The following is a 60,948-nucleotide window of genomic DNA, read 5'->3' as shown; positions in this document are numbered from 1 at the left end:
CTCGCCGAGGAGCTCGGGCTTGCATTTAACAACCTCACACCACAAAAACGCTCAATGCTTCTAAGTGCACGAGCGGCAAGGGTTGTGGGATACGCGGTGGACGGGAAAGCGACCATTCCGCGATAGCCACAACAGACGAACGCCCAGCCGTCGGCACCGCTGCCTCGTCAGCCCCGTCGCGACGGACGAATATAGACTGGTACGTATGTGCCGTATTTTGATTACGGTTAATAATAGTTCAATTTCAGTAGCAGTATCACTTATGCCAGTTGGCCGGTGTCGTGTATGGAAAGCCGTTCGCGCGAGCTCTCTGCTTCGACCAGAAAGATACGAGCGTCAATGCGCGGTGTTTACGGCATTTTTTTCCCCAAGGTCAGAGCGATTTGACGAAGTCGGCAACGAGCGCCAGCATGTTCCAGGAGTGAGCTAACGTAAGGGTCCCTGCCGTAACTGAACAAACTGAAGTTTTCAGTGGTTGTAAACTGGAAACGAGCTCGTAACGACAGCAGCAAACCAACACCATTCGAAACTTACGCGACGACTGGCACTATCTCGTCGCTTCTTGCTGTTCCTTACTCCCCTCGTTTCTATTTTTACCTTTGCTGGTTGGCGATATGACGGCCAACCTCCTGTGAAGGGATTACGATACGAAGCAAGGTCGCGGCTGTGCGTGCTGGAACGGTTCGTTGGCCCCGAAGAGCCTCGAACCCGAAAATTCGTCTGCGCGACGGCGAGATGTCGAGCTCGGCCGGCGCGCTAGTTTCGTACGCATTGGCGCACACGCTTGCGAGTTCGTTCGGACCTTCAACCGTTTACTCCACCGTTCTTTGTCATAAAAAGAATGTGCAGTATGTTTCACGGGCATTTAGCTCGCTATGCAAGCTGTAAGCCCTGCCTAACATGCGTTTGCTTTTGCCGGCCTCCGCCAATCGCAGAGCTTAGCCCATGTGACGGCATAGGTTCTGTTGCGGGAAATGAGCTGGTGGGTCGCATGACCATTCCCGTTTTTCCTAATTATGTAGCTTATTTGAGCGAAGTTTGCGTTATAAGTGGTGTCGTTATGGTTCTAACGAGGCAATCTTTCGAATGAACCAAACTTGTGTTTTCTCTTCATGGCTCCTTTAATAAGTAGATTTCCCCGCTTGTGGTCGCACCCCTTGAGGATTGGGCTCTTTGCCTTTGCTGGGCGCGCCCTTCTCCTAGTCGAAGTTGCGGCCGCTTTTTCGGCCTCGGGTGCCACATGATTCGTTTGTTTTTGGGTGCTACATTCTAATTCCCGGTCTTCGTCTTCTTTTAGGGTAATTTTCATGCACCTCCCTCCCCCGAAGGGATTGCCTTTGACTCATGACAAGGTGATACCAACTCTTAATGAAATGTCATACCGAGTAACGACTCCATTCAAAGCAAACTTCAATTTGTCGAGAGATCTTAGGCAACACATAATGTCTAGGATGTATCGATGGCTACGCAAGAAATTGTAAGATTCAGCCCCTGTCTAGGTGATTTTTTCTCACTGCGCTTGCACCACTCACCATCCCAAAATAACACGCCTCTTTTTCAGGGGCGACACAAGAAGTGAAATCACTGTTACCACTCTTAACCGTAGCGTTCGCTCAACAGAGACAGATCGTCCCACGTCTTATGGCGCGCTCTTATCACAGAGCACTGAAAGCCTGGCCATATGTGGTTAACTTAGTATTGCCTTGCTCAATGCGTTAAAAACACAATGCGTTTCCAATGCATACAAAATGTTACTTCATTGCTCCTTGCCGATAATAAGTAACGCATGTGCCAGATAATGTAGCTAAATAATGTATGTGTTCAAGATGTGATGAATAATGGAGTGGTGGATTGAAACGAATAATTGAATAAATTTATTGCACACAGGTGGCGCTCCGTCTTTTTGTGGAAAAAGGCCCAGTAGTTGCTTGGCAAACCGTCAAAGCTTATGTTGTAATCAGGAAGGGGGGCCTCCTTCACGAAAGATTATAGCCCAGACAGCATGTCGTTGGCACCACCAATCGCGATGAAAGTGCGTGCTTGCTGTACAGTTCCAAAGCATGCGGCTGTGGGCTGGTTTCTGTTGAGGCAAGTGTCACTTGATTTTTTGTCTTGCTTGGCTCCTTGTATTTCGTTTAGCGCAGCAAGGTTTCTGGTGTCTAAATTAGTAGTAGTGCTCAGTAGGAATAGTGGCCCAACAATACGTAGTGCTATCTCTATAGCGCAACTATGATTGGTCGAAATTACAAAGTATCTGACATTCTCTGCAGATTCAGAGGGGCCAATACTGGGGGACAAAGCAAAAAGGCTCTTCTGGTAAACGTTCAATCAACAGAACGATTATACCAGAGCTAACGCATACAAATAACTAACAATCGTCTCTAAACAATCTCAAATAATATTCCAAGGCGAAATGCTGCTGCAAAGGAGTTTCCTTCAGATGAAGTCCCGCGAGCTCATCGATAGCTGAACGCAAACCTTGCATAGTGCCGTACTTTTCTGCTGGGGCCAGCGCGATTAGGGAAAGCATTTAATCAACCCAGGTATGCATAAAGTGCCGCAGTCTATCGCTTACTTTCTTACTGCCGGAAGTTAAACTTGCGCTCTCAGTTTTCTGAAATGTTGAGGGCGCCCACTCGACGTATACTTCAGAAAATATAACGGTTAATTGCTCCTGGCTATTTCACGTAGGAAAATATGTCTAAGCTGTTCAATTTGGGCGAGGAGGTTTTCACAGGAGCCGTAAAAATGGGAAATATGGTGATAACTCTCAGCCCACTTTTATGTAAAGTAAGCCCGGAATCCTTCAGCTCGCAGCTCAGTTTAGTGTTTTTTAACACTTTCCCATGCCTAGGGATCGTTCGAGGGCTTCGTTGAAACTGTAGCAATAGCACAGTAAGATTACTAGAAAAAATAAAAGTATAACAAGGACCCCCACAACTTCTGCCATTATCCACATGGAAGTTTTCACCGACACCACTTTTTGAGTGGCCATTTTTTCGCCTTCGTGTATGTTCACGAATGTCACTTCAACTTGATACATTGTGCTGGGCTGTAGACCACCGCGTGTAACCGTTGATGACCGCCCGCCGTGGTCATTACAGCTGAAATGATGCTCCACGCCATGTGGTCCCCACAGCACGCCGTAGCAGTCATCCAGGGCACCATTCGGTTCTTGGGGGACGAAAACCAGCACCTCCAGCGAGCTCGCACCCGTAGGTTTTGTCTCCACCAGGAAGTCACCGGGTGCTGCATGTGTTAATGAGGCCTTACATTTCTACTTTATGTAGAAGTAATGGGTAACAATATAGCCTGTGAAGGCAGAGGGTGCATTCGAAAACAAAACTCGCAAATATACAACAAGGTCGAGTCGTGTTGTGTCCTACCCTTTGTCCTGTCTAGTTTGCGCTGCTCCCTCAGAATGAACTCGCAAATATAACTTAAAACTTCTACCAGAAGCCGTCGGAATCGAGAAGGGTGGTCGCGACTTATTGTATTACTGGCGAGCTTCTGCTCTGTACCATGCAATGCTGCTTCATCATAGCCTATTGGGTTTAATGCCTTTATTGAGCCTTCTTTTTAGGCGGGGTTTGGCCTTCACGCGCTCTTTCAGATGCCTCTGAGCTCTGAGAGTGTTGCTGGCCGCATGCCGTTTTAAACAGCGGAGCGGTTGTACAAGCTGCAAGTTCGCCGTTGCAGAAAAAAATACGAAGAAAATGGCGAGCGCTCGTGAGCGCATGCCCGGCAGCTACCGCCTAGTACCCGACTCGCGCGGTTCTTTATCAAAAAAAAAAAATGAAGAAAACGCCACCCCCCCCCCCCTTCTAACTCTTTCTCTCCCCTCCCCTTTCCCTTTTCTGAATTAATGGGACACTGAAGTGAATTTGTCAAGCTGCCCTTTCTGCTTGCACTGCATAGACTGGCTCAAATTAGCACACTTTTCATCGTTTATCCGGTTGACAAATCGGTAATTATTTTACAAAGCACGAAAGAAGAAAAACTACCATGCGCGGTTTGCGGTGGCCGCACCAACTAAGGCTGTGACGTTGGGAGGAGGGGGCACCGTGATTGGACGATGCCCAAGGTGAGCAATCAAACAATTAAGTTTCGGTTTCAGTTCTGTAAAACATAACCAATGCCGTTGTTGGATGGGCATTCTCAATATCTCAGTAATCATCGTACCGCGCTTCTGCCATGTGGTCGGCTGGAAAATGCATAAGCCTCCCAGGACGGCTTGGAATCGTAGCATTCACTAGCCGAGGCCTACGCAGTGCATGAACGCCCTCCGCGTCCCAGCAGACGCTCAAATGCCATGCGCTTTTCCCCTAGATTTGGAGCTTGCCTCACTCATGGCTGTATCAAAAAAAGTGTGTTCGCACCAGGCCAAGGGTCTGTTGATTCTGTCCTGTGCCCACTGCCCGCAAGCAGTCGGTGCTTATGGCAACAGCACGCCAACGAGAACTCGCTAGCGCGCCAGTGCCAGCCTGCGCGCGTTCTGTGAACTCGTTCGTGGAGCAATGAACGTTGCGGCCCAAAAAAAGGTGAACTCAGTATAGAAAACATCGGCGAAAAAAAAAAACTAACAAAAAAAAAAGAAAAAGCATGTAACCGCGAGGATTCGAACTTGCGACTTGCAAAGCACTCGCGCTGACATACCTAGCGCTCCAAACCACTCGGCCAGAGGCGATTTTTTTTTTTATTATCGGTTTCAGACATCACAAAAACGTGCTACAGATAACAAACGCTAGCTTTGCCTAAGCCAGCGTGTTATGTCTAAAAACGGGGCATAGACAACACTTTCTCTACTTCCTGCAGCCACTCGGGTGTACAAGGTTAACCCTTCCACATTTCTACAATGCGATGAACGCTTTCACAGAAATACTGCCTCGCGGGCCATCCATCAACGTCCGAGTAACGAGCTGCCAATCGAGACCTCCATATTCCGTGGAGGACCAGCAACATCAATAGGTCGTAAGGCACTCCATTATCGTTCTCAACTGCCAGAAACCGTATACCATGAGGATCCAAGGGGAGTTCCTTTTTCAAAGTTCTCTGAAGTACATCCCACAAAAACACCGCATCCCAACAGTCCAAAAATACATGTTCAACAGTTTCCGGCTTCTTGCATAGCCAGCAGTCTGCTCCCCAGGGCACGAACAAACCCTTCTCAAGCATCCACGTTTTAACCGGGAGCACACCAACATGAAGCTTAAAGAAAAACGTTTTAACACCCCGCGGAACAACCATTGCTTTTACACGTTTCAAAACATTTTGTCCTGGTCCACTTCGAAACATGGATCTGTATAGTGGCACAGGAAAGCAGATTTCAGCGCGGCCGACCTTAGAAATATAAGGTATATAATGTATAACCAGTTTACACTTTTATTTAGTTTTAGCATTCCAATCAGCTTAGGTGGCTATTTGTTGCTTTGAGCTCGTGCAGTAAGCATCCCCCAAGTTTCCACAAGTTTCCACAATCTCTCACGTCTCGCAATTGCATTTCTTAGACGGAAAAGCGTTCGCAGATGCGTAGTCGTGCTGCTGGCCGCTGTGCTTGTTTTCCCAGCGCAAAAAAGTGCTTCCCGCACCCTAGTTTTACGCTGTACGGTGAAAATATCAGTTGATTTTGTTTCCTTAGTACCTATATTGACTTCGCTGACTCTTCTCCCGCCTTCAAGAGGCCTTATATTTTCCTACTGGCGTACCAGTCAGCGAAGCGTCGCATGTGCGCTTGTGCAGCGCTTTTGTTAAGCGACCTGGACTTGGAGCTAGATTCAGTGTACAAACTAACCAAGTAAAGAAGGGCACATTCTTCCATTCACAAATGTGTCCTGGCTTCGTTTCAACTGAGCGAACGAATTGCGACGACCCGTCGGCGGCCGGCGGACGAAACGCTGGGCCGACTGACTCTGTCTGAAGGCCGGGGCGCCGTGCAGTAGCGCAGCCAATTGCGTGCTCGGCTCCTCCCGACGTCACACGAAAACGCCACTGAAAATGGGCGAGCGTAAAGGGAGGAGGACAGCATTTTCGAATTAATTTTTCTACTAAATAAAATCGCGTAAACGCGCCCAGGGTGGTCGAAACATGGCCTGGGGACTCCGGACTACAATTTGCGCTAGTAATCCCGCAATGTTTACATATCACTTCAGTGTCCCTTTAACGGTTCTCACTCACTCCGCCGCTGCCATCAAGTGCCACCTGCACATGTAAACAAACTCCAGCGCTAATGTTAAAAGTACGAAGGCACCTTGCTTGGGAGAAGTCACCGCGGCCGCCGCATTCTCAAGAACTCATAACGGATAATTGGAGATATGGTTACGAGTCTGCCAATCCTTCCCGAGACGACTTGCAGGCGCCGCCATCGCTGCTTGAGTCGATGACAAAGAGCTGGTGAAGTCTACAGTGCTTGACTTTGCATCCACCACTCTCCGCAAAGACGACGACGACCGCTTTGATGCATATGACGACGATTACTAGCACCGCAACTATGCGCATAAGCAATGGTACTGAAACCTAACTATGGGCCCGGCAATTCTCCCCTACAACAGCATCGCCATTGACGTCTGGACCGTGAGTGCAATCTTCCCTGAATTTTTTAAAGGCTTTGTGTACTGCTCCGCGAGAAAGAACTGTGGATATTTTCGCTCCGCATCTCCTTGTTTGCGGTGTCGGGTGGTTTTGTGAACTTAAAGGTGTTGGTCACTAAGTCTGCGCTTTGATGTAAGAGCAAAATTAAGACTATTGGTCATTTACTTCCGTTCTGCAGAATGTTGGATTACCTCCGACTATCTTATAGAGCTAACGAGTTTAGGATACACGTAATTTGGTGCCGTAGTAAGTAGGCCCAATAAGGCTTCCACAGGTAACTTTCTCTATAATATCAACTACTGTTCTCCCTCCAGTACATCAAAAGTTTATTTTGCGTGTGTATGCAGCTGAAGCCTCATTAGTAGCATCTTTACTTCATTGCTGGGGAGACAATAGGCACTGAAACCTATTTTAAGAGCGAAGCTCTTTAGTAAATCGTGATTTGTTTTGTCCGCAGTTAAAAATACCAAGAAATTGCCCGAGCGCACGCACGTTAGCGCGGACCTCGCGGTGACCGCCCGGCAGATAATAAAATAAAAAAAAAGAGTCCGGCAGCACCCTCTCGTGCCATCTACATGCGACTCAGGCACATCACGCAGAATGTGCTCGAAGAGTTTGGAGGCCCAGACATGATACTGTGCGGCCTGGACAACCGCCCGTCCGAGCCAGGAAAATCTACAAGCGCACCAAGGACGCTAACAGAGTCTTTGCGTCCAACGTGAAGTTGCAGGTCATGTCCTCCTTCCCTCTCGTTCAAGCGGTTTGTCAGAAGGACGCCACCACCACCCCAGGCAATGAAAGTGGTCACCGTGGGAGAAGAACAATTTGTTGAAGTGTTTAATGGCGATGAACAGTACTGAACTACACTCGATGATGATTATTAAACGCACCTCCAACGCATCAGTGTGGTGAAACGGGCTAATGTACACACAAAATTTAATTACCAATAATCATAACTCACAGAAATGAAGGAAGTTAATGCTTATACCAACCAATATGAACCAAAGGTCGTTGCAGCAACGGACACTCAAATCGGCTGCAATCTGAGACTTAAATCGTCTTGATGGTCACGGAGGTTGAGTACAGCTTCGCTTCCTTCAAATATTAAGCGTTTGTGTGAGCTTCCTTCGTTTTTATTCGTACGTAAGGGCTCATGTACGGTATCAGAATACGATTCTGCCCAAGAACACCAGTTTGAAGCCCGGCCGCCATTGTGGCTTTTCTGATAGAGGCGAAAAACTAAAACGCCAGTGCGTTCCAGATTATCGAGTATGTTGAATTTCCCCAGGTGCTTGAAATCAATCCGTAGCCCTCTACTACGGCGCTCCTCATCGCTTCTGTAGCGTCTGTGCGTTCCTTTCGTGCTCTACCTCTCGCTTCTTCCGCTGACAGCCCCTAAGCTCCTTCACAAAATTAAACTCTTGAATTGGCCGTGGTTTTACCGTGGCATAAAGAAGTCAAGGGCGAGAAGCGATTTGTTTTCATTGCGACGTCGTTTTACACTAGCGCTCAAAGCAGGTCGGTGTACCGTGTTGTAGGTTAACATGTATGGAACCACGCTAGGCGTCTTCGCGAAAAAAAAAACTTCTCACAGGATTTACTGCCGAATCACAGTTATTTCAGGAATACTTACTCTGCTATTTTTGCCTGTTATAACAAGTAGTTTCGCAAAGATAATACCGAAGGGACCAGCTCGGCTTGCATGCATTGTGAGGAGACTAATTGTTCTACCATGTACTAGAGAAATTACATGCAGAAAAAAATAAAAAGTAATAGAAAAGAGAGACTTCACCGGACGCCGAAACAACATACCGTAAAACCTTGTTGTAGCAAAGTTGCAAGGGAGGTCGTAATTCCTTCGTTATAAACATTACTTCGTAATTTATAATGTCCATTTGTACCGTAAATTTTCATGCGAGTGGGGGTACTAACCACCAAAACTCACAGCAGCCCGCAAAAACAAGAAAAACCAGGGAGAAAAGACGCAAGAAATCCTTACTTTATTCACGCCAAACGGCTCATTCCCTATCGTTCAACAGAACACGAGCTGGCGGCTCACTTTGCGGCGTGAAAGTCCTTAATAGAGTTTGCCCCGCGTTTTCTTCAGGCGAATGTTTTCAGCTGCAGCCGTGATTTCGAGTCCGTCCTAGCCATCATCGTGAGCGCCAAAGAAGCGGCAGAGTAGGTCTGCCGCAAATCGGTAGAGTTGCTGGAGGAACGTCTAGTCCGGGAGCCTAGGAGACGCGCACCTTCGCGCGTGTTGCGATGCGCTTGCAGCCATTTTAGCGCACTCGAGTTGGCGGCCCCTAGCTAGCGCGAGTTTTGAATTCCCGCGTCTGAGATGTGACGTACCCCGTCGCGCTCTATAAGACCTTGACCTGATGGGTACCAAAACGGTACGTAAATGTTCCTTGTGGAAACAAAAGGTTCATTATACCTATTGCTAGAAATATTAGCTTCGCTAAAACGACGTCTTCAGTAAATGGGCGTCAATGGGAATTGCTTAGGAATTAAGATTGCTTCGTTATACCCATTAGTTATTTCTATATCCCGTTTTGTTAACTCGAGGTTTTACTGTACTAGTTATTCCTGAGCATGAATAACTTTCCAGTCGCGTTCTCAAACTGAAACACCTCCTCGTAGATGCGCCCCCGCCTTGAAGCCATCAGTCGTACCGTAAAGGTTGCAACTGTCGACAGCGAATTGCTCAAATATTACGTGTTCCGCAGAGCAACGTCATAAACAGCCTCCAAAATTCCAAGCGAATGACGGGAACTTGTAGAACACGCGGGCGTCCACGTTGAGAAGTGCCACTGGTTCTGCGCGGAGTAAGATTGGAGCAAGACTTGACGACCGCGCCACTAGTTCGGGCCCGTCACGCGACCCGCGTCTCATGCAGAGATTCCAGCTTCTCGCTGAGCAACCCGGCAAAGTTTTTAGCCACTTAGCCCAAAAACAGCCCAATGTCGTCCCACAGAAATAGCCCAAATAACCAAACCAAAAAAAACTTTACACAAATAATTTCAAACGGTTATTCGGACGTCTGCTGCGAATGGTCGCAAATAGCTGCAGAATAAGTGCAAGTTATATTACAAAACATCACTCGTTTCGACCAGAAATAGGTAGCTTTCTTTGAGTACATTGTATTTAGACTTGAACCGCTCCAAAAAGATCTCGAATGGCATGCAGTCCTTACAACACTCGCCGTTTCTCATTACTCGAAACTTAGCATGAAAGATTTTCGCCAACGTGTCAAGGACCATTCCGTTCCTCAAGTGAGTTTTCATTAGAGTTACTCGACTAAAAAACGTGGCGCAGCTCGCACAAGTACTGCAATGCTGGAGGAGCAGCGGAGCTGTGGATCGACCTAACTTCTTTTAGCTTGGGATCCACTGTCAGAGTGGGGTACCGACCGGAACCGCCTTGTAACATCCGGCTAAACTTGGCCTCACCCCTCACTACTTAGGCTACCCAAGAAGGAACTCCGCAAAGCCTAACAAAACTTAGCAAGGTCGAACCCAGCTACGCTGTTTCTCCAGCCTTGCACCACTGCAAGCTGCGCAACATTTTTTGGGTTTTAGTAATCACACTGAACGTTTCCAGTATAATTTGTGCTTGCTCTGTTCCAATCAATACCAAGAAAGACAGATCATCTAGGCTTACGTCAAGGGGAGAGATACGCACTCCTCATTTATTGAAGAGCGTATCTAAAAGGTATCAACAAGGTCGCAGGTTTTGGAATACATTTACAGTTACACACGTCTTCTAAGATCTTTTTTTCCAAGTAATATTTAGGCGTGGATATTACTTGCCGTCAGGTCATCCCACTTCATGGCTCGCTATTGCCGCTACGAAAGTGTGTCATTCATTAAGAAAAATTTAAATCTCCCACCTCTTGCCATGCGCAGAAAATATTTCCGCTTATCTTTCTTCCACAGATTATGTCACAGCGATTCGCCGTTCCGCCGTACGTTCATTCACCCTGCTTTGTACCTTTCCGCACGCGTTGACCATGATCATAAAATAGAACCTATATTTTCTCGCACAAAAAAACACCAATACTCACCCTTTGTATTATCGATAACCGAGTGGAATGCTCTGCCTGCCAGCATTGTAACGCATGCACAGCAATCATCTTTCCAGTCTGCATTATTTGCGTTCCTTGAATGTGATCCACAATCTTAGCCATTGCCACTTTTTTGCTGCTGTATAACGTGTCGTGCAGCTTTTTCAATGTGCTCGCCTGTGAAAACCTTGATGGGTTCTTTTTTTGCTTATTTTGGTTGACCGACTGTGTATCCTGCGCATGTTTTCTTGTCTTCTTCTTTTCTTGCTAAAAAATTACTGTTGTCACTGATTACTGTATAAACCCCCCTTATGTAATGCCCTAGAGGCCCTTAAGGTATATAAATAAATAAATAAATAAATAAATAAATAAATAAATAAATAAATAAATAAATAAATAAATAAATAAATAAATAAATAAATAAATAAATAAATAAATAAATAAATAAATAAATAAATAAATAAATAAATAAATAAATAAATAAATAAATAAATAAATAAATAAATAAATAAATAAATAAATAAATTGCAACTACCCCAAAAACTAATCCTCAGGTTTCTCCACGTAATACGCAGCGAGAAAAACTTGTGTTAACCGACACCCTCGAGCCCTTTTAGCACAAATATTTAGCACTTCGCGATGCCGTATAAAACTTTTAACTAGTAAAAAGTGCAAGATATTTCAGTTGCTGCTTGTTCACTTTTTGATGCGACGTGGGCAACTACGGCAACAAACTATGCGCAGGATGGCTGAATTGGCGTTATTTACCCGGCATTTTTAATAACGGAACTGATTTCGGGAATACGCAACCCATGGGTGGAGCACATGAGTTTTAATGCGATTTTAAATATAAAATTCCTGTGACACTTGCGTGCGGTGCTCGCCAGTATGGACATACCGGGTTGCACTGAGTAACTGGTGAAAAATCTCAAAAGGCGTGAGGGGTTTCTAAATGGTGACGTAAAGCATTCTTCAATAAGAGATTGTGCTCTCGTAGTCGTTTACTCACAGGATAATGTTTAAACATGGTGACCGCACGACGCCAGGACAGTCACAAACAAAATATATTTCCAAACTCCGTGAATGGCGCATCGGTAACCGGACGATAGCGTTGCACAAAGACGACTTGGCTGAAGGAAAATACCATCAGCTAAAAAAACTTTGCCGTGCCTTCCTAAAGAATGTCGAGAAGCGCGAACGTTTCACACATCAAATCGGCGTCAAACTTGCGTCAAAACCTTCAGTAAAATTACGTCCAACCTTCTCTGAAAGTGCGCCCAATTGATTGTCAAAACTTCCAAGACCAAGTCGCAAACGAAGAACAAACCCGTGCGACGATTTTTCGCGCTCTAACTAAACCCATCGGCGAAAAATTTAAATGCATACCAATACGTGCTTCGCAATATAACGGTATACTATTGTACTCCTTTTCTTCATAATCAAAGGGTGCATTTTCTTATCTGTGTATTTTCTTATCTAGAACCTTTCCGTTTTCGCAATTTCCAAATAACTATATTGACATAATGGAAACCCGGTTTCAAGGAAACGCGCCATGTGTCCAGAGACCTTATCATAGGTTTTCGGTCGGTTTTTTGGTGGGAAAGGCATAACTTTTTTGAGAGGACGCCATCGGTGCAACTAAGACAGCTTTCGCATTAAGAAACAAAAATTACTGTCCTGCGCATTCGCTGGTATTTTAAGTGACCTTATCTCACATGCCCATTCTTGCGTATATATTTTGATGTTTCCCTTAAATACTTAGCCCTTTCTCCCTCTTTTTTGTCCCCGTTTGGTGCACTGTGTTTTCTATATGCTTGCTTCAAAAATGGCTGAAAGCCTGTTCTTGTAACTCACCAGCAATGTGCGACTGCAGAGTAAACTTCTTTTGGGTTTTCGCTTCCTTCCCTTCGTGCACGTTCGCGAACGTCACGACCGCAGAGTACAGTGTACCTGCTTGAAGCGCCCCAAGAGTGATCACTGATGAGCGTCCCCCGTGGTCGTTGCAGCCGAAGGATCGGATGTCCCCCTGCGGGCTGCTGATTTTGCCGTAGCACTTGTCCAACGGGCCGTTCTTCTCCTTCGGCACGTGCACGACTATTACGGCAGAGCTGCTGCTTGTCACCCTGACTTCTACGTCGAAATCACCAGGGGCTGCGTGCAAAGAACAATGCGTCAGCTGTGCACGGTAATACAAAAAATACATGTTGTAAGTACGTCTGAGCATTTCCCGTGAACAGGCAGTGAAAAGAGCAGCGTGACCTGAAGGCGTGCACAGTGCTTGAAATATTGCAGAATCTGTAGTGGGTGAACTTCGAATGCTGCGGTTTCTGGAGCCGTTCATGGGGCAACTCAGGGTATTGTGCCGCTAGAACGGAAAGTGTCCTAGTAAACTAAACTTCTTTCTTTGGGTGAACCGGGTAAGGAGCAACAGATTATTGTGTCTGTTCCACATACGGCGCTTGGAAAATCTAGAAAGGAGGCGTTGTTGATGCCTGGTACGCTCGCTAGAAGCTCCGCTCACCCTAAGAAATGCCGAAACCGCAATTTAGGTGTTCAAGAGATAAAAAAGCATTCTCAAAATGAGACGGTATTTTTATAATTATCTTTAATGTCTCTTTTACGGATATGGAGCAGGAGCCATACATCAGAAAAATATTGTGGTTGATCCCTCTTTCATAGGAATCGGTAAAACACGAAACTGAAACGTAGGTGCCTTCACAGGTGCAGTTGAATGTTAAAGAGAGAGAGAGAGACAGCCTTTAATAGAAAAGGATGACCACTGGTCACGATGGGGGAAAGGAATGGGGAGGGAGGGTAAGAGAAAAAAAAACAAATAAATGCTGGTTGTTCTCAGTAGACTCAATAACTGGGCCAGTTCTTAGAACCTGCAATTCATGGGCTAGTTCATGGTGATCGCAATAGGGTTAGAGCACATACACCAGTTCGTTCGGGGGAGGACCCGCTCAAACAACCCGTGCCAGACCGCTTTTAAATGAATAAACCGCTATTTCATATAATAGTTGTGCATCAGTTTGTTGTGGATCGGGATGGGGTTGGGGAGATTTAAATGTACGGTGCGTGGCGAAAGCTGGGCACCACCAAACTAGGTGTGCGAGGTCTGATGGAGTGGTGGCACGGCAGTAAGGACATCGAGGGGGCAGCTGAGGGGTGTACCACTTGCGAAGTGTTTCAGGTGTGTATGCTGAATTTGCAATATATTTGTTAATAAAAATTTCGCCTGAGCGGGGAATAGGAGGTAGGCGGCTGAGGTAGCCAGCTGGAGTTAGGGCTTTTAGACGTGTGCGTCGGTCCTTCTTGTGCTGATGAATACGCATCGCTGGGGAGGTAGAGGGGGACCGCGACGGCCTTACCCCAGGCACCAGTGGAGGATAAGAGGGGGAACTCTCCTGAGCGGCCACATGAGCCGCCTGGTTGCCTGAAGAAAATGGTTCGTGGCCAGGCACCCAGTCGACGCGGATGTTGGTGTTGTTCCGTTTGAGAAGTTGAATTTGAAACAGAATTTCGTGGACGACAGGGTGGGTCGAATCATACGATCGCAAAGCTGTGAGGGCCTCGTACGAATCTGTGAGTATGCGTATGGAGGGCGGTAGAGGTGGGTCACAGTCAAAAGCGATAGCTGACACTGCGTTGTTAATAGCGTACAGCTCCGCATCGAGGCTGGAAAGTTATTTGCCAAGTATGGTAGTGTACCCTGAGAGAACCGGTGCCTCAGGGCATGTCCAAGCAAGGCCCGCGCCGTACTGGTTTACGCTTGCGTCCGTGAAAATGTCCACTTCGTTCTGAAGGCGATCCCTTTCGAGGCGTCAGATTCGTCGCTGTCGCAATAGAGTATTAGCACGCTCTATAGGTCTGCTGTGCGTAGAAGTATCAATTGCTGGTCGCTGCCAGGGTGCTATGGGGACTGGGTAATCTGACAATACTGGTGGTCTTCTGGCGTCCCACGCTACTAAGGCGTGTCCCTGGTGTGTAAGGGGTCTTTTGAAGTCCGCCTGGGCTTTGGCCTCCTGAATGATGGCTTCAATAGGAGGAAGAGGTACAGCTTGCTCCAGTTTACCAATGGGTGTGTGCTTTGGTAAGCCAGTGACTGTCCTGAGGGTCGCCCGATGTAGCACCTGAATGGTTTTGGTGTTCGTCTTGTTGAGGTCGTAAGCCGTTGCACCGTACGTGAGGGTGCTCACAGTGACAGCCCTGGCCATATTCAAGATGGCTTTCTGCGATGCTCCACCATATTTATTCGACAGTCGACGAATGGAGTGCAGTATGGCATTCCATTTCTGTTTTAATCTTTTGAGCCAAATGCCAGGACTGTTTTTTGTTCCAATTGGAAGGCCTAGGAGTGTAATGGGCTCAGTTGAAGCAGATACATCGCAGTTGACTAGGTTGACTACAATTTCTTGGGGCGGGTCAGGTGGCTTACAGCCATATACTGCCAAAAATTCGGTTTTTTCAGGTGCGAGTTCTAGACCTAGCTGAGCCAGAGTGAGCTCAAGGCTATTAGCCGCGGCCTGTAGCTCAACAACCTGGCCCTCTAAAGAATCAAAGTCGGCCGATTCAGTCCAGACCGTGATATCATCGGCGTATATGGTGAAGCGGGCGCCTGTGTCAATTTCAAGTTGTCGAGCTACTCTGGTCATGGCCAGGTTGAAAAGTAGAGGGCCTAAAATCGACCCTTGGGGAACACCGCGGTCGAGGTAGTAAGTTGTAGGTTCCCATCCAGGCTGCGAACCGTGAAGGCGTACAGGCCGGCTTTGGAGAAATGCTCGAATCCAATTTTGCGTGCGGGCACTGGGGTAGGCACGAGCAAGTTCCTCTAGAATGACCGGGTGGCTAACGTTGTCGAACGCCTTTCGCAGATCAACCGCCATGATCAGGTCAGGAGTGCCGCGATGGTAGTGGGGGCGGTTAATTACCCTACGCAGAAGCCAGAGGCTATCATGCGTACCAACATTGGGCCGGAAACCTGTTTGGGCTGGGTGAAAATACGGTTGGACATATTCCAAATAATGTGTGAGCCGATTGTTGATGAGGCGCTCAATCAATTTGCAAATAACGGGCGTGAGGGATATCGGCCTAAGGTTCTTGATTTCACTGGAATGCTTGTTGGGTTTGGGGATAGGGAAAATAAGCGTTAGTTTAAGGTGTTCTGGCACGTGGCCGTGCTCCCAGAGGTCATTGATCTGACATAAAAGCTGTTCCAAGGCCTCAGATGGGAGGTTTCGGAGGTGCTGCCACGTGACACCGTCATGACCGGGCGCAGAATGAAGCCGTCCCTGGCGGATTGCGATGCGTAACTCGGCCATTGTAAAAGGTAGCTCCAAGTCAGGGTCAGGCTGAGGAATATGAATAATTGGAAGTGGAGAGGGGGGAGAGGTGGAAGCATGGGGAAAGAAGGTACTTATAAGTCGCCGCTCCACTGTTGACGGGTCTGCGCTGAGGGTTAGGGTAGCGAAAAGAGGCGTTCGTTTGGCAGTCTTCTGAGTGAGGCTGCGGTGCAGACGCCAAAGCGCCGGTAAGCCTCTCGCGTGACTGAGGGTGTCACATAGATTTGTCCAGTAATATTGGTTGAGCTCTTTTTGATAAGCGGTAATAAGTTGGTACTGTTTCCGAATCTTTTGGAGATCTTTCTGGCATTTTCCATTAGATCTATAGGTGCGAGTGAGCTTATGTACTTTTTTCCAAAGGTTAGCCATGTGGTTGTCCAAGTGCGGTGTTTCCATAGCACATTCGATGTCCTCCTGTGCCCGGGTAGATGTTGTGGTGATTAAGGAGCAGAAGTCCCGTAATGAGGCTGGTGGGGATGCACTAATTATAGCCTCCCGAAAGGCATCCCAATCAATTCGCTTCATGGTCTTCCGTCGCCGGATCTTCTTCCCACGGAGGTGGATAAGTATTGGGAGATGATCACTGCCCCAAGTTGTAGAGAACGGTAACCATTTGCGAGTAAGGCCAGGAGTAGCCCAGGTTAGGTCAGGGGTCGTATCTTGCTGCGAGGAATGAAGGCCAACTCGAGTGGTCATGCCTGGTTCATTAATTAAAATGAGATTTGAGGCCTCGGCGGCGTCTTCTAGCGCTTGTCCACGAGAATGAGTGTGGGCATAGCCCCATGTGGTGCTCTGTGCATTGAAGTCACCACCGAGAAGGATTGGGGTACCGGGAAATTGGGCCATGAGAGCAGGAAGCCAGGCGAAAGAGGCGTTAGTTTTTGTTGAATTGACAGGTTTGTAATAGGCAGTGGCCACGATCATAGCCTTACCGCTAGGTAAGCGGGTGTGCACCGCGACGACTTCATGGTTGTTGGAGTTAAATTCGCTAGAAAAAATTTGCTGGGTACCTACGGAGGAACGCACCAGAACTGCAGCGTAACCGGGGAGAACAGAAGTGGTAAGAGAACCACGGCGGATGTGATGAGGTATAGAGGGGTTAGAAAACGTAACATACCCAGCTACGTGAGGGGTACAGCGTGTTTCTTGGAGGAGAATATAGAGTGGTTGAATTTGTTTTATTTTCTGTTTGAGGATAGTTTCTTGTTGACAGAAGCTTCTGCAGTTCCACTGTAGGGCAGTCGCGGGTGTACCTATTGTGGCTGTTTGGTGGGTCGCGATGGGACTTTGCGAGGGGGTTCTTTGGGGGGCTCTTGCTTGGGCAGTTTCTGAATAACAGATTCAATTAGGGTTCTGATCTGGCTGAGTTGGTTGTCAAAGTTTTCCTGGTCTTTTTTTCGATCTGCCTGGCGCGCGAGACGCTCATAATGAATGTCCGTGCGGACAGCCTGGAGGGCAAGTTGAAGAGGGGAGTCGTGGGACGACTTGGAGGTTGGTGTGCGCTTGGTGCTGGGGCTACGGCTGGGTCTGTTTTGGGAGGTCAGGCGGAGCTTGGAGTTAGACTTCGCGGGAGGCTTTGTTCTGTCAAGGAGGCGGCTTCTGAGCTCTTGGTTCTCTGTGCGGAGTTGGCGATTTTCAGTTCGCAGCTGTTGAATGTCGGAACGCAATGCAGCCAGTTGCGAAAGTATGGAGGCCAAAGTTGCATCCTGGGCCTTACTTGAAGAAGATGCGACGGCATCGGATTGATCCGCTGATGCTGAATTAGTTCGAATGCGATCAGCCCAAGATACACCCCGCGATGCATCGCGTTGAGGGTTGTTGGCTGGTGGGGTAGGGATTCTGCTGGGGCACGTGGGGTTTAGGGCAATGTGTCCAAATTCCTTACAAGAAACACAGTAAATCTGAGGGCCACAACCATCATCTTCCGAGTGCGCTTTGCCGCAGGAGTTACAAACTGCCTCTGCCGGGCAGGAGCGAGCCATGTGTCCGACGTTGTGGCAGTTGTAGCAAACTAGCCTCTTGGGTTGGTACGGGGAGACTTTCACAATGGCCATATAATATTTGACTACCTTTGGTAGCGTGGGTGTGTCGAATCGGAGCAAGGCACGGTTTGTGCGGCCGAGACGGGTACAAGATAGGATATTGGCCTGCTCACAGCGGAGCCAACGGAGTGTTTCTTCGTTGCTTTCATCGGGCTCTATTGTGATGATTCCTCTGGAAGTGTTGGGCTTGTAGGGAGACAGTTTGATTTCTACAGGGACATTTTGACGGGCACCTTTGAGGTCGAAATGGAGTGACGTGACGAGGAGTAGTCTCGATGCGTGAGTGTCATCATAGACTGTTATGTAAACACAGTTGCCTATGGTGTCATATTTGTGCGAGGCGAGTTCAGCTAGAAATGGTTGGGGGGCAGTTGTTCCAATGACATGTGCGAAAGTATGCTTGGGAATGTCGTTAACACTGAATCTGATGAGCGGTCGTAGCACAAGTTGAGAGCGGGGCCTACTCACCCGGTCGGTGCGAGTTACTCGATCTTCAGCTCGTATCGTGGGTCGGCACCACTGTCGCACTGGTTGCACGGAAGATTGCAGCGTCGATAGAGGAGCTGACTGCGATGGGTCAGGTTGGATGGGGTCGTCTTGGGAGCGGTTCTCGTCTTGAGCCTGACCGTCTTCATCCATTGGAGTCACAGATTCGAGCTGTGATGGAGGCACAGTTCGTGAAGTAGGCACTCGATTAAGAGAGGCAGGCCGTAGCGGTGTCGAGGCTCGATTTGACGAGGTAGAGATGGGCCTCATAGAAACCGTTGTGGGCAGTGACGGCTGAGAGGCACAAAGCAAAGGTGGGGCAACACATTGAGGGGACGACACTAACGCTTGCGGCAATGTCGACAGGGGTGGCTGCTGCAGCAACGACGGCCGCAGCACCAGGCGAGAGGCTGGTGGCGCGGACGTTGCGCTGGTGTTAGGCGTAGCGCAGATGGAAACGAGCTTTGCCCCACAGTTCCGATTGAGCTGCGTCCCCTCAAAAGTCCAGCGGCCAGATGACAGCGATGAACTTCAAGGAGCCATTGTCACCGAAAAAAGTGCAGCACATGAGTAAAACAGGTCAAAAAATCAATTAGAACGGAGCCAATGTGCAGCCAAAGCACGGCGACCTTCTTCTTCTTCTTCTTCCAATGTTAAAGAAACTTCCTTCATGTGCGAAGGAAGTTCCTTCGCACATGAAGGAAGTGCGAAGGACTGGTCATGCGCGAGCCTGACCCGTCCAGAGAAAGTGACGCCGACACCCAACTAACAAAAAAAAAATAACCGGTTTATTCCGAGACCACAAAACCAAAAATTACATACGCGGAAACAGCAACTTGAAACAGAACTGTCATGTGAACAACGCCACAGCGGAGTGTGCCTCAATTCACGCGCGTCCCCCGTACAAAAAGGCGCTGGCTTGGAGACGCCAACTGTCGGCGCTCATTAACGTCATGATGGGCTACTTCGCTTCGTCTCTCCTAGACGGTAGCACCATCTGAATGAGTCATGGCGAAGGGAATAAGGCGCGATCGTAGAGCTGCTCACGTCTCCGCATATAGCGCAGTCAGTAGAGTGCCACGTACCTCCCGTTGTGGCGGAAAGGCTGGTGTTAGAACTTTATTTCCACGAGGACAAAGAGTGGGCATGGGCTCGATTCCGGGCACCGCAGCATCAGTGGCGCTTTTCTGGCGACGTCACTTCCGTAACGGATATGACGTGAGTGAGATCTTCGTGCACCCGGGAATAAAACATTTCCGTGTTAAAAACGGTTAGCTCTTGCCCTCTGTATAGATGTTTGACCGGTGAAGCTTAAAAGGGGCAGCCTAGATGTTCACCTTAAGATTTATCCCATTGTTCTTATAAAGCATTTCTGAACTGTGTTGCCCAAGTAGGCGTTACTTTACCTCCTCTGTATGGCAAGCATGCGAAGAAAAAGGCACGTTTGGCTCTTGTTTATTAGTAATTGAAATGCTGCCCATGCGGTTTCACAAAACCACCATCAATGTACGCACGGCCAGGTCGACCCGACAATGACGCTCGTGCTCGCGTCGCGCACGCAATCTACGGTAGCGGCGGGGGGACTCCAGGCGCTGTTCCCGGCGTAGTTCTTCCCACGTGGCGTTCCCTCTCTCCTTGCTTCCTCACACTTGGTGCGTCCGTAGTCCTAAGGGTGTCGGAGGCCGGGATTCGGGAGGTGCTACGTCCTTACTTAATGGGAGAGTCCTTTGCCCTGCAGTGGGCGTAGATAGGCTGGTGGCGATGATGATGATGATTATGGTGATGAGGACGACGACGTCCTTACCCGTCAGGGCCAGTAGACCGAGTCCTCCCGCCTAATGACCTCCACCCACGGTAAAGGGAAGGGTGACTGAACCAAATTCTTGAATGTGGGAGAACAAGTCCCGTCTGAAACGTTCCGTATATACAAAATTATGGGAATACGAAGTTCGTGCACAGTATAGCGCGCCGTAGCATCAGTGAAGCTGAAATTCTTTCGAAAAACAGGGCAATAAGATGATTTCCGACAATAAGAACGTTTGGTACAATTTTGCTGTTTCTATCTTCAAGAAAGGGCGACACCAGCCTCCGTATGTTTCCCGTACACTCCGTATACACGGAATTCACACGGACAATAATGGTGAGTTTTTGTAAGTCCTCTAGAGGGAAAAATGGTGTCAAATTTTTCTAAGATTACGCACTTTCTTATTACCATGTGTTCCGCGAAACTATTCTTGTCTTATGTTGCTCGTCTAAGTATTACTCGCCTAAATAAACATTCCGTATTCCCGTAATTCCGTATATACGAAACGTTCCATGAGGGAAGCTTCACCGCAGCACGTGCGGGCAGCCGCAGTTCGCGTCGGAGGCTGGAAGAACACGCCGAGCGTCTGTGCTCATTTTAGTACGCGTTAGAGTCGAATTTTGAAGCGAGAATTCTAAGTGCGCAGTGTGTACTCAGCGGCGGGGTGCATAATGTGAAGTGCACCCCGGAAATGCCGGGCAAATGCTGTAAGCTCCGCGGCAACAGCAGGCGCGATTGGGCACCAGAAGTGCACGTTTTTCCGTTTCCTAAAAATGAGCAAGCGTGACAACGACGGACCTGGCCCATAAATTCAGCCACTTCAAAACACTCAATGGGAAGCACATTTTGCGGTCTTTGAGACCTATTTAGATGTTGACATTCGGGCTTGCTTGCATGGGTTGTATGAAGCATTAATGTTTCAGGCTGTGAATATTGTAATAGAGGTAACTCGCATTTACGTTAGCGTACGAACTTTTGTAGTTTCGAGAGCCCGTCGACATTCTCCGGGAAGCCAGTCATATTGACGAGACGACAAAACTCACAGTTATAGCGCCACTCTCCTGAGTACGACTGCACCAGTGCCAACAATTTTTGAATCTCCGAGCGCTTGATCCCAGAGCAGAAACCAGACGAGAGGACCCAGCGGCAACACGAACCCGCTTAGAAGCTGCATCTCTGCAAAAAGCGCTCGCTCAGTCCGTTCTCACTACCCACAAACAGGAGGACGCCGACAAAATTTCTTAAGTAAATGATTTGATCGTGTGTCAGAAGCATGCAGTCCTTGCTTCTTTAGGTAGCACAAAAGATAGCACTTTTGTCGTGCTATCGAAAACAACAGCAACCTAATTTAGCTGCGAATTCCTGACGATGCCGCTTCCAGAATCAAGCACTTGGTTGTCGGGAAGCCAGAGCTTATGGTTACGCTACACGTTGCAAAGACACCGGTCAGACGACTGTGGTGCACCCTGCTTGTCCCAGTGGTGGCGAGCAGGAAATGACTCGTACTGGAGTTTTTTTATCGCCTCCAGAAGTATGACAGTGGCCTCAAATCAGGCTCTGAAGACTCCGACCGTGACCCCCAGCGCAACGATAATGTCTGCCCTAGAAAAACTGTCGCAACTAAAAGACAAAGCATCAAGAATGAAGTTACTTATTGGACAAGTAAACCTACAGTTTCTGAAGAAGGAAGGAAAGTTCCATTCAGTATATTTCATGGTCATTTGCAGCCTTCTGTTTACTATTTACGCCAATGCATACAGGTGCCTGCGTTGCCATGCTACCTTGCTTCATCCTACCCCACCCAAGGACTATTCGCTCCATCTGCTCATCATTCGGAATGCGTGCCCAGAATCAGCATCACGAAACAGCGTTCCTTAGCTACATTGGTAAAAGAATAGGAGACATAGGGTAAGATCAACGTGACGTCACCTGAGTGGTCATGGAGATTCAAATACACCCATTTTTTTATTACAAAGGCGAAAACATCGCTGGCGTACGCATGACAGCCAATTTCGGAGAGGCAGCGAAAAGTGGGTTCGTTTTCATTGCACACAGTACAATGAACCAGTTTAAGGAGGTTATGTACATCATTCCCGCCCACCAACGAGACGCCGTACTCCTGCACAATTTGCTGAGAGATTTAATCTGTGGGCTAGAAAACATTGGATTTAAGGTCATTCGCTTCGGGATTGACAACACCATTAACATAAAAGCGATGCTCTCATTTAAGACCTTTGTCGTCACGGCCATTCCAATGTCCTCGCGAAAGGTCCCCACCAATGACTTCGTGCTTTTAGATCCATGCGACCCGCAAGGGCCACTGTTTTTTTTTTTTTGGGGGGGGGGGGGGGGGATAGACCCTGTTCGCCCAGTGGAATATGTGTGCAATAACTGGCCGAAAATGAACAACCAGTGCTTCTGGTTTGAAGCCTTTAAACCGGACAAGGCAGGTCAGCGGTAAATGCTGTAAGCATATTTCGAAACAATTAAAGACGCTTACGATTTCCAATGTGACGAGCTGCTGCGATACGGTTACAATCTGTTGAAAAAGGTGTATTCACATCGGACACCGAAAAGCACAACGTCCAACTTGCTCTGCAAGTATTTAGCTACTTTGAGTCGAAGGCTTTGTGTAATTGCGCTAAAATACCAAATTAAGCACTACGCGAAGACAGCGAGATTCATGCAAATCATCGCCAAATGGTGAAAAGCTGGGAACGGGATAACTCCCTACAAAGGCGCTGGCTTTCCGGATGAGGAAAGAGACCCCAAGGTGTCGTTTTCGTACGACTTTCTTGACTAACTGGAGCACGGCAAGGAAAAAGAAGCTGATATGTGCAAGCTGAAGAAACAGGACAACACAAGCACTCATTGAGGTCAGCAGATACTGTTTTGTAAGCTGCACATGGCATTTGTCCTTCTTGGGAAGTTTCAAACTGACCTCTTAGAAGACCGCTTCGGAAGCTACACACGGCTGGCTGGCTCTCAATATCATGTGTCCACAAATCAGCTCTGTAAAGGAGAGCCTAAGCTGCACCTTCAAAATAAACTGCCCCGATGAGTACTTCACTGGGGAAACTGTAATAGATGGTCACGCAGACTACCGATGGGACGACCTTCATAAGGGAGCAGGCCTACCACGGCTAAGCTGTAATGTCGTGACCACGCGCGAGCTGTCGAGATTGAAAAACATCATCCCTGTTTTACCTCAGGTAGCAAAATACGCCATGCATTTTGCCCTGAAGTGGCTGAAATAAGAAAGCTGCAAAGACGCTCTGACTGTAGACAAAAGGCATCACGGTTTTGGCAACAGATTTGTTGTACAACCTTGTCAAGGATGTTGAAAAGAGAGGGCTTGTTTACCCTGCTATGGCAGTGGTGGACCCAGTGGCCCGCAACTATGTTGTCGTTCACGGGCGAGGTGTTCTTTAAGGTTCCTAGCCAGCGACAGCTCGCCACCGAGCTAGCGTTAAAGCTGCTGAACGGCGCCGACTCGTCTGACTTCAAGACTCCGAACAAGGACCAAGAGGGAAGGTGTTTTGAAGCGTGTGCTGCGGTGCAGTACCAACACTTTGCTCAAGAATATTTCCGACTTCTCAATGACAAACTGAGCGACAAAGGCAACAAGTCTCGAAAAATAAAACTGCCGACACTGACAAATAATCGATCCACGTTAGTTTGTGGCTAGACAATGAACTCTTTTGTGCGATTGCTCTATTTTTATTCAAGTGGTGTATAAAGTGGGAGGAGGTTCACTGCCGCACCAACCCGTGTAATTGCATTGCTTCTCCATCGGGCTGGCGGGCGGCCGCTGCTGTCGCAGCAGCGCTACGTCACTGAAATGAGTAAGCCTCCCGACATTGAAAACCTTCTCGAGGTAGCGTTGGCAGCCCCCGCAGGCTACGGTACGTGCATCAGCGCTGCGAAAGAACAAGACCTGCCCTTCCCTTTTGCTCTCTCCCACTTGGCGCCCGTGCACTGCACGCCGACCGTCCTTAAGAGTGTATCAACGTCAAAAAACGTCATACTCCGAAGAGTAAGATCCTGACATTGCCTCTTATCTTGCTGCTCACTCTCCTCCGACTCGGTTTTTTTTTTTTTCGCCCATGCACACTGATTCTTCCGGAGGCCTTCCTGGGCACCGACAGACGTTTCGCCTAAGTATATTCTGCTTGGCCGTAAATTCAAAGTAGCCTTGTTGACATTTCTGGCATATTAAGACGAGGAGTTCCTTTGAAAAGGACTACACTTCAACGAACAGACAATAGAACACTGGTTAGAGAAGTTCGTTGAATTTCTTTACCATGGTGGTATCTGAAGACCCCTGAGGACGCAAGTACCTGAACACACAAGTACAGTAATCCCTCGTTAACTCTAAGCTGTGAAATCCGCTAAACATTTTGTGATAAGCGGGGTTCAGAGTTAAGCAAAGTGCGCAACTTCGTGGCCAGGTCACTGAAATAAGCGCTAATTCTGGTAACAAGAGCTCTGCCGCACAAACGTTTTCGTAATAAAGGCAAACATGTCCGCTAAAAAAAACAAATTTCTAATATTGCGGAGGAAGAACTGCGTGATGCTCGCCAATTTTGCGTTCGCATCTGGCCCCAGAAAAGTGTTCTCGAGCTGTTCAGTGCATAACTTGAGTTGTTTGCCGCCACCGCTACATTCTACCTTGTTGCGAAGTAGGCGCAGCATCATTGTTGTTTCTGTCATTTTAGGCTCTTCTCAAGGCTCCTCTTCGTCTCTCATGATCAGCTGCATCGTTCACAGCCCTCTCAATAATGTAGGCGTTGCACAGCATTCCGGTAACGGGAACATCTGCCTCGTACAGCGGAAACTTGTCTTTCGAGACCGTGTTTGGCGCGTAGTGGCAGCTAGGCATTCGAACGAAGACCTTGTCAGCTGCCTGTAACATATTTTGCCTTGTGCCGTCTCTGCCAAAATTTCGAGAGAGCTGAGGTCCCCCGAAAAAAAAAACCGCTTCGAAATAAAGGGGGCAAATACGTGGCGCCTAAGGGAGGTAAATGCCCGACCAAAAAAAGTTTCGACTTGACCAATGTTTCGAGATACCCGAATTCGATTTAACGAGGGGTTACGGTAAATATAAGTGTACAGATGTTATGGATATTATCAATATGCAGGCGAAGCTGTATTTCCATAGTAAAGCGAAGATGTTCTTTTGCCCCTATTAGGCGTTGACGTAACCCATGGAGACATGCTGGTAGTGTTTAAAACATTGTTTTCAGCCTTTGACGAGCTTGTCAAGTTCACGTGGGTGGCCAAGGGAGGGGGGGGGGGGGCTGTAAATATTCACCAAGGAGAAACTGGCCTGTTTCTTCGTTTTGGAAAATCTCGGCAAATATGTAGGGGAAGCCATTTATAAATGCTAAAATTTTCAGTGTAATTCATGGTAGGGAGAAATCCCGTCACCGCGGGTGAATGGCTAAGGCCTTCTACTGCAGACCACAGGTGCCTACGCCTTGATCTTGCAACGTTTCATTATTCTTTAAAAAAATGTCCGTTCGGGTTTCTTCAACTGTGATTGGTGCTTATTGTCCCGGAATTGTTTCGCTTGCGCCGCTTTCTTGTAGTGTGACATCTGGGTAACCTTTAGTTAGTTAAAAAAAATAATTGTGGTTGATCCCTCTTTCATAGGAATCGGAAAAACACGAAAGTGAAAGGGGCCTTCAAAGGAGCAGTTGAATTTTAAAGGAATTTCCTTTTTGTGCGAACGGTTCGCGAGCCTGACCCCGCCAGATGAAGTGACATTGACACGCAAGAAACAGAAAACAGGGGAGGGTGCCCATATTCACGCGCGTCCCCCGTACGCGAAGGCGCCGGCATCGAGGCGCCAACTGTCGGCGCTCATTAGCGTGATGATGCGCTATTTCACTTCGCCTTAGACGTCGCGCACCATCTGAATGAGTCATAGCGAAGAACATAAGGCGCGTTCGTAGCATTGCTCACGTCTCGGTTCGTAGAGCAGTGGGGATCGCCCCGTACCTTCCGTTGCGGCCAGAGAGTCTTGGGATCAAAACTACGCGACGCCGCGTCCATTAAAACTTTTTCTGGCGACGCCACTTCCCTGACGGATATCACGTCACCAAACTCTCTCTGTAGCCAGGCATAAAACACTTTCGTGTTAATAAAAAACAATGTTTTCCTACTTTTAAAGCGGCGACAGTTCAATTGCCAAAGCCGCGTTGTGGAGCGGGAGAATGGCCTAGGTTGATAAGAACGAAGAGTGGGAGCATTCGGGCCGTCACATGGGGCGCGGTGCCTGTGTTCGACGGTGATACGGTGTTTGCGTTGAAAATAACAGGGGCCAGACGCGGGCTTTGGTTTCCTGCGTTTCTGTTTCCTTCCAGTTCGCACACCAGCGGCCCTCCTGTTGATGGCGTGAATTTGTCTGCGTAGCTGAGAGCAAAACTCCTGAATGTAACGTTTGCATTCCCAATTAGCGCTACCAAAACTTTACTTCACCAACTAAAAGCCCTATAATAAGGGGAAATCCTAAAATATTATCGTCACTGAGCCAAAAATTAGTCTATAAAGGGTTGTAACTAATTAACATGAGAGTTTGGGCCAGTTGGTACCCTTGATAATAATTTTTTACACCGCGAACAATTAGACGAAGGACGAAAGAGAGTTGCTACACGGACAAGCACAGCGCTTGTCCGCGTAGCCACTCTCTTTCGCCCTTCGTCGAATCGTTCGCGCTGGAAGCAATTATTATAACGATTACTGCATAGAAATTGTCCACCGATCGCGCTATTTACGGGTTATTTGTCTGTATATTTGCGTTACTTGAGCGCAGCGTTATGCCCCTTTCCGTGTCACCTTCTTAACACGATATCACCAAAATATTCGCGAATATAACTATGTTCCGAATAAAATCTATTATTCCCGAATACCATTCGTCACCGATCATCGGTCACAATTTTTCTACCTTTATTTTTCGCCCCCCCCCCCCTTAATGAGTTCGTTGCAGTACATAAGTATGAGCTCTCGATTATGTACTCTTGGCTAGCATTATTCGATTGTGGATATTTCCCACCCCTGTTTGCTTCCTTCAGATATGTAACCGTTCTAGGGCTAGGAAAAAATTACACGGGGATGTTCGCCTTGCCTTACGCATTACTTCCGGGCTTCGGATATACCTAGGCAATGAAACGTGCGCAGCGAGAAAGGTCATTTGAATTAAATCTAATATTCTTACCACCACTGTGTGTCGTTAGCGTGAAGAGCTTCTCAGTAGCAGCCTCCTCGTTTCCCTGTACGTTTGCAAACGTAACGGTCCCGGTATATTGTGTTCCCTGTTCCAGTTGGTCCAGTTCAATGGTCGATGTGCGCCCGCCGTGGTTGTCGCATGTGAAAGCGCGTTTGCCTCCCCGTGGACTCCGAATTTCACCGTAGCACTTGTCGAGGTCACCATTCGCCTTGTCCGGCGCGAACACCACGATTAGGGCCGAGGTTAGGCCCGTAGCTGCAGCTTGCACTTTAAAGTCGCCAGGGGCTGCAAGAAAGGCCACATTAGAGTGGACGCCATTCTTCGTCTACGTGCCAATACTCAACGTAGCGATGTTAGTAAAACGTTTTTTTGTTCTTGTATACATCATTGCATACACGCAAAGACAGTCAGCTGTAAAGAAGCCAGGGAATACATTGGGGATGTACGTTGTGGTGTTTTAATACAGAATCATACACTTGTCAACTTTAGAGCAAAATCCTAAGAATACACTAAACGCCCTTACATGGCATTTATAGGTAATCAGAAAACATTTGACTTAGTACTAACCGCAGCCGTACGAAAAGCCCTAAAGGACCAGGCAAGAGACCTACGTAAGACTCCTAGACGCATACATAACTGGTATACGGGAAGGGTAACACTTCACAAGCAAAACGATCAATTTCCGATCCGAATGGCACTAAGACATGGAGATACCATATCGCCAAAACTGTTCACAGCATTTCTGAAGGGGTACTCGGATATCCTGACTGGGAAAACAGGATTAACGATAAACGGAGAATAGTTGAGTCATTTGAGTCAAACGGAGAATAGTTGAGAATAGTTGAGAATAGTTGAGACGACACAGTATTGCTGAGTGAGACTTCAGAACTCCTGCAAAAAATTGTTGAAGAACTCCAATTAGAAAGCATGGCCGTGGGGCTAAAATTAAATATGAATCAATATAAAGTAATGAGGAATAAGCATATCCACAGCGCCTTCTTTAGCTTACTAAACCTAGCGCTAGAACAAGTGAAAGAATATAACTACCTCGGACAGATGGTTAGTGCTAACCGAAACCATGAGAGAAATCCGGCGCAGAATAGATATCAGTTGGGCAGCACTCGGCAAGCACTCCTACGTAATGAAAAGTAAACTACCTCTATCACTCAGAAGAAAAATATACAACCAGTGCCTACTGCAAGTGATTACATACGGAACTGAAACTTGGCGCCTTAATAAACAACTGGAAAGCAAACTTAGATCGTCTCAACGAAACATGGAACGCATAATGATAGGAGTAGCACCCAGGAGCAGAAAACGAGATACCTGGATCAGGGAACAAACTGAAGTAGATATCATAGGAGAATGTAGTGAGACGAACCAACAACCGGTGGACAGTTAGGGTAACGTGGTGGATACGAAGCGATGGGTCCAGAAGAAGGGGAAGGCCAATCACACGATGGAGGGATGAAATACTGAAGTTGGTGACCAGCCGTGAACTCGAGCGCCCCAGGGCAAGAGCTGTTGGAAGCCAGTGGGAGAGGCCTTCCTTCTGCAGTTGGCCTGAGTAGGCTGCTGATGGTGATAAGTGGCCTGGGGGAAATCTTGACCTTTATACTCAGTCAACAGGTGATCATCGTCATCATCATCATCACCAGCCTATCTACGCCCACTGCAGGGCAAAGGCCTCTCCCATTATTCTCCAATTACCTCGGTCCTGTGCCAACTGTGACCAATTTATCCCCGCAAACTTCTTGATCTCATCTGCCCATCTAACTTTCTGCCGCCCCCTGCAACGCTTGCCTTCTCTAGGGATCCACTCTGTTACCCTTAATGACCAGCGGTTATCTTGCCTTCGCATTACGTGCCCTGCCCACGTCCATTTCTTCTTCTTAATTTCTACTAATATGTCTTTAACACCAGTTTGCTCTCTGACCCATTCCGCTCTCTTCTTGTCCCTTAATGTTACACCTATCATTTTCCGCTCCATTGCCCGCTGAGTCGTTCTCAATTTAAGTTGAACCCTCTTAGTGAGCCTCCAGGTTTCTGCCCCGTAGGTGAGTACCGGTAAGATGCAGCTGTCATACACTTTCTTCTTCAGCGACAATGGTAGGCTGCTATTCTTTATCTGAGAATGCCATATGCACCCCACCCCATTCTGATCCTTCTAATTATCTCTGCCTCATGGTTGGGATCTGGGGTCACAACTTGGCCTAAGTAGATATATTCGCTTACCACTTCCACTGCCTCGCCACCTATCTCAAACTGCTGTGCTGTCCCGAGGTTATTGATCATTACTTTAGTTTTCTGCATATTAATTTTCAGGCCCACGGTTCTACTCTGTTCGCCCAGTGCGGAACGCATGCTTTGCAATTCGTCCCCCGAGTTACTTAGCAAGGCAACGTCATCAGCAAATCTGAGGTTACTGAGGTATTCTCCATTAACCCTTACTCCCACCTGTTCCCAATCCAACGTTCTGAATACTTCTTGTAAGCATGCTGTGAATAACATTGGAGAGATTGTGTCTCGTTGTCTGACACCCTTCCTTATAGGTATTTTACTGCTCTCCCTATGGAGGATGATGGTAGCTGTAGACCCACTGTAGATATCCTCTAGTATTCTTACATAATGCTCATCTACCCCCTGGTTCCGTAATGCCTGAATTACTGCTAGGGTTTCGACCGAGTCAAATGCTTTCTCATAATCTATGAAGGCTATATATAGGAGTTCAGTATAATCAGCGCACTTCTCTATCACCTGACTGATCGTGTGAATATGGTCCATTGTTGAATAACCTTTACGGAACCCTGCTTGTTCTTTAGGTTGACTGAAATCTAAGGTTGCAGAGATTCGGTTAGCGATTACCTTGGTAAATACCTTGTAGACGACTGACAGTAAGCTGATCGGCCTGTAATTTTTCAAGTCCTTCATGTCGCCTTTCTTATGGATTAGGATGATGTTCGCGTTCTTCCAAGATTCCGGTACCATTGCGGTCATTAGGCATTGCGTATACAGGTGATATTACTTGTAAATTCAGCAATAGCCTGGCTGCGCTACCTTGCTTCAGCCGTCTGCATGTGCAGCGCCTACACATGCATTTGCCGTACCCAACGTTCATGGGTGGCATCGAAGTCCGCTTTGACACCTCCCCGCACGGGGCACCTTGAGTAATCTTGGTCACGGTATTGGCGACACCGCCGATTTCGAGCCCCCAAACATAAGCTGTAGTCAACCGTGGCGATGTGTTTATAGGTGGAGGGGGAGAAACCACGAAAGGTGGCGGACGGAGTCGTTGCGAAGCTTCGGCGGATGGGCTCCCTGTCTGTTTACCAGGCAGAGAGCTCCGGGACCTCTCAAGCTATCAGGGTAAGGTTTGAGAAGGAAGTACCCCCGTCCCCTGCTTTTATACTATGGCATAAGGTATTTTCAAACCACCCCCCTCAAATAGGATCGGTCCCGCAAAAGGGGCCGCACCGAAGTTTCTTTTATTTCTTTTCCTTCGATCTCTCTTAAAAAGCCCGATAATTTCTCGCGCTTTTAGGTAATGGAATCCCTGGATAAGCCAATACCCATCACCTCCCAGTCTGTCTTTCTGATTTCCAAGTTCCTCGAAAGCCTTATCGCAAAATCGTACAAGGCTAAGGAACTCACAACGGGAGAAGACCTGATTGAAGTAGAAAACAAACAACAATCCTCTAACCTCCTCAAGCAAATGTGCACGGTCGATGTTGACATCAAGATCACGCCCCATCGCAGCCTTAATAGCTGCCAGGGCGTGATCTCTGATCGGGATATAATAAATGAGTCTGAAGGAGATCAGGGCGTGACAGCAGTGAGGCGAATCACCATACGCGGAAATGACCAAATAATAGCAACCAAACATATAATCTTGACATTTGAGCGCTCAACCCTTCCAGAGTCGGTCAACGCAGGTTTCATGAGACGTCCGGTCCGACCCTACGTGCCAAACCCAGCCGCTACTTCAAGTGTCAGCGGTTTGGGCACGGCACAACATCTTGCCGTGTTAAACTGACGTGCGCAAAATGTGAAGCACATGATCACTTAACTGGCAATTGTGAATCCGAGAGCTTCACCTGTGCCAACTGCCAGCGTCCGCACGCTGCCTATTCTAGGAGTTGCGAAAGTTCAAGCAACCAAAACATATTATCACCTTAAAACTCAACGAGAACATCCACTTCCCAGAGGCGCGAAAAAGGTTCGTCTCTTTCCCTCTGGGGAGTACGCCGACGCAGCTCGCCGGGGGTAAGAGCGGCGTCTCGTTTCGGCAGGGACCCAGTACCGAGAGTCGGACCCCCCCCCTTAATTTCCTCAAGCAGCCAAACCCGCCTCCGCACCGCTCGCTGAGCCAGCACCGGCTGTCGGGCAACCACATCGGTAGGGGATGCTGCTGCATCCACTGTTTCCTCCCAACCGGCCCAAAGCGCATGCAAGGGCACGGAGGAGATGGAGACGGAGCACGGCACAACAGTCAGCTCCCACCCCCGCCACACCGCCTATGCGACCCGGTGCGCTCCTGACGCCTTCGGCTGTCTCGGGTCGAACGAAGGGCTCCAGAAAGGGAACCAAGTCCAGGGGGTCCGGTCATCCGGGTACCATAACCCCCCCCCCCAAATATGATGACGAGATGGATGTGGCACCTTTCATGTCTGCTTCGCAGCGGAAGGAGCGGCTTCCTTCATCCTAACCTCCAGAGACGGTAAAGAAACCCTTCCAAGAGTGCAAGCCCCGAAAGACCTTGCGTAAATACCGTAAAAACCCGCGTATAATACGAACCCGCGTATAATACGAGGTGTAATTTGGGGACAGCAAAATCAGAAAAAAAAGTTTTCATCCGCATATAATGCGAGGTAAAGAGCACAGAAAACATTTATTTGCACTGCAGTTACCGTTCAGTCATTGTCAGTTTTCGCTGGCACTGTCTCCCGACGTCCGTTCAGTCATCATCAGGTTCGCTGCCGCTGTCTCCTGAAGTCGCCTTGTCGGAAATGTCTTCCCACAGAAAGTGGTCCTCAGTGCCATCAAGGGCGTTGGAGATGCCGCATTTCTTAAAAGAGCGACTGACGAGCTCCTCTGGGATGCTGGCCCACGCATCCGCGATCCAGCCACAAAGCACCGCTAGAGAAATCCGTGTCAGCCATTCGGTAGCTGTCACTTACGGGTCTCCTGACCCCATCCACTCTTGGTAGCAGGACCTGATGCAGTCTTTGAAAGGCTTGTTGATGCAAACGTCTAGCGGTTGCAGCTGGGATGTCATTCCTCCTGGCATGACAATGAGTGCGGTGCGGGGTTCGCGCAACAACTTCTTCACAAAATCGGCCAGGTGGCAGCGAAAGGCGTCCAACACGAGCACTGAGGGGAATCCCCAACAGTGCTCCAGGCCGCCGACACCACACAGACTTTATCCAGGCAAGCACCAGTTGCTTTCTCCACCCACGAATGCTGCCTTCGGTGACGCCGGACTGCCGTCCTGCGGCGCAATTCCTGATGGTCTCGGCACATAAAATAACTTTTCTTTTAATTGCAGCCGAATACTGTTTTCGTGCACCCGACATCGTGACAGACTTCTGGTGAACGTGCCTAGATCCTTCGCGTGGTCAAAATAATCAAAATGGCGCCAGCTGAGAGAAGCAGCAGCCAGCTAACGCCACCGCAAGATTGCGCACCCTCCGCTGAAACCGAAAGTGCAAATTTTCGGCTGAAAACTTTGGGATCCACATATAATACGAGGCACAAATTTTACATAGAAAAATTTTGAAAAAAACCTCGTATTATACGCGGGTTTTTACGGTAGTCCCACTGCAGTAGCCCTGAACACTTCATAAAGGGAAGAGAAAGAGTCTTTAAATCAGGCAATCGCTCTTCGCCAGCTAATTATCGCCCTATTTCTCTTACATGCATATCGTCCAAGCTTCTTGAACACATAATAGCATCTCATGCCATGAATCATCTGGAAAGCATGAATTTCTTTTTCCCATATCAACATGGATTTCGGAAATTTTCCTCGTGCGAAACACAGCTCGCTGAGTTTGCGCACGACATTCTAGTTAACATGGATAACAACCTTCAAACGGACGCCATTTTCTTAGACTTTGCAAAGGCATTTGATCGCGTCCCACATAACCAACTACTTTCAAAATTAACTTGCCTCGGTTTACCTACAAACATAATAAATTGGATTCAGGACTTCCTTACAGGACGCATGCAATTCACGTTCGCCAATAACAACCAATCACCGCTTACAGCTGTTACATCGGGGGTACCACAGGGCGCCAGTCTCTCCCCACTTTTATTTCTAATTTATATAAATGATCTGCCAACTAACATAAAAAGTAAATTAAGACTTTTTGCCGACGATTGTGTCCTCTACTCTGCAATTAAAAGCCCCGGCGATAACAGCACCCTACAAGATGACCTTAACACTATCGCATTATGGTGCAATAATTGGCTCATGCCCCTTAACCTATCGAAATGCAAACTAATCTCATTCTCTCGTAAACGCTCCATCACCCACCACGCTTACAATATCAATGCTGTTCCCATATGCTCTGTAACATCGTATAAATACTTAGGCGTTCACATGACACCATCATTATCATGGGAATTACACATCGACACAATCTGTTCCGAAGCATCAAGGAGGAGGAGGAGGAATCAACTTTTACTGAGCCCAAGAAATCGGTGGTGCGCGCTGGCACCAGACGGGGTGGTTCCCTAGTTACGGGACCCATATGTTCCCAGCAGCTCCTGGCCCCTGTCTGTCAGTGCGAGCTGAGTCGGCAGGGCGGGGCTGGTCAACAAGGTCTCCCATCGCTCAAGGGGTTGGGGATTGGGGGTGTTGTGGGGAAGGGAAGGAGGGGGGGTCTTGAGTTTTGTACACTCTGCCAAGATGTGTGGCAGGGTGCCCCTCTCTCTTTTGCAAAACGGACAGAGCGTATCGTGTTCCGCAGGGTACATGAGGTTCATCAGTACGGGATGCGCAAGCGATCCCGCCTGCGCTCGACGCAGGATCGTCTGTTCCTGCCTAGTCAGTTTGGGGTGCGGTTCCGGCAGTCTGCGCCTCTCCTCTCGGTACATCCGGGTAATGTCCCGAAAGCTGGTAACCGGGTGCGGTAGCTCTTCCGGCTCGTTCTCGGCCCGGATTGACATTTCTCGGGCATGGTAGTCGGCGATGGTGTTGCCTGCTACCCGCGAGTGAGCCGGGACCCACACGAGCTCTATGGCTCTTCCCGGTGGCTTGCACTTGGACAGAATGGCTCGGGCCGCGGCAGAGATTACCCCCCTGCGGAAGCTTCCGTACGCTGTCATTGAGTCGGTGACCACGGTGTGCACGCATGGCTGTGCGAGTGCCAGGGCCACGGCCACTTCCTCGGCAACTGCGGGGTCTGTTGTCTTCAGGGACGCGCTGACGATCAGCCGGTCTCTGGACGTAACTACCGCCGCTGCACGGTCGCTGTGTTTTCGGAGCGAGGCGTCCGCGTAGAGGACCTTGGGGTTCTCTTCCAGCTTCCGGGCCATTGCTTTTGCCCGCGCGGTTCGCCTCTCGTCGTCCTTGCCTGGCGTCATGTTCCGGGGAAGGGGTTTGGTCAGAATGCTCATCTTCCAGTCTTCCGGAAGGGCTGCCTTGATGGGTACTGGCTCGATCTGCCAACCTATCTTGCGTAGGACGGCTCGTCCGTGCTCCGTGTGACTGAGCCGGATTCTCTGATTCGAAAGGTGGGCTTCGATGAGCTCCTCCACCGTGTTGTGGACGCCCATGTCTAGCAGTCTTTGCGTGGACGAGTATATGGGAATGCCGAGTGCTTGCTTCGTTGCCTTGCGAAGCATCGTGTTTAGGGTGTCCCTATTCGCCTTCGTCAGCTGGAGATACGGGGCGGAGTAGGTAACCCGCGACACGACGAAAGCGCGTACCAGGCGCATGGCATCGTCCTCTTTCAGGCCTCGGTTTCGGTTAGATACCCTCCGAATCATACTGAGTATCTGTTCGGATGTAGTCCTGATCTTTTTGACGGCGGCGTGTGCCTTCCCGTCGCTCTGAAGTAGTAGGCCGAGAATCCGAATCTGCTGAGTTGGCTTGATGGCCGTTCCGTCGATGGTGATGGTCACGTTCGGCAGCGGCTCCTTCTGACGTTTCCCCGGTTGGATCATGAGCAGCTCAGATTTCTGGGGAGCGCAGCTCAGTCCGCACGACTTGGCATACTCGTGCACGGTCGTTGCCGCCCGCTGCAAGGCTTCCTCCACCCAGGCATCGGACCCGGCTCGGGCCGTCCACACCGTAATGTCGTCGGCGTAGAACGCGTGGTCCACGCCTTCGATTTGCTTGAGTAGATCGGGCAGGGGCAGGAGGGCCAGATTGAAGAGCAGGGGCGACAAGACCGACCCCTGAGGGGTGCCCCTATCGCCGAGCTCGACAGGGTCCGACTTCTCGTCCCCTATACTGATGGTCGCCGTTCGGTTTGATAGAAAATCTTTTATGTAGCCGAATGTCTTGCGGCCGCACCTGGTCTTGTTCAGATTCTGCAACACGCTTGCGTGGGACACGTTGTCAAACGCTCCTTTCAGGTCGAGGGCGAGTATCCCGCGCGGCGCGTGCCTCGTTGCCTGCTTGACGACCAGCTCGTGGAGTTGGACCATCACGTCCTGGGTGCTGAGATGATGTCTGAAGCCGTACATTGTCTCCGGCATCTGATCTGTTTCTTCGAGGTGCTTCTGCAGCCGGCGAAGAACCATGCGCTCCATAACTTTCCCCGCGCAGGACGTGAGGGAGATGGGCCGCATGTTGTCTATCGTGAGGGCTTTGCCGGGCTTTGGAATGAAGTGGACCTCGGCTTCCTTCCATTCCTCCGGCAACCGCGAGCTGTCCCAGGTTTCGTTGATGTGCTCTAGGAGGCCGCGGGCCGCTGCACCGCTCATGTTACCGAGCAGTTTGTAAGTTATGGCGTCCCTGCCGGGGGCACTTCTCTTATTGCCTTCGTCTATCGCTGTCCAAAATTCCGTCATGGTAAACGGCCTGTCCAGCTCGTCGTTGTCGGGTCCTTCGTACGTCTCGGGCACCGGGAACTGGCCCTTCTCTTCGTTTAGGTACCTCGCCTTCAGGTCTTCCAGGAGCCTGCAGCCGTCTCCCTTGTACGTGTTCAATACTTTGGTAAGGTTGCGATTGGTCGCAGTTTTGGTACTCAGCGGGTCGATTAAATGCCTCAAGAGACACCACGCCTTCCGCGCCGAGAGCTTGCCCTGCAGGCCGTCGCAAGTCTTCAGCCAATTTTCCCTGCATAGCTTTGCCGCGTGCTCGGCGATCTGTTTGTTCAAGACCGCAATGCGTTTGGCCAGCTTTCTGTTATGTCTCTGACGCTTCCACCGCCGCGTTAACGAGTGCCGAGCCGCCCACATGTGGGTAAGTCTGGCGTCCACGTACGGTACCTGCGCCGTCGTTGCGATTTCCTGGGTGAATTTCTGGAGGACCTGCTTCTGGTCCCTCGCCCATTCGGTGTAGGTTTGTTTTCTTTCGGCTTGTGCCGGCTCTTCCTCGGCCGCCGCGTCTTGTTCTTGGGTATACTTCCTCATCTTGTCCCAATCCGTGATCCGCGCCGTCCCCAGCACAGCCCGATATCGGGAGCCTCGGATCGTGATGCGGATCACACTGTGGTCAGACCCCAGGTCCGCTTCTTCGCTCCTCCAGGTGACGTCTAGCGTGCCCGATAACCACGACAGGTCTGGCGTAGTGTCCCTCGCGGCACTGTTGCCTCTTCTGGTGGGTACGTCCGGCTCGTTCAGGAGGGCCATCTCGTGATCCTCCATTGCCTTGGCCAACGATTTTCCTCTCTTGGACTGGAACTTATAGCCCCACGTTGTGTGAGGGGCGTTAAAGTCGCCGAGGATCAGGAGTGGCCTCGTCCCCGCCAACCCTTTCGCCTGGCTCACGATGCGGTCAAACTCGTACTGCCGTTGTGACGGACGGCAGTACGCGCTCATGACGAATAGATTGCCCGAGTTGCCAATTTCTCTTGCATGAATTTCGACCAGCGTGTGCTCGCACCCGCCCTGCGCCGTGACGTGTTGTGTTGCCGCCACGTTGCTGCGGACGAGCACCGCCGTTCCGTTCTCCGTGGGGTCTGTGTAAGTGACGTACCCCGGGAGTCGTGGTTTCCCGTTTGTTTCCTGTAGAGCTATTACATCTGGCTTGTTTTCTTGCCCGCCAATGTGTAAAAGTAGTTCCGCTTCTTTGTTGCGAATTCCGCGGCAGTTCCATTGGTAAATTACGGTGGTGTCTTCCCCGGTCTTCTTCCTGTGCTTCTTACTTGGCCTCTGCGTCATCCTCCTCGGATGTCTCGAGTCGACCGCGCCTTTTCGCGATCGCATCTTTGATTTTCTCGGCCCGTTCCTTTTTCAAGGACGCAAAACGGTTTGTGGCTACTTTTATTCCTTCGGCCCGCTCCTTTTTCAGGGACGCGAAACGGTTCCTCACCGACTTTGTGGCTACTTTTAGCGCTAGGCGCTCGTGCTTTACCGAGAGCGTGTGAAGCTGACTCTCGACAGCTCCGAGTCGGGCGTCCATTTTGCCTAGCCTTTCGTTAATTTGGGTTATTGCGGACAAAATGGCCGTAAGCTCTCCTCCTCGTGGGATCGGTGTCGTTGCCGTGGTCGCGGTCTCTGCGGCCGCCGCTTCCTCTGCGCTCGCGGGACCCTCTTCGGCGTCCATCGCCTCTTGATTGCTGGATGCACGTTGCGTGGACCCAGCCGCTCCCGCCGTCCGCCCTAGGGGGGGCGAGGGGGGATCCCTCCGCGCCACCTTGCGCAAGCCTCCGGCGTTGTTTGTCGCCGTGGTGTTGTTTTGGGGTCTTGCATTTACCGAGCTGCCGTTACTCGCCAGCGTTTCAATCTTGCTCATAAGCGCCCGTATTTGGGCATTCTGCTCCTGGATCTGAGCGTTTTGGCGCTCTATGATCCTCTTAAGCTCTGCCACTTCGCTACTGTCCTTTTGCAGACTCGATTGTGAGTTAAGGTGTTGGGAGGCGGGGAGGGGTGGGAATGCGGTGTCGCTGGTTCGAGCGACGAGAGACCTGTTGGTCCAGCCCACCTTTTTCTCGGCGATCCCTCGACGTCCGGTTGACTCGTTCCGGGACTTCGAACTAGCCCGGTAGCTCGAACTGTTCCGTTGTCTCGAACTGGCCCGGGACCCCGAGGCGGCCCTGGATTTCGAACGGGACGTGGTCGGGGATCCGGATCTCCCGCTCGAGCAGGGGTTCACCGTCTCCCAGCGGCGGTTGCCGCCGCCGTTGCCACCCCTGGATCGTGACTTCGATCGGGAGCGACTCTGGCGGTCGTTTTCGCCGCTACTGTTGTTGCTGCTGCGGACCGGCGTTTGCGACCGGCCCCGTTGTTTGGAGGCGCTACGGTGGGGTCCGCCTGCAGGACCTCTTTTCTCTCGGTTCCTTCTCCCAGCGTCTTCTTCTTCCTCCGCTCGGCGCCGTTCCCAGCGCCGCCGGCGGACGACATAGGGCGTCTTGAAGCGGGCTTTGCAGGCCTTGTCCGCGGTCAGGTGTTTGCCTCCGCACAGGCCACACTTCGGGACACATTCGTGGTCTTCGGCGGGGTTGGAGATTCCACACCCTCGGCAGATCTTGTTCGAGGGATCCGGGCACACGTCCATTCTGTGGCCTACTCTTCCGCACGCATAGCATACGTCAATTTGTTTTTTGTGCAACGTGCACTCCGTGAGCAGGTTGCCGTATCTAACGTAATTGGGTACTTTGTGCCCTTCGAAAGCAATGACGACCGATCGGGTCTTACCGATTCGGTTTTCCTGTAGGGCTGTTGGGTTATGCTTGTGCACAACATTGTCCTGAATCTCCTGGGCCGTATCCTCAAGCGGGATGCCCCTTATGACGCCCTTCACCGTGCCGTGAGGGGCCGCTTCGTAGGCACTTACTTCGTGCGCCGTGCCGCGTATGTCGATCCTTTCCACGGCAGCGTATCGGTCGGCGTGCTCTCTCTTGGAGGTGCTCACCACAACGATATTCTGCTGAAGGTTCAGGCACACGACGTCTTCATTTGCTTCATTTGCGGGGATCTGTGCCGCCGCCGCAAGTGTACGACTTAGTTCTACGCGGGTCACATCGCTCACACGGAGCCCGCCTCGTGGGCGCAACACGATCTTCATGTCGCCGCGCGGCAGTGCTGGCATGCGCGCGCCCTTCAACAATTTGCCCTTGTTTATACGTTTCACCCTTGAGTGACGTGTATCGGTGCCGGTAGCGCCACTGCCGAGGTTGTCACTCTGGCTGTTGACTTCAGCCGTTGCCTTGGCGCCATCTTGGCTCACTCGAAGTACGGGCGTTAGGGTTAGCTGGCCCACGCCGTTTTGCCTCACTCTCTCGCCGGCAGTTTTCCAGCCGTGCGGTCTTGTGCACTGTTCCGGCGGAATTTCGACGCCGTTCACCTCTACACGCATAGCGGTAGCCATTTTAGGGCAATGCTCACATGCGTAATCACCGAAGGTTCGGTTTTCCGCTGACGGCTTCGCCGAGGCCTGGGCTAGGCCTACCACTCCCCCGGCCGAGGCCGAAGTCGACGTTAGGCCTAGCGGCGGGGGCTCCTCGTGGGCACAAAAAAGTCCTCTAAATTCGAAAGAAGTGGTTCCCTACCTCGGAATTTGGGTTTCCGGTGGTCCACACAACTTTATACATCCGGTCGATGCACTTTCAAACAGCTGCGGTTCAATTAACCGGCGCAATTTGTGAAAAAGAACGGAGCCGATGTGAACGCAGCGCGATGGCGATCTTCGTCTTCCTCTTCCCGCATCAAGGACACTTGGTTACCTCCGACGAAATCTGAAATCCGCGGCCATAGAAATAAAAAAACTTGCTTATCTAACATTCGTGAGACCAAAACTTGAATACGCGTCATCAATCTGGCATCCATCCCAAGCCTATTTGACCACTAACCTAGAATCCATACAAAATCGTGCAGCTCGCTTTATCACCTCCCAATACTCCTCCGGTACCAGCGTCACAGCTTTAAAACAGTCCATTTCCCTTCCGTCACTTCTATCGCGACGTCATATCGCACGTTTATGCCTCCTTCATGGGGCCTACTATCATCCAAAATGCAGGCATGAATTACTAAAACCATCCCACCGCACGTCAGCGCGCCTAAATCACACCCAGCCAAAAGCACACTTACCCGGTCGAACATCGGCATTCACAAGTTCATTCTTTCCCAATGCAATAACCCTTTGGAATTCGCTACCCGACAATATAGCATCCTGCACTAACCGCGCATCTTTTCGAAAAAAATTGGACGACCATTATCACCACTCCGAACATCAATGTGGATTCATAATATAGACCCTTACTAGTTGTAACCTGCACAATTGCTCTTGCTTGTCTTTTCTTTTTATGTGCTTTTTTTCTTCTTATAACTGAACATGTGTATTTGGCAATTTTGTATTATTTTTCTCTGATCTGCTTTTTTTTTGTTGCTGTTGTTGTTGTTGGTTGTGCTGACTGATGCATGTCAGTCACTATTTCTTTTTTTTTTCTTTTTTTTGTTGTTGTCTTCCCTATATGTATTTGCCCCCCTTATGTAATGCCTTCGGGCCCTTAAGGAACAAATAAATGAAATGAAATGAAATAAAAATATTGTTCAATGAAACTGCAGAGGCTTTCTTAATCTTGACGATGTGTGTGAGATCCTGTTTGCTAATCAGCCAAGTGTAATGTGTGTCCAGGAAACACATGTAAATTCTAATCACACAAATTTCTTGAAAAGTTATGTTGTATTCAGAAAGGACAGGCATGGTTGCACACACCCTTCGGGTGGTGTGGCAATAATCGCCCGGAAATACTTAACATGCTACCCTATCAGTTTGCACACTTTCCTTGAGGCTGTAGCCATCCACACAAAAATAGTTAATAGGTTGATAGCGGTATGCTCCATTTACATTCCTCCCGATTTTGTACTTTCGAGCTCCGACTTCGAGGCGCTGGTTCCCCAGCTGGCCGAACCATACATCCTCACAGGCGACCTTAATGCGCACAATTATCTTTGGGGCTCTTCTCTCACGGATGCCCAAAGTCGCCTGATCGATAAATTCCTAACCTCCTCCATAGCATGCCTTTTCGAAAAAAAACAGCCTACATACCATAACTTAGGATACAATACATACATCTTGACTTGGTTATTGGTTCTGCAATTTTTTTCCATGTCTTGGGGAGGGGGGCGGTGGCCACAGACCCATAGGTAGTGACCACTTCCCCACCTCAATAACATATATAGGTAAAGGCCCAGGCAGTCAGTCTTTCCAGAACAGGTTCAATGAAGCGAGAGCAAATTGGAATACAATTACAGAAACATCTAAAATACACTACACATTCATAATACACCTACACATTGAAAAAGCTACCCAAATTCTCACGGCGCACATTCTCAACGCCGATGAAAAGTTCATTCCCCACGCCTCTGCTGCCCCGCGCAACCAGAGGAAGCAGGGGTGGAATCAGGACTGTAGGCGGGTGCGAGAGGCCCAGAAAAAAGCGCGGGGTATTCTTCATCGGTACCCCACGTCGGGTAAACTCCTGTTGTTCAAAAGGGCAAAGCCGATGGGAAAACGTGCGCGCCGTGAGCCACAAGTGACATAGTTGGCGCTCATTCATGACATCAATAAACTCATACACAGACACACGCAAGGTGTGGACACGAATACGTAAACTCAAAGGACAACAAACCCACAGCCTGCCTCTGGTCAACACAACAGGGTACACACTCGAAGACCAGGCTGAAACACTTGCACAACAATTACAACATGTGTCGAGTTCAGCACACTACACAAACACTTTCATGAAACACAAGCTCTCAGCCGAAAAGAAGCCTTTACATGACAACGACAGATCAACCACTTCCTATAACTCCGAGTTTTCGCTTCATGAGCTGAGGGGTGCTCTGAGCGCTTGTAAACCCTCAGCTCCAGGCACAGACAAGATCACATATACAATAATACAACACTTACACGCAGACACACTTGAAACACTCCTACATATATACAATAAAATATGGCTTTCGGGGAACATTCCACGCTTTTGGAGGGAGGCTATAGTAGTGGCTTTCTTGAAGGAGGGAAAGGACCCCTCGTCCCCCTCAAGTTACCGTCCCATAGCCCTGACCAGCTGCCTGTGCAAGCTCCTCGAGAAGATGATAAACCGCAGGCTCGTGTACTTCCTTGAGTACAATGGTCTTCTCGAGAGCTGCCTAGCAGGCTTCAGGGTGGGGCGATCGACGAACGACCAACTCGTGGCACTTGAATCGTATATCAAGGATGCCGTCGTGCATAAACAGTTCTGTCTTACGGTGTTTTTCGACATCGAGAAGGCCTATCACACCGCTTGGCGTTGCAGCATTCTTAGTGACCTCAAGGCATTGGGTGTCTCGGGTAACATATTAAATACCCTTGTTAATTACTCTCAACCTTTCGGTTGAGAGTCGGTAGTGCACTCTCAAGGGCTCACGTGCAAGAAAACGGCATGTCTCAAGGTGAAGCGTTAAGCTGCACTCTTTTCACAGTCAAGATGAACTCTCTTGGGAAGGCATTGCCACCTACAATTTCTTATTTCATGTATGTAGATGACGTGCAGATAACTTTTAATTCATGTAACATGTCAATCTGCGAATTTCAAGTCCAGCTTGGAGTCAAGAAACTTGCCGGATGGGTGGACAAGAACGGTTTTAAACTGAATCCTGCGAAAAGCTCTTGTGTTGCCTTCTCCAGGAAGCGTGGGGTCTATCCGGACCCAGACATAAGTCTTAATGTCATGTGGCTTCTTGTGAACAAGGAGCACAAGTTTCTGGGTGTTGTGTTTGAACACAAACTCACATTCATTCCTCAAAATCAAGCAACTTAAGCATACATGTTTCAAAACAATGAATACCCTCAAGATCCTCTCACACCAATCGTATGGTGCTGACAAAGAACTCCTGCTGCGCCTGTACACTGCTTTGGTAGGGTCTCGTTTGGACTATGGCAGTGTGGTGTATGGGTCAGCGACTAAAACAGCATTCCGAATGCTTGACCCAGTGCTACACTTGGGGCTTCGCCTTGCGTCGGGTGCATTTCGCACTACTTCTGTAGAGAGCCTCTATGTCGAATGCGACAAATCGTCGTTATATCACTAACGAACATACATGGACCTTTTATACGCGTGTAAAGTTTTATCCTTGACCCGGCATCCTTTTAAACCTGTCATCTGTGATACAACCATGCCCCAACGTCTGTTGAACCGTCCATCTAATGCTCCTCCGTTCTCACACCGAGTGAGCGATGAAGCGTCTAATCTTGGTGTCACCTTTTCAGACACCGGCAAATCATCTCTTTTTCACCTTTTAGCGCCATTGAAGCTTCGCGATATATTTTGTGACTTGTCATTTGTAGCTCTGGATAGAAAACAAGCGCCAAAAACGGCAATTCTGCAGCACTTCTTGTTACTGCGAGAGTAGTACAAGTGTGCAGAATTTTTTTATAGAGCATCAAAAACTGCCCTTACCGTGTCATGTGCCGCGCACGGACCCGATTTTAGGGTCTCTAAGACCCTGAACTCGAAAAGCAGCATTTTTACGCCGCATGAATATGGAGTTTGCTAGTTTTAAATCCCATAGTCCAACATGAAAATCCCAAGTCTATCATTTTCACGGATTCGCTGTGTGTTGTACATGCATTATCATCCAATAAGCTTTGTAGAAACCACGTTCTAAATGTAGTATATAAGGTCATTATGTCAGCGTATGCGTTAAATATCGAGGTGATCGTGTGTTGTGTTTCAGGCCACAATGGGATCACTGGGAATGAGACCGCGGATCAGAGGGCTGCTGCTGCTGCACTTACACATACATTGGACATAACAGCAGTACCCTACACTGACCTCAAGCCTTACATCAGGCAACACCTTCGAAAAAACATGGCAAGCACACTGGAATGAACAGACAGACAACAAAGTACACATAATAAAGCCGATCTTGAGATCATACACAACTGGTTCACACAACAGACGCACAGAAGTTGCCTTCGGAAGGTTAAGGATAGGCCACACACATGCAACACACTCCCACCTGCTCACTGGATAACCAAGATCCATGTGCAGAGTGTGCGGTTAGGGCCATCTGTAATCCATATACTCATACCATGCAAGGCACTAGAACCAACGCGACACAAACACTTTGCACAACTATACAGATAACCCATTCCACTACACTAATCGTACTTTTTAGGGGACGACCCCATAATTACCCACAAGCGTACCTTAATTTTCTTAGCGATGTCAAGTTTTTACAACTCATTGCTTACCATGCATGTTGAAACCTTGGCGCTTTACACCAGTCATCGTAATTGTGTTTCATGTCATTTCACGTATATTTTTAGTTAAATGTTTTTAGTTAGTTTAGTTTAGTTACTGTCACTTCGTCCTTATAAAACAACTTTTCCTTGGCGCTCTTTGCCCTTAGTCGGCCTTGCGCCATAAAACCCCAACCATCATCATCATCGCTTTGACACCTGAGGCCGAAAGACACCTTTTTGAACAGCTTCCAGACATACTGAAGCCGTTACAATTTTTCTGGAGCACTTGATTGACCGAGATCCCTAGAATGATGCGTGTGGGAGTAAAGGAGCCAAGACCAGAGACCCTTGCTATTTATGTAGCTTATGGTGAAAGAGTGGTGAAAGAGTATAAGGTGCTCATTGAATGACAAGTACAGACATAGGTACCCACACATATGTGTTTCATGCGCTGCTACCAGTAAGCTCCTGGCAGCCGGCGTAGAAACTTAGCTGCGAGAAAAAACACTCGCCGTCGCCATCAACTACGTCCTCGGCATTTTATTTCGCCACAATTAATATTTGCTTGCAAGCATGCGCTTCCACGCGCTCGTCTTTACGACCACGCGTATGTCACGTCACCAGGGACCTATTCCCGACTTTCATTGTTTACCTTCGCTTTGTTGCACAGCGGCCACACAGAATGAGAATCTGTACAGAAATTTGGTCAATAAATACTACTAAGCGCTACCTCTAGATACCCTAATTTGGAGAAATATTTCACATAATTAACTTTACCGAAACCCTTCAATAGATCCTGAACATGGCCTCAGCGATCTGGAATTTTAGAAACCTTGTGCGCCTAAAAACCAAACTGAATAGAGGTGGACATGCCCTTCCAAAGCCCATGCTTAGCCGGTCATTATAATTTTTTTCTACACAAAGGTGTTTCTTTAAAGAAAGAGGCAATGTGCTGTAACATATTTTAGCATGTACGTGTAATGGAAATTCGGCGGTAACTAATGTTGCGTAATCTGTGTCTTTTCTGAAATACCCGAAATATAAGTGCCATTTCTACATCACCCGGAAGATAACACGAAAGTAGGAGTAGGTAAAACATACTCTCTAGAAATTGCGGAAATATTTGCATAGTGTCGCAAAAAGGCACTTGGAAGGCCTTCTAGTAATGCAGGGCTATGTAACCAAATTTAAAATATCTTACAAAGATTTTCTCGAGAACTGTTTACTGGTCCACCATTTTTTGGTAATTTCGTTTTGCTTAGTGATCTTGCCAGGTTATCTCACAAGTGAAAAAAGAGGTGTTTGGAATAAAAAGGACGTAACTAGGAAGCAAAGGAAAATCCAAAGGATGCAATCGTGTATGTCTCACCAGCGATGCTTGTCCTTAGCGTAAAGTCTTTCCGAGTTGCAACCTCTTCGTTGTTGTGCACGTTAGCAAATGTCACGCTTCCGTCATACGTGGTTCCCGGCTGGAGTCCCTTCAGCGGAACAGAGAATGAGCGCCCACCACGTTGTTCGCAGCTGAAACTATGCCTGTCTCCCTGTGAACCTTGGATTTCTCCGTAGCACTTGATCAGGCCATGGTTTGTTTCTTCCGGCGCAAACACCACAATCAGCGCTGTTTCAGGGCCGGTACCAGCAGCCTCAACGACGAAATCACCAGGCGCTGGGAAGAAGACATCAGAAAAGAAACTGATCAATTGTTTCTTGATATTCATGTAGATTTGAGTTCTTTGTCACCAAAAATTTAAGATTTTATCCGACAGTGCTTTATAAATAGGATTGAAACTACTGGATGATGCTGCCGAGCAAAACGATGGCAAACAAAACTGACCCTCAGTTCATGGTTATCAAACACTATGTGAATGGGTATTTGTGGCCTCTAAATGGTAGTCTACAATTGACTGACTTGCAGATGCCATTTAGCCACCTTTTTAGGTTGTCTAAATTAATCGCTGTTGGTGCTCTTGAAGCCGGCATCTTCCGTGGCCGCCAAACGCGTTGCTAGAAAAAACCTTCGTTGACGTCTGACGGACAAATGTGTCAACTATGTACGGTAATGCGGAAAAAAGTATGTTGTAACCCTGTCTGAGTACTATTGCCTAAAGACAGAGAAACAGCAACTAGAAACTGGGGGGCCTTCTAACAACTTTAGTGAAAAGGGTGCACGCTCTTTTAAATTTTGCAAAATATTCAGTGGGCAAAGTTCGAGTGCCGTATTTCCTGGATCCCTTTCTAGAGGCACTAAGGGTATTCCGTACCTAGTAAGGAGGGCGTCGTAGCCAAGCAGCACATTTTAAGTGCGAATGCACTTCTTAAGCGACCCTGAATCACGCGTCCACCGCCGTCCGTCCGTCCGCACCACATACCCACTTAGGGCGATTGGCCAAGAAGAGTTCCTAATTTCTTTAGCACATACCCACTCAGGGCGATTGGCCAAGAAGAATTCTTTCGCATCGAGACCGTTCCGGATCAAGTCGATTTGGACGACCCGATGCAGCTGGCCATCGCCCTCAACGCCGTGTCCAAGACCATCTCCTTAAACAAGGAGGGCCACCGCGGGGCGAGGCGAATCGAGCTACAGACCTGCGAGGGCGCGCAACGACCGCACGCGCTCGTGGTGAGCGACGACGGCGAGCGAACCGGCGACCTGGACGAGGCCGCCGTCGCCGACAGGTTGGTCGACCAGTCCCACAGCCTCCACGTCGCTCCGGGCGAGAACCGCGTCCCCATCGCGCTCTTCATGGACGTGTACGCCGAGGAGCTCGCTTTCCCCACCATCTACCTGGGCGTCCCCCGCGCGATCACCGGCTCGCGCCCCACGCCGTTCGTCAAGGCGAGCAGCGAGATACGACTAACGGGGTGTGTGAATCCCCACTTGATCACGCGGGGGTGTTAAATGCAACTAACGGGCGAATGCCAACACAGTTCAACATAACTCCCCCTCATATCATCACCCGTGCATTTGCACTTCCCCATGCTCCCCTTCGGGGAAATGCGGGTGTTTTTCGTTCGGGTGAGTGGAATAAGGGACGGCAAATCATTGCATCACTGTTTATTACACTGCGCTTGAAAATTCTACGACAGTAACAACGCTGATGTCGTGCAGGCCCTCTAAATGCCTGGCTCTCCGGAAGAATGCCAAAAACGTCATTAATGTGTTGTAGACATAAAAAACATTCGCAGAATGCGTCGGCAATTTAGGAAGTACGTCGACTGCACCTTTGAGGGATATAGATAAGGAGTCATACATCAACATATGTTCAACCCTTGCACTCTGTGGGGCTTATTGACCTGCGAAGCGGAATAGGGGTGTTTTATTTATCACGATTTATCACGTGGGTATATAACAAGTTTGTGAAACGTGTTGCGCAATTATGCGTCACTGTATGCTCCCCTTAGTGCCAAACATGCAAAGACAAGGACATGTATTGCTTGGGCTTATATAATGGGTATTCAAACACTGTCAGCGCGGTTTCGCAAAACCCCTATCAAGGGATGTGTCGCATGCTCGGCCCGACGTTGGCAACCAAGCTACGCACTGTGGCCTCCCGAGGCTGCGACCTGCGGCTCCACTGGCTGCCGGGCCACAGTGGCATCCGGGGCAACGAAGACGCCGACGCCCGCGCCAGGGAGGCCCACCAGGAGGGCACCCCAGTCTCCCAAGACGTCACCGCGTTCGAAGAGGCCCGCACTGCCCTGGCCCGCATGGTGCAGACGATGCACCCCGACCCTCGGGTCGTGAGCGGCCCGGCGCCCAAACCGTTGCCCGCACGCATCAGCAGGGACGCCCGCTGCCTGCTTCTCCGCATGCGGCTCAACTGCTGCAATGTGGCGGAGCGTCTGCACCGACAAGGGCGCAAGGACTCCCCTACACGTGCGGACTGTTCCGAACTGCACACGCTCGAGCCCCTACTCTGATTCTGCCCCCACCACGCGGGCCCGAGAGCAGAACTCCACCGAGCGCTCCAGCGTCGAGGCCTTCCCAGCGCCGACATGGAGGACCTTCTGTTCCCGAAGGGACCTGCGGCAACCCAACGGGAAGTCTTCACTTATCTGCTTCATTTGCTGGAGACGACCGGCCTTACGCAGCGGCTGTAGCCTGGAGTGCAGTGATTGACTGGTGTGCCCGGACTGACAGCGTTCTGTTCTAGGACTGACAGCTCTCTTTATACCTTTCTCTCTCTCTCTCTCTCTCTCTCTCTCTCTCTCTCTCTCTCTCTCTCTCTTTCTAGTTTATCCTATCACTCCCCCTCTACTTCCCTTCCCCTGCACTGGGTTGTATGCAGGTGAGCTCCCTGCCGAGTTCAAAATATCCCTAGTGAATTTCCTTTTATTTTCCCGTCGCAAACCACAACCACTCACCGCCGTTGGTACCTGCGTTCGTGTAGGGGGCGTACTCTTCCGCAGCTTTGATGCCATGGCTGTGGCCGGTCGCGGCAGCCATTTCCCATGGGTCTCCTGCGCTGGAGTTTTGGCGACATGCAGCGCCCCTAGCGGCCGACGCCTCTGGGTAGTACAAAAGCAGATGACCCTCGCCGCCCGCCATGTGTTTTCAATTACAAGCCAGAGTGAAAGTTGGTTGTGGCGCTTTGTGGCGTGTTTAAATGACTGCATACTGTATGAAATAGCCCTTAAAGTAGTTGCAGAGGCTAAACAAAATAATATCCGCTAAAAGAAGCCGATTTATCGGCTTTCTTTTGAGCGAGCTGTCGCGGTGGTCGCGGCGTGGGACAGTATCGCCAGGTGGGGTGGTTTAACTGCTTGAGGACAGTCAGTTTTTAGGGGCGAAGCTCCTTAGGGCGTGGGTCTGTCCATCCTCGACGTATGTATGTAGCCACCTCTAGTTTAGTTCTTGGATTGTTTACTAGATGGCGTGGCTACCTCTAGTTTAGTTCTTGGATTGTTTACTAGATGGCGGTACTTGTATATGATGAAAAGATGCGCTTGGATTGTTTACTAGATGGCGTGGCTACCTCTAGTTTAGTTCTTGGATTGTTTACTAGATGGCGGGGAGCGTTGTAATAAAATCCGTTCGCTGTTGGCGCGCGCTCGGAGTCGCCCGATGGATAAGGCTGCAGATGTGCGAGCCCGCGAGGCAGAAGCGCTCCGTGAAGCTGCGCGACGCCGCCGCCAAGATCCTGCCGTACGAGAGCGGGAGGCCGAAGCGTATCGTCTGGCTGCGCGACGACGCCGCCAAGATCCCAGCGTTCGAGAACGAGAGGCCCAAGCGTCACGGCAACGGCGCGAGGACCCTGCCGTACGCGAAGCGGCACGGCTGCGGCGCGAAGAGGATCTCCAAAACGTCAGAGAACGGGAAGCGGCGAGAAAGCGCGCGTATCGGCAGGCATACCCCGATGCAGTGAGAGCTCGTGAGGCGTCTGCAAAACGCATCAGGCGAGCTCAGCCCCAAGGTGCCGACGCGCGGTTTAAGCGAGACTTTCTAGGCGTTACGTTCGGACACAGATGTAGTGGGCGAACTTTCACTGAAGAGTCACGGTTTTACCGATGATTTCCCCTCAGGAGCTTCGCCCACTCATCATCATTCACCCCGTGGATATGCTGTGAATTTTTTTCTTCTTGCGTGCGGCCGACAAAGGAAAGTTCACGAGTAGCATAAACACGGAGCGCTGCTCGTCCTATATCACGAGGTAACTGCAAAAGGTTGCTTCAGCGGGAGCATGCAAGCGAACGCAAGAATTGCGCAGCCGACTCAGCTGACACTGCTGGCCTAGCACCGCCTTTGAAACGAGTGGAAATATTGTTTCGTATTTTCGCAAACTAAATGATTCTTGCGTAACGTTTTACGCGCGCACGATTTACGAACGGCAGGGTACATGTATACTAGCGAGTAGGTGGGGCAATAGCGCCAAATAAATAAATTAGGAGCTATTAAAGGACGCAAAACATGCACCAAATCACACGCCCGCTGCCTTCAGAGATGTGTACTTCTGTAACATCACATAACACAGCCTCATACACGGCGCGGGGCCCCGAATATTTACATACCATCATCACTGACTGTGTTGGTTTTCTACTGCAGGGGTCGTCGAATCTGAACGCCGACACGCCAGTTTTGACTTCAAATGGAGTTAGACAGCGAGACAAGAACAGAGAATTGGCGTCCTCCAGTTGAATTGCCCCCCCATCTTCACACTTCGGCAGATTATTGTCAAATATTATTAGAAATTCGCTGAATTTTTTTCTCTTTGTATTCAAAGCCCCCTCCTCCTCCTCCCACCCGATTTGCCGTCCAGCCCTCCGCCGTGTCGGCTACATGGAACTCGGCCGTTACTGACCCTCATTCTAGGCTATTAAATGCGAACTGGGAATGTATGCTGCAAGAGCATAATTAAGTAAAGTGAGAGCAAACAAGGAAGCGAGCGGCCTCTTAGTTCGCCCGACCACTTTGTTTTACGCCCACTAATTTCGGAATTGCACAACAGATTTCACGCTTCTGACGGTCGCGGCATTTTGTCACTGAGACACGCAGCAAAACGGCAAGCTAACGCTGCACCATGCATTCGTAACGGCGACGCATACGAGCACTGTTTAATGAAAGTGCACGCATAGTGTGCAGGTACGCAAAAGAGCGGCGCACCGCAGCAGGCGAGCCTGCGGTCCGCCGGACTCGCTGGCTTTTTAAAGGGCGATCATCGCCGATTGCGTCACTCTTCTTTTTTGATCGGCTGTTTTTGTGAAGTCTTTATCACCTAGAGTATTAGTTTAAACTAGAAATTCCACTTCGTACGACCATCGATCGGTGAACCTGCGAGGAGCAGACGCCGTCACGGTCCCGGCACTTTCGTCGGCGCTGTAAACGTGTTTAGCGCTGCAAAGCTTTTTCCCCTAATGCCAAGTTGATCGCTGAAATAGATCGGACGCGTCGGGGATGAGCTGGTGACCACGTCGCAAAATAATCGGGAGCGTCGAGCTCATTTTGCTTCTGTCAACACGGGATCCTATGGGACCCGCGCAGCTTTGTACTACCCGGAAGTACTGCCCGGAAGCCGCTTGCGCAGCGCCCCCTGGGCCGCGCAGGAGGCCTATACGACGTTCACTCTCGTCTTGCTCCCTCCCACTTGGTGCGCCCGCACACCCCGCAGCGGCGCCACGTAACATCCACCCTGCTAAAGAGCCTGACCTCCCTTTCCATTCGCCCCCTAACAATGGGGGCGTGTGCACGACGGTTCGACTCTGCAAAAGTGTATGTACGGTCGGCCACAAAATAAACCACACCGAGGGAGCGTTGCGCGATAGCTATCGGCGCGACGCCTTCGGACCGAGCGCCTGCTGTCGACATAGTTGAGGGCGCATGCGTGTTCCAGTCCAGCCAATGCATGTCAGCTTTCTTGGTCTCGGCCGCAGCGCTTCGTTTCTCGTGAATGTGTGGCACCCGGCGGCGCCGCGCGCGGTGCTCCCAGCGAGCGCACGTATTTTGGTGACAGCCGGTAGCGGGTGGCATGCGCTTACGTGCGCAACGGCACCGTTAAGCTTTGCGATATGTTGTTGGGCGCTGCTTTTAGTGTCATCTCACTGACTACAGAAAACTGGCGTTCAAGAAAGTCTGCGATAAAGAACCAGGGCTGGTTGTTATGTGACGAACATGTTGTTGATATCAAGCACTGAAAACAACTTCGCTTCATAAATAGGCGATACAGCGAGTAGTTTAATACAAGCCTATTAGGTGTGTGCAGACTTGCAGTCATTGTCTAACACCTCGCGAATGCATGGTGGAAGCTATTCGTAATGGGACTTTACAATTTCTGGATGGCAGCGAAGTCGTTTTCATTCTTCTGCAATTCCATTCCACAGCTCGTCAGCCGTGCTGCCACAGTCATTTCTTTTGGCGAGGTGCATTTTCATGACACCCCAGACATTCCCGATGGGGTTCAGGTCTGCCCTGCGTGGAGCCCACCGCAGCTGAAGCCATGCGTGGTCCTCTAGGAAAGCGGTCACTGCTTGTGCTGTGTGGACAGGGCTTCGGCCTTGTTGAAACAAAATTAGTGCCCTTTCACTCTGTGAAGAAGGATGACCTGCAAAGCTGGACGTAGTCCACGGAGTTCACGAAACCAAAGTCATTTGTTGTAATTTGCGATGGAGCATAATTCCTAGCCAATTATCTGAATGAACCTCAGAAGGATCGAAGCTTTGTTGCTGCAGAGAAACACGGAGCTGCCTGTGTCCCTCCCAAGTCGAAAGCATCTTACTGTTTGTGTAACAAATAAACCCAATCCGCTCTAGCACTAGGGACTCCGGACAGGTCCCATTGGGACGTGTAACGTCCTCGTTTAAACCTCGCACCAGCACAACGGAGATTCCATCCATCACTACGGGCATGAAACCTATAGCTGCGCGTGCACGCATCTCTCCTCCCTCTCACTATTCTCCGCTACACCCCTGTGCATGCATTAACTGGCAACCGGTCATGTGCGGGCGTTTCGAAATGACAGACGCGGTCGAAATTATGCCCTGATAGCCCTCTGAAGATGTGATATTGACTCACGCCGGCGTTCCAAACGGGCAAGTTGCTTTTAGATGCAGAGCATCTGATTCACTCGCCTTGTCCCTCCGGCGTCGTCGTCGTCGTCGTCGTCGGCATTGTCCGCCCCTCCCCCATTCTCCTCGCCGCGCCAGCTGCGCTCTCCGCCGCTCACCCCCTCTCCTCTCCGATAGCGAACACTCTCTCGCGAGGGGCATTGGATTGGATTGGATTGGCTTGGCTTGGCTTGGCTTGAATTGGATTTGGATTGGATTGGATTAAAGTGAATTGTGTTGGATTGTGTTGCGTTTTAGCCGCGGCAGACGCTCTGGTGCCGGCGCATGTGCAGTACTCTCTCTTCCGCGGTTTCCTCTCCTTCGGGAGCGCTGCGCATATAACCGGTGTGCCGTTCTCCGGCGAAGCAACATCCACGCTTGGCTCAAACACCTAGAGTCCACGCCGCTTTACAAGTACGCCAACGTCGTCATCGACTGGGACCGCCTTACGCAGTCCCCTCAACGTTATGCGCGCTATAAAACGCGGTTCCTTCGCCGCTCCGCCTATGCGTCGCATCTACACAGGCTTCTTCCTCCATGTACACAGGGGTTCCCGCGAGGGGAGGTTGGAGTTTTTCATCGAGGAGGAGGGGGGGGGGGGGGTTATCGCCGCTACTCGACGAGCTGTACTTGATACTTGAGGCGCTAACGGCGGCGCCCAGCAGCTAATTGTTGTTTTTGCGCCCGTTGGCACTTGTGCTCGGGCCAATGCTTCAATTGTTGCTCTCCTTCGTCCAAACGAAAGGAACGCGTCCGTCTGATAACGAATTAAGCCTGGACGCCCTTGAGCTCTACTCTCGTGTACAAGCAGGTGGCTGTCCGTTTCCCCTCCTTCTCGTAGGCATATTACTGTCTGTGTAAGATGTCTGTGTAAAATATAAACCCACACCCGAACCACTCCGTTATGGAGGACAGACGGCTAAGCGAATTGAGCCATGTAATTTCGACATCTAAATCTCCCACCAGCACAACCGGCATCTCATCGGTAGCGGCATTAAGCCTAGCTGTGCGTGCACGCCTAAACCGGCAACCGGTGATGGTGCATACTTAGGCATGAAAGACACCAGCGAAAATGTCACTCGGAAGGCCTGCCAGGCTGAAGCACAAATATGGCCTCACGCGGGAACTCCAACTGGTCAAGTTTCCCCTCAGCCGGGAGGAATTGGCCGCTACATGGCGAAGTGGAATTTGAGCGGAAAGGGCGAAGGCGGGTTTCGGTCGTTTTAGGGGGCAGCCATTTGGCAGCTGTTACCTGGGCTTTGCGAGAGCGGCGTTTGTTCATGTCCGCGTAACCGAGTGAGCGAACGCAGCAGCGATGAAAGAAAGAAAATGGAGGGGAGCGCCTAGCGAAGGGTGAGGTGAACTACGACACGTGCGGCTACGGCGCCATCTTTCTCACTGCCTTTCCCTCGAACATGTCTCATGCGTCGCCAGCAAGGAGCGCCCTCCCCCTGACACTTTCCCAAGACGCTGTTCCATTTTCCGCTAATACAAGCCACGTGATAGTTCAGCGCGAGGTTCAAATACAATTTCCTACAACATGCTCGCTGTTCCCTTGAGCGGGGCTAATCGAAACCACGTGACATTTGCGCGGGAGGTTCAAACAAGAGTTGCAACATGCTGACCGGCGGCGGCGGCGCGCTGCTAGGTAGCAGCAGAGTAGCGCATGCCGCCGTGCGTTCGCTGATCACGCCAATAATTCCTGAGACGCAGCAGAAATGCGACGTGACCGAGGAGACTGCAGCTCGCGCCCCGCACAAATTTCTTATTAGGAGTATAGTCATCGGCAGTGCATTTCTTACGCGCACACGCTCTTCTGTTTATTTTTCGCAATCATCTGATAACCAGCTACCGCCGTTATCTGCTGACAGCGCAAGTTGCCGAAGGGGAATCGGCGGAGGCGAGGGGGAAAGATGTGACAGCGTTGGTGAGGAGGAGCCCCGAAGCGGCGCCCAGTAAATCAATGACACCGGAATGAAAACGAGAGGTTGGTTGGGGGTTAGAAATTTACTGCTTTGCAGTAAAAGGAAACACCCGTCCACGAATAGGGGATCCAGTAGGTGCGGCACAAGAGTAGTAGTTATGAAGTCGCTGTACTTGGAAGCCTTGATCCTTTATCGCGGACTTGCTTGAACGCCAGTTCTTTGTACAGCCAATAAAATAGCAACACAATGAGCGCCAGGCAACATATCGCAAACATGAGCTACGCCGTTGCGCGCGTAATCGCATGCCACACGCTATCGGCCGCTCCCTAAAATCGGGCGCTAACGGCCGCTGCCCCGCGCACCGCACCGCCGGGTTCCACATTCAAGAGAAACGAAACGCTGCGGCCGATATCGAGAAAACTGACATGCATTGACTGGACTGGAACACGCATGCGCCGTGCGCTATCTAGACAGCAGGCGCTCAGCCGGAAGGCGTCACGCCGATAGTTATCGCGCACCGCTCCCTTGGTCCAATTTATTTTGCGACCGACAGTACGTCAATGACAAGTGACATGCAATGTCAATGACCCTTACATTACCTCTCCTCAGGCTTCAAGTTTCTAGACAACTCGTTTGCTCTGTGCATTCGTTCTTATGGAGAGCCGTCATGGGCAGTGACAGAGGATTAGCGTACGCATATGCAGCTTCACTGCAAAAGCGCAGCAGCCTTGGAGACATTTCCGGCATAAATTGAGTGGAGGCAGTTAAGTTGAAAAGCCACACACTGCAGTGGACAGACAGTGGTACAATGCCTACGAAATGTAGTTAACTTTATTTACCATGGAGGTGTACAAATAAGCATACAAGCACAAACGAGACAGAGAAACGAGAAAGGAAGACGGTTATGACATTTAGACCTCAACTTGACTGGCAACCTTCGAGCTGCGGCAGGAGACATTTGTCGATAATTCCCACTTCAGTAGTGACTCTGACTACCGACGCACTCGGAGGGCTTTGTCATTTCGAAAAAGCGCCATTTCACTGAGCCAGGTTGGATGGCGAGCGAAGCTGATGCCCATCGCACAGGCGTAAATGCGGATATAGTTATTTACCTTCTTTAATGGTACTCACAATTTTGTTGTCATAACCTCAATACACACTTATTTTTCTGGTGCAACGTGAGACAGATTTTTGGGTTGTCGCCCTGTTGTCTACACACGACGGTTTTTATTTAGTTGAGGGCGCTGCATTTTTGAGACACTCAAATGCAAGCTCCTATAGTAAATCTGGGAGAAGTAGTCCTGCTCTGGTTTTTAATGTCTGCATTAAAGTCTCAAGTAGCGATTACACGATATTGTCAACAAGGCTTAACCATGGGAAGTTTGTGGTAAGCAACGTTTTCATATCACACTTGATCTAGCCTGGACATAAAAACACAGCGAGCACCACAATTCTCCCTCTTGTTTGTACGGCGCAGACCTACCGATAGTCGTTATCATTGTCCTCTTGCCTGTCCAAATGGTGGGATCTTTGTATTTGAATCCTTACAATGCTACAAAACAAACTCTTCCAACATAATTTGAATAAGGCGTGTCGTGAATTTTTCGGAGATATCAGTATCACCACTTGATGGCTATGTTTTTCGAATATTACGCCTGAACATAACCTATGTTCACAGGTTGGTTGCTCTGAGTTTCTATAGTGCACACCGTTCACTCTTTGCCAGAAACTGGCTGAAACACTTGTCTATCTAGCAGGTATGCACGTTAAGGTCCCCGACAGGTGTCACCGCAGTGCGTTAAACCTGCTACTCGGTTGTTTGCTTGTTTTTCGGTATTTGTGAAGAGGGTTTCCACGTCCGGATTGGGGAAGCCCATGTCCGATGAAACGGGATCTAAGCTCACTAGTCGGTGGAAATCGAAAAGTCCGACTTCTAGAAGTAAATATACGTCCATAATTACGCGTGAGTGTTTCGAAATGTTATCTCATTGTAACATTGTTTTTCTTCAAAGATACAGCGCACATGGTAGTCGAGTGTACCCGCATGGTGATTGCAAAGTGTGTTTATTTTTATGAATATGTTTAGCTCAATGTTTCGTCCCTTCGGTCAACTGAGCAAGGTTTTTTGTAATTTCAGCTTGCTCCTGTGTTTCCTTTCTAGAGGCCCCATTCGTGCGCCGACGGGTTGTCGGGGATGATCGGGTATTGAGAAAGAATGTGTTTTTGTTGTTTTTCTGTATATTTTCGTGATTTTTCTATTAGTATTTATTGTTCTGTAATGGGTCTGTATGTTTTATTTCTATGAAAGCTATTCAACTCCGGAGCCTAGCCGTGGCGATAAGTTTTCTTCTATTTCTTTAGGGACGTGTGTGGAAGTAAGTGATGGGATGCTAGCTGGCTGGTATCAGTTATAAGAAGATTCATTGTTCATTCTTTATTTCGCCAGTAAGAGTAACATCTGCTGGTGCATCTCTGAACATGCAATTACCCGCACGTATAGGTAATTACCTATACGTGTGGGGGTGTTCGGCATAATAATGATATGCATAGGATACTGTAGTGTAGTGTTGTGAAGTTCGATTCCTTTCGGGTTGGTTCCTACTACCCCTATGTCACGTATGGTACGTTTAAGTTCGATACGTTGGCTGTCTTTTAGTGCTTCCTACGTCGTTTGGATTTTTTAAGAGCTTGTGAAATTCATGAGACAGCCATGGGTGGTTTACCGATAAGTAGCCTGGAGAGGCTGGCTTGGTTATACATTTCCAAAAATTGCTCGAACAAAGAAGTCGAAGGCAGTGAGAACAGCTTCTCAAGTCCTGACAGTTTCAGGGGGCCTATTGGCAGCAAGAAATTCCACCGCAGTAGGTCAGTGGCTATGGCTTCATAGTGCAGAGGCAAGCGGCCTACGTGTTAAGCTTTCGAAGTTTTATCCCTACGGACGAGAATAGCCATTCGTGTTTTTTTACCAGTGATGGGTGATCATTGCCCCTGAATTGTGTTTCGTTTGCGCCGGCTTCTTGTAGTGCGATTACATCTAGATGACGTAGAGTCAGGAAAAGAATCCATGTTTTTTTTTTTTAAAGCAAAGATTTCTACATCTACCAGCCAACTGTTCCTTCGCGGCGTCCGGGATAAGAAACTCCTAACGCGGCTGAAGTGCGGAAGAGGGATTTTCACTCATGGAGCAAAGTGTAGATGGCGCGGTGAAAGCGCGCTACTAACCAGCGTTCCCTGCGCGGCAGCGGGTGTGGCGGCGGGAACCCTTCCGTCGGCTTTGTCATCTGCTTTACCGACGGCTGTTTCAGGCCTGTTTTGGCGCAGCTTCGCGTCCATTCCGCGCTTCCTTCAGACGGCTTCATTAACTTGTTCGACAGCACCTCCTGGGTAGCCCGGACCCGACGGCATTAAAAGGTCGTACGGTAAAGATACGCTAAGGATTGGTTTCCAGGGTGGGAAAACAAAATGTAGAGACCACGTACAGACATCTGGCCGCTAGAGAAACGGAACCTTTTGGGCACCGCTTGCCAACAATGGGACTCCGTGGTCTAAATTGGTGAATACCAGTTCAGTTGGGCTTTAAGAGGTATTGCAAAAGGCAAAACGAACAACTGGTTCTGATAAATAGCGATTTTAGGAGTTCCCTCAGCTTTCTCGAAATTTTTAAACTTGCTAAACTATCTAGTTTCAATCGGTATAGATGGGAATCAGTAAGCTCACATGCCGAATTATTTCGGTGTCTGCGCTTGTGTCGCGCGGAGGTGTAGCCCCGAACATGCACATCAGGATGGCTAGGTTCCACTGTCTCACCCTCCGAAAGACGCTCCTCTCCGTTTCTTTTCTCCCGACTTACGGCTGGGCTACAGCGACGGCGTATTCCGCTCTAGCCCGGCCGTGGCCGACGTTACTGCGTTCGGGATGCCGCCCCCATGAATTTCAGGTAACGGCTTCCAGAATCTCTGGTTTCGCTCTTTGTAGAGCCACGTGCGTGAATTCAAGTGACGTCCAATGGGCCATTGTTGTGGGTGTCGTTTAAAGCTGTGCTTTTCAACCACCTTCATGGCGTGGATTCGTTAACGCCGCAAGATGTGGTTCTAGAATGCTGCAGGTTGAGAGAAATCTAGACTGGGCGTTCTTGCGTCGTCTTACAAGAGACGATGTGCGGAAGTTGTTCAGCAGTTCTGCGGGGCTTCCCTTAAAAATTTTGGGGATGGCCTACTGGCTTTGGTTTTCTGCGTAGCTACTGCTGTGCTGTTTCTGCAAAAGCGACTTTTAGTTCGAGGGCTCGAATTTGGCTGCGTGCAGAGAGCAAAGCATGCGAATGTAATGTTCGAAATCGCGAAAATCGGCGCCGATGTAGTTTTCACTGTTCAAACTGATTGCCCCACAATAGCAATATATTTCTAAAATGATACCCTCCTCAGAGTACTACATAACAATTGTCTGTGCATTGGACTATTTTATATTTTTCTATGAATTGGCGTTACTTCAAAGCGGAATTAAGTTGGTGAGAACACCGTGTTAGCAACAGGACATTGGACAAAATATTTGTAATCCTAATATTTTCCATGTTGCATAGTGTTATGTTTTATTGCTTTTCATTTCATTACTGCTTACCCTTTTTTTTTCGACGCCATACATGGTTTCGCTCCTATACAGACGCATGAGACCTTGGTTGCGTACTGTTGGGTGGCATTATTTCGGTTTGGAAATTTGACACTCGTATTTCTTGCATTGAGGCTGTATACCGTGCTAGGTCACCGAAAAATTGCGCTGGTTTTTGTCATTTTCTTCCGCCTTACTTCCTGCCTTCGGGTTATTAGCAACTCTGCGCAGAGAACCCGGATAATAAAAAGCGGTAAATGAAGTCCAACTTCTATTCTCACCACCGCTTCTTGTGGTGTGCGTAAACCGTTTCTCATTAGCAGCCTCCTCGCTTCCTCGTACGTTCGCAAACGTACCGGTCCCGGTATATTCCGTTCCCCGTTCCAGTTGGTCCAGTTCAATGGTAGATATACGCCCGCCGTGGTTATCACATAAGAAAATGCGCTCGTCTCCCCGCGGACTGCGTATTTCTCCGTAGCAGTTGTCAAAGTCGCCATTTGCTTTGTCTGGCATGAACACCACGATATGTGCCGAGGTGGGACCCGTGGCTGCAGCTTGCACCTTAAAATCACCAGGGGCTGCAAGGAAAGCTACAATAATGTGAGCGCCATACTTCGTCCAGTTGCCAATACTCAACATAGGAAATTGCCAAAGTATTTGCCGTATATACAAGCCTAAATACACTAAAACTGGATCCAACAGGTAATAAATGTTCCCATGGGGAAGTACCTTGTAGTTTTGAAAGTATGGAAAGAGAACATTGTAAATGTTAGCAAAAGAATCAGATTGACATACGTGGCACGGGTGAAACCAGAACCCAGAAACTCAGATTAGGCGTGCTAACGAATTCAGCAACTATGTTGGCTACTTTAACCAACTTGAGGCATCTGCATTTGCAGTGCCTGTGTATCCGTTTGCAGTAACCAATATTGAGGGTACTTGTCATCCAGGTCCATTCTGACACCTCATGGGGAAAGACATCT

The 60,948-nt window shown here is 49.4% G+C and overlaps 1 protein-coding gene across 1 annotated transcript; it reads right to left on the bottom strand.

The window, feature by feature from the left end:
• Positions 1-1,851: 1,851 nt before the first annotated feature.
• Positions 1,852-49,347, bottom strand: LOC144143162 (uncharacterized). The gene is made up of 6 exons (XM_077674963.1): positions 49,266-49,347; positions 48,443-48,784; positions 46,270-46,566; positions 27,548-27,844; positions 12,509-12,805; positions 1,852-3,249 (listed from the first exon to the last, which is right to left on the bottom strand). The coding sequence occupies exons 1-6, from the start codon at positions 49,345-49,347 to the stop codon at positions 2,834-2,836; spliced, it is 1,731 nt and encodes a 576-aa protein (XP_077531089.1). The 3' UTR covers positions 1,852-2,833.
• Positions 49,348-60,948: the final 11,601 nt, after the last annotated feature.

The sequence above is a fragment of the Haemaphysalis longicornis genome, unplaced genomic scaffold, assembly GCF_048455015.1.
Source record: "Haemaphysalis longicornis isolate Haplotype H1 unplaced genomic scaffold, Haemaphysalis longicornis Haplotype H1 scaffold_6, whole genome shotgun sequence".
Classification (NCBI taxonomy): domain Eukaryota; kingdom Metazoa; phylum Arthropoda; class Arachnida; order Ixodida; family Ixodidae; genus Haemaphysalis; species Haemaphysalis longicornis.
The sequence above is the reverse complement of the archived record's forward strand: the minus strand, read 5'-3'. Positions and strand labels throughout refer to the sequence as shown.

Coding starts and splice junctions, on each gene's coding strand:
- LOC144143162 (XM_077674963.1), bottom strand. CDS start 49,347: ATGGCTGCCGCGACCGGCCACAGCCATGGCATCAAAGCTGCGGAAGAG. Junction 27,845..46,269: donor GCTAAGGACAAGCATCGCTG/GTGAGACATACA, acceptor CCTTTCTTGCAG/CCCCTGGCGACTTTAAAGTG. Junction 12,806..27,547: donor GCTAACGACACACAGTGGTG/GTAAGAATATTA, acceptor CTTTGCACGCAG/CCCCTGGTGATTTCGACGTA.